This window comes from Mobula hypostoma, chromosome 16, assembly GCF_963921235.1.
Source record: "Mobula hypostoma chromosome 16, sMobHyp1.1, whole genome shotgun sequence".
Taxonomy (NCBI): Eukaryota; Metazoa; Chordata; class Chondrichthyes; order Myliobatiformes; family Myliobatidae; genus Mobula; species Mobula hypostoma.
In genome coordinates, this window is record NC_086112.1 from 69189963 (window position 1) to 69241654 (window position 51692).

Sequence of the window (51692 nt, forward strand, 5' to 3'; positions counted from 1 at the left end):
CAGTCACTAATACTGAAGAGTGTATTAGAGTTTAGCTCAGAGACCCAGACTGGGGAGGTAGAGGTCAAAGGTGTTGGGGAAGGGACAGAGTCAGTCCCTTTGCACCAGATACACTTACAAAGCAACCTGGTCTCTGGACTAGTCACGATCGGGTTGAGGTCCGAATTACCGATGAAAGGCGTGGAAGTCTTGCTCGGTAATGACATCGCCGGAGGAATCGTGTTCCCAGTCGTGAGATTGACAGGTCAGCCTGCCGGCATTGAGGCCCCGCCCATGGACTCACAGGTTCATCACGGGCCCGCGATAGTGAATTTAGCTGAAACGTTTCTGCCAACCTTGTATGAGACGGGGTGTAGTGAGACAAGGGGTAGTGAGGGAGCTGGGACGGACGTAGCAGTAGCCAGGAAAGAATTTGTGCAGACGCAGGAGCGAGACGAGGGTCTGATGGTTTTGGCAGAGACAGCTCTCTCTGACACAGCCTTGACAAGGGAACTAGTAGGCTATTGTGTGGAGGAGGAAGTGCTAAGGAAGAAGGGGAAATCAAGTACAGTACCCGCAGATGAGGAATGGGGGGTGGTGCAAAAGAGTTATGGGGATGAGGTTTTTAACATGGCCCACGAGGTACCCCCCCGGTGGACATTTTGCGGTGCTGGAGGAAACAGTTGGTGGAATCATGAAAGAGATTTACCGGCTGCCGGGGGAAGAATGTTATTGATCATGACCGACGGGAACTGAGACGGTCACCGGCTTTTGATATGCTAACAAACCTAGTCGGTGTTAGCGTGGAAATCAATGAAGCTAGGGGCCCCCTGATAAGAGGAAAAAAACATTTTGAAAAGATTAGGATGGGATCGATCAGATGGGAGAAGGCTATTGTTTTGGCCAGGTCTACTGATACTGATCCCTTAATCCCCGAACAAAGCGAGTCTTTAGAAGAAGTAATTAAACGACTCGCACCCGTGTGTTTGATTGTCCCGAGGAAATGCAAAGAACTGGGACGTTGGGTGATGTCTGTTAAATAGGGCAGCCTAGTAAAGAACACCCATATATAATGAGTAATTCAGTGACTAAAGGGCTGATGAACACAGAGGTGTGTATTGGCAATTTAATACGGCTGTCTGAAGCCAGTTTGATAGTGAACCTTGAAAAAAATGAATTCGGCCACACGAAGGTCACTTACCTGGGAATTGTGGTGACACAGGGGCAGCTGGCAGTGGTGCAAGCTACAGTGCAGGCTATCGCTGACCTCCCAACCCCGACAGACAAGAGGGCCCTCAGAAGGCTCTTGGAGATGGTGGGGTACTGCAGGAAGTTTTGCAATAACTCTGCGGTCAATACCCGTCCCCCTCCTACTAAGCCCTTGCGAGAGAAAACTGAGTCGGAATGGGACGACCCTTGTTATTGTGGTCCGGGACAAAACCAAATGAGAGGTTACATTGGTCGCAATTCATCAGTGTTTTTGGCCACTATGAAGTTTGCTGAGTTGGAGCCTGGTCTAAGGGATTATTAATAACACGTGTAAAAGGAACAGAAAATGCGATGACTGTCTGTCAAGGTGTTGACGAGTTCAAACTCACTGTGTTAGCCAAATAGCTGATAAAGATGTATATTTGTGCGTGTATCAAATAATGTATTCATGTTTGTAATTTTTACCTCCTGGTAAAAATCCTTAAAGGGGGGAAGTGTGACGAGAATACACATAAAATTAAGATGTTTGCTGGCCTGGGTTAGCATCAGTGACATCAGCAAGTGGTCTGCCACCTGCCCTCAGGGGAAGGAGAGATAAGGAACAATGGAGCAGCGTCTGGAGATGTGTAATGAAGGAACGGGGGAGAGAGAGCTGTCTGGAGCGGCTCCCCCCTTTGAACCTTGAACTGTTTGAAGTGATGGACAGGCGATACCCCAGCAGGGGGATAAAAAGGGACCGGTTTGCTAAGGCAGGACACACACGCCACCCGAGGTAACGAGACCCTGGAAGCGGTACGCCTCTTACGAGTAGGTGGGAAGTACCGGACAACGCACAGGGTGGAAAGGTACGATCAGCGGGAACCCGCTGTGTGTCCGCCCTCGCCTGGGTGCCGGGTTCACTGCAGAGGATCGACCGCATCTGGAGGAGGGGTCACAGTCGGTGACCTCAGGTGACATCACCAAGGACCTGCCCAAAAGTTGCTTGTGAGCCATATCGCCGGTCTGTGAGTGAAGCCGTGTCTGAATGATCAGTTGTTCCTATTCCCTCTCTCTCCCCCCACGTTGTCCATCGCCATGGCAACGATTACTGCGAACTGAACTACTAAATTGGACTGAACTTTGAGTCACTTTGAAATTTGGTCATTTACCCCTAGACAACGATAGAGCTTGATTGATGCTGTTGTCTTAATTCTGTGCACATGTGTGGTTATCATTGCTGAACTGTTGCATTTATTATCCTTTCGATTACTGTGTTGCTTGTTTCTTTAATAAAACTTTCTTAGTTCTAGTAATCCAGACTCCAACTGAGTGATCCATTTCTGCTGGTTTGGCAACCCAGTTACGGGGTACGTAACACCTTGTACAAAAAGGGTATTCATGGAAGAGTGGCAAGGCGGAAGCACAGGCTTAAACAAAAAGCATGTCCTTGCCCATAAAAACTTTGCAAAGCATCACGTGGAAGATACTGCAAGTATGTGGAAGAAGGTCTTGTGGTTGGGTGAAACTAAAGAACTTCTTGGCCTACTGCGCAGTATTAGCTTTGTGCCACAAGTTAGATACAGTGAATATCACACTCTACTTAAATGAAGTGGCACTGGTGCATGAAAGTCATCTTCTGCAGGATTGTGAATATGTAGGAACTATTGGAGTAGCTAAATATAGCTAAAGGGGAAAATGCATGAGCTTGTTCCCACAGTTCAAGAAGTCTAATGGATATCACAGCTCTGGAGGATTGAACTATAGCACAATTAATGGTTGGAGCTTCTACATTTAAATCCCTAAAGAACACCGCTCTGTCCCATTCATCAGTTTTGTTTAGCAGCGTTGTGATTGTTGTGCATTCATTTATTCTCAATTCTGTCAAAAGTACAACACTCCAACATTATCAGTACAGATATTGCTGATAACATAACCAGCTTCCTTTCAAAATTACAAAAAAAATGTAACTTGCACATTGAGTTTCAACAAACAGTTCTACAAGTCATTTTTATAAGTATGCCACAGTCACATTCCTCTAGTGGGCTGCAAGGTTTTGAACAAATGGCAATGGCTTTTTAAGTTTATAAGCTGGGGTGTTTCTTATTCGTTCTCCTTTAATCCCAACAATAAATGGTAGGACAGGTGGCTTCTCAACCATTAAGCCAATTCCAGCAGGAATATATGCTCGAAGGTGAATCTTATCCTTTGGATGTGCAGTCACTGCAACCCAGCCTTAAAAAAGAGCAAACATAAGATTAGACATTGAAGTTACAGTCATAGAGCAACACAATATAGATGTACAAGTCTGTACTGAACAGGTGCTCACACAATCTGTCCCAATTTCCTGTGTTCAGCCCATATCCAATTTCATCCCTCCAATCTACAGCAAATTTACCAAAATCCTTTATATGCAAAGAATTTTAAAAATACACTATTCCACCTATAAGCATTTGACACTCCAGTAAATAACTCCCAACATCCAGCCATATCAGTTCAACTGTTTATACTTGAAATACAGCAGGAGATGATAAAGTCACCAATTTGAGTTTCTCCACTTCTTCAATCTAACATTTTCCTCATCTGTGCATAGGCTTAGACAGCAATAGATTCCCTGGGAATACAAGGATAATTTACACAAGACTACTAATTTCTCATCGCAAACAAAAATAATACCATATTATAAATGTCATAGTACTTGGGTTCCGCCAATGTTTTGACAAAACCAGTTCATAGAAATGTGGTATCAAAATACTGAAGATGATGAATAAACAGAATGTGGGAGATATTCAGTAGACTAAGTGTCTTAGATTAATTACATTAACAGGCACAAGTTCTACAATGTTTCATGGCTGACACTGAACATAAGTTGCTATTCTGCACCCAAGTAAGAGTTTCCACCATGATACTATTTAATAAAATCTACATTTTATCTACCCTTGAATATCTGAGATTTATTATTAAACAATATCATGCTCTCAAAATATCAAGAGCCGTCATTTCAAATAAGCCATACTTTGAGAAGAACACCTGTGATTTATAACTGTACGTGTAGCAGGCAGCTCATACTTGTACTGCTGCTCTTGAGGATCCGAATGCAGAGACTGCATCATTGTTCATAGCTCATCTGGTGTACACAATGGTTAGTATAAGTTCTTTCCTTGATTATTGCAGCACACACAAACTAGATGTTAAAATTAAAACTACATGATCAAGAGGTAGGGTCTTCCCTTTGAACAGCAATGAAAGCAAAGCAATCCCAAAAATAACACCAGGAAAATATGAATTTAATTCCTCAATTCAGAAGATCGTGGGTGTGTGATTTAAAGTACCAGAATATATTTATGATGAAGCTATGCTATTCACAGTAACTAGCACCTTCTAATTGTATTGATTTAGAAGAATCTTTAATCTGGAATCTTGAAACTATCATTGGAGCAGCAATGTACTTGCTGTAGTGGACAGAATGACAACAGGAGTCTGGCTCACTGGCAGGGAAACTGCCTAGTAACTCAAGCGACGATACTGTCTTATTACAGTACTGGGTATTTCCTGTGATTATTTAATACATAGTAGATTAATTTATAGGCATCACAATTTATTTACAGTAATAACAACTTTAAGGTAATTGGTTTGTCTCCCGCAGATGCATATTCACCTAGTTCACAAAGAAAACACAGTTATATTGAAAGATCTTTGTCGATGGGAGTACAATTTTTGATTTTTTTCCCCTTTAGCTATATCAGTGAGTGTTCCACAATCTGATATTTATTGTATGGCTCTCAGAAACTATATCTGATCATGCAACAATGCAATAGTAACCTGTACTGATGTGTTATTTTAAACACGTCAAAATGCAATTAAAGGACAGCACCTGCTGAAGAAAATTTAATGTCAGCAATAGCCTCAAGGGTTCCAATTCCATCCAATTCAATATCCTGGGACACCAGAGGGGGGAAGTTTTTCATTCTCTCCTCACCACCAATAGGAACCTAGTGGAAATGTAGACAAAGCAGGTAAGTTTAGAAACAATTCAATATGCTGGTTATCAACCCTGTACCTTTCCCCAGCTCTGAAGTCATCTCTTTTGCCAACTGAATACCATAGTACCCCAAATTTTAATCATCCAGTTATATCTACTAAATTAAGTTAAATGGAGCTTTAGAGATTGGGCTGACAAACAAATAATTCTTCAGTCTCCACCACCACTTTCACCTTAGACCATTTCCACATTTAAATCATCATCTTAGGACGAAACATAATTTTGTATTCTCATTTTGTAGAGATCAAGTTTTCAAAATGGGTTATGGGATGAAGGGTGGGGTATAAGGGTCTGTGTGGGTCATGACACTTGTTTAATGTTTATAAGTTAGACTGGAAATTTACACATTCCATTTAAGGATGAACTGTACAAAGAATCAAAGCCAATGAGGAAAAGCAAAATATAGGGAGTTGGGGAAAGGGGGTGGTGGGTGGAATGAGGAGAGAAGGGAATTAAGAACAGTAGTGTAGCTTACCCTGAAAACTAAATGTAACCAAAACACAACAAATCCCACAGGGTGAACCCTCACAAGGTGACAGGCCCCGATGGGAGTATCTGGTAAGGCTCTGAAAACTTGTGCCAACCAACTGGCAGGGGTATTCAAAGGCATTTTGAATCTATTGTTGCTGCGGTTGGAAGTTCCCACTTGCTTCAAAAAAGGGTAACAATTATATCAGTGCACTAGAAGAGCAAGGAGAGCTGCCTTAACGACTATTGTGCAGTAGCTCTCACATCTACAGCGATGAAATGCTTTGGGAGGTTGACCATGGCCAGAATCAACCCCTGCCTCAGCAATGACCTGAACCCACTGCAGTTTCCTATTGCCACAACAGATCTACAGCGGACGTGATCTCAATGGCTCTCCATGCAAACTTGGATCACCAGGACAATATAAACACTATGTCAGGATGCTATTTATTGACAAAAGCTCAGTGCTCAACACCACCATTCCTGCAGTCCTGACTGAAAAGCTACAGAACTGGTTCCTTGACTTCCTGACTGGAAGCTCACACTCTGTGTGGATTGGTAATAGCACCTCCACCTCACTGATGATCAACACAGGTGCACCTCAGGGATGTGTGCTTTGCCCACTACTCTACTCCCTCCATACCAATGACTGTGTTGATGATTCAACAGTTGTCGGCAGAACCTCAGACTTTCAGAGGATCTATAGGAGCGAGATATTCCAGTTCGCTGAGTATGTCATAGTGACAACCTTGCACTCAGCATCAGTAAAACCAAAGAGCTGATTGTAGTCTTCAGGAAGGTAAGAGGAGGGAACACAACCCAATCCTCATAGAAGGATTAGAAGTGGTGAGAGTGAGCAATTTCAAATTCCTGACTGTCAATATCTCTGAGGACCTAATCCTATCCCAACATATTGAGCCAACTACAAAGGAGGCAAGATAGTGGCTAGATTTCATTAGGAGTTTGAGGAGGTTTGGTTTGTCACCAAAAACAGTCAAACTTCTACAGATGTACCATGGAGAACATTCTGATAGGCTGCATCGCTGTCCGGTATGGGGGGGGGGGTTTCGGGGGCTACTACACAGGATTAAAGTAAGCTGCAGAAATTTGTAAAATTAGTCACCTCCATCATGAGTACTAGCCTCTGTAGTATCCAAGACATCTTCAAGGAGTGGTGCCCTAGGAAGGCTGCATCTATTATTAAGGACCCCCTCCATCCAGGACACGCCCTCTTCTCATTGTTACCATCAGGAAGGAGGTACAGAAGCCTGAAAGCACACACTCAGCGATTCAGAAACTTCCTCCCCTCTGCCATCTGATTTCTAAATGGACATTGAACCCATGAACATGTCCTCACTACTTTTTAAAATTTCTATTTTTGCATTGCTTATTTTAACTATTTAATATACACGTATATACTTACTGTAATGCAGATTTTTCTGTATTTTTCATGTATTGCAATGTACTGCTGCCGCAAAGTTAACAAATTTCACAACATATGCCAATGATATTAAATCTGTTCTGATTCTGACCTTACAAAAAGACTTGTTTTTACTACTCTGAATTGTTTCTACTACTTTTGGCTGAATGGTCACTTTCTTTGTAGCTCACCAAATTTAGGGTCATAGAAAAGTACAGCACAGAAACAGGCCCTTCAGCCCATCTTTCCGTGCCAAACTATTTCATCTGCCTACTCCAATTTACCTGTACCCAGACCATAGCCCTCCATATCCCTACTATCAATGTACCTATCCAAAGTTCTCTTAAACATTGAATGCCATCTAGCGTGCGTGCACTGCTTGGGCTGGCAGCTCGTACCACACTCTCATGACCCTCTTGAGTGAAGTTTCCCCTCGTGTTCCCCTTAAACATTTCACCTTTCACCCTTAACCCATGACCACCCAACCTAAGTGAAAAAAGCATTCTTGTATTTACCCTATCTATACCTCACATAATTTGTATACATCAATCAAATCTTCCCTTAATCTTCTATGTTGCAAGAAATAAAATCCTAACCTAGTCAATCTTTCCTTTTCACTCAGGTCCTCTAGACCCAGCAACATCCTTGTAAATTTCTCTGTAGTGTTTCAAGATTATTTACATTTTTCCTTAGGTAGATGACCAATACTGCACATAATACTCCAAATTAGGCCTCATCAATGTCTTATACAATTTCAACATAGTATCCCATTTCCTGTACTCAATACTTTGACTTATGAAAGCCAATGTGCCAAAAGCTCTCTTTATGACCCTATCTACCTGTGACACCACTTTCAAAGAATTATGCACCTGTATTCCCAGATCCCTTTGTTCTACCACACTCCTCAGTGTCCTACTGTTCACCGTTGAAGACCAACCCTGACAACCTCACACTTGTCTTCATTAAATTCCATCTGCCATTTTCCAAGCTATTTTCCCAGCTGGTCCAGGTCCCACTGCAAGCTCTGATAGTCTTCCTCGCTGACACTACACTCCCAATCTTGATAACATCTGCAAATTTGCTAATCCAGTTTTATTTTAGTTGATGTTATTTAGTGATACAACATGGTGTAGGCCCACCTGGCCCTTTGAGCCACACTACGTAACCTCTGATAAAACCTTAACCTAACCACGGGTCAATTTACAGTGACCATCAACCCACCCAGTTCTTCATTGGAATATGGGAGGAAACGGGAGGCAAACCAGCACATTCCATGGGGAGGATGTACAGCATTACATAATAATAAAACATGGAATAAAATGTTGGAACATGCTAGAAGGAAACAACATATATTCCTGCCTGTATATCCTCATTCCTTCAGTAGTTTGGCCATGACTGTATAATATCGTTAACACAACTGGTATCAGTTGTATGCAAATTGTAGGCTATCTTGGCCACATTTGTGTACTACAAATCCAAAAGCAACATTGGTCTATAGTAAAAGTACCACACGATGCAGTTTTGACCTACTCCAAGTAGTACACTTCCAGCATGTCTTTTATAGATTGCATCTGCTTTTTCAAGGCTTGTAATATGGACTGGAATCTTGTTGGAAGCAACAACTGAAAACCAGGCTGACTCTTCACCCTGGAAGGAGGTAATGAAAATGCCTTAAAACAAAGTTTTCTTTAAAATCAAAATAACAAAAACAACAAAATGCAAATTAAAGTAAATAAGAACTGGAATATTAGAAACATTCAGCAGATCTGTCAGAGCCAAGTCAGAGTTCAATGAAGACGGCACGTTATAGACTTTGCAGTACTGACCTTGAGCAGAGGCATGAACAACTTCTTGACTTTGAATCACTTCCATTATCTCTCGGGTAGGTTATGCTGGCAACACACATACTTTGGTGAACAGATTGACCCTTGTCCAGGACACCACCATCACAGCATTTTGGTGTCAACTCACTTTTAAAAAAGAATTCTCTTTACCTGTTTCCCATGTAATTCATTCCACTCAGCCAAGGAATTTTATTACGCTTTCCCTTCTACTTCTAATTATTCAAACACCGTGACTGACCTTAGCTGCTGTGTACTGAGCCACAGTAAACACAATGTTTGTCTCCATGTCAGAGGTATGAGCATATACTCTAGATCTGCACTGATATCCTACAGCAGTATCTGTTACAGTATCATTTTAAGTAAAAGTTACACGAGGCATGAAGTCTCTCAGCAGTCATAGAGTCATAGAAAAGTTCAGCACAGAAACAGGCCCTTCGGCCCACTTAGTCTGTGTCGAACCACTTAAACTGCCCTACTCCCATCAGCCTGTACCAGGATCACAGCCAGCCATGTACCTATCTGAACTTCTCTTAAACGTTGAAATCCAGCTGGCATGCACCACTTTCACTGGCAGCTCGTTCCACTCTGTCACGAACCTCAGTGAAGAAGTTCACTGAATGTTTTATCATTCTCTGTAAACTCTAGGGACTGTTGTGCATGAAAATGCCAGGAGATCAGCAGTTTCTGAAATATTCAAACCACCCCGTCTGGCACCAACAATCATTCCACAGACAAAGTCATTTAGATCACATTTCTTCCTCATTCTGATGTTTGGTCTGATCACCAACTGAACCTCTTGACCAAGTCTGCATGGTTTTATGCATTGAGTTGCTGCCACATGAGTGGCTGATTAGATATTTGCATTAATGAGCGGGTGTGCAAGTGATATTTGAGTGTATTTCCATGAACTGTGTCTCTATTTTAATTATATTGAACAAATTTTCCTCCAAGGCCAAATCAGTATAAGAACCAAGGGTCTCAATAAAAGAACAACTTACTATTAACTTCAGACCTGCATGACATTTTACAAATTCTCCATATTGTAATCACTCACAGATGGTCAAATGTGCCTGGCGCATTGTGTACAAACTCCAAAGTACAGTTGCACACTCTTGTTTACATTTTAAGCATCATACAAAACTAAATAATAAAATTGATGAGAGAATAAAACAAACAATGCAAAGATGGAAGAGTTGAAAAAATGTTACAAGAAGGAGAGGCAAAAAGTGTCAGTATATTACTGATTCCAATATAGCTTAAAAGAAAAGATGACTTAATAGCAATTGATTACGTACTTCTTAAAGAACATGCTTGGGTTGAAACATTTCATTTCAATGTGACTTAAAAATCATTTAAAACATGAATGCATCGTTGGGGCTGATTAGATTACTTAATATTTGGTGTAACAGATAAACAAAACTACATGGAGTGAAGCTCCATTATATTTCTGCTTGTGAAGTGCCTTGGAAAACTCATTCTTTTAAAAGACATATACAAATTCTAGAGACAAAGAACTGCAGACGCTGAAACTTGATGTAAAAAACAAAATGCTGAAGAAAATCACATGGTCAGGCAGCACTTAAGCAGCGAAATTATCAGTCCAGGTTTCAGGTCAAGACCTTCACCTATACTTGTACAAACCTACAAACTCTAGCTGGTGTTATATTGAGAATTCCAAGTTTTTACCTTCAGAAAGTCAATACGACCGAGAGCACCCAGAAGGAGTACCATTCCTGGCTTCAGTACAAACGTTCGAGGGATGATACCCGAGGATGGCATCACAACCTTCAACTCTTGACTTGTAAGTAGATTTAAAATCTACAAAAGAAAATGTAGTTAAAAGAAAAAGTTGCAATATTTTCTCTTGATGCAATTATTTATTTCTGCATCTTTAAATAATTGTCTGCAGCTTGCAGGATCCTACTTGCTAAAAACCAAACCAATTTTTATTGGAAGTAATTCATTAACTTTGAAGTTCTTTGGAAAATGCTGTAGGCAAAATAAATGTAATTTTTTCCCTGATGTTACCATTCTGCCTCTGACAACCAAGTCCTGCTCCTGACCTTCACATGTGGCTTAGCTACTAAGCCTGGTGGAACCGTTCCTGCTGGTCAAAGGCAGGTTACTGGCGCCTTAAAACCAGTCACTTCGGGGAGATGGGGCTCGTCAGCTATGATTGGCAGCTCAGCAAGAAGGAAAACTCTGATCTCACACCTCCACTGCCTTGTGGCTCTACCCACTCAGGGAGAGGGCTTCAGTAATAAAATCTGAGGGAAAAATCCAGTGCTGGAGTCTCTAAGGCAGTCCTATGTTGAGTTCAATGCTGCCTGGCAACTTCTGCGATGCTGCAGGTACCAAACTGTATCGGTCTCTGCCGTTCCTTTGGGTTCATCACTTGGGTGCATGGAGAGGGGGAGATTGCTACATGGGCACCAGCTTGCTCTCCGTATTGTACTGCTCAGACTTGTACGTATCTAGACAGCTAGGACATAACACCCATGGCTGACCCTGGTTGATGGAGGCCTCACTACCATTCTGCAATTACTAAAACTCAAACAGCCTGCATTTAGTTGAGTACATAAATGTACATGAACAATTTCTCTCTTTCAGACACCTATTCTGTATTTCGTCCTTCAGGGAAAATTACTCTCCATGAACCTAACATCATTCATTGTGGAAAATTATGAACATAATCATCTCTTAAACAACTGCTTACAGCTTTCTGCATGCCATATATTAGGTTGTACACCTGAGATTGTGTGTCTCCATCTTTGGGTTTTGAGGTGACTCTCTCCACACCTATGTGATCAAGCATATACTTCTCAGATCAACTACATTAGATTTTTATGTCCTCCCACATCCTGCTTCCAATTCCTGTTGTACTTTAAGAAAACAATTACATTCAAACACCACAACACAGACCTTACTATCAGAATCACAGTACTCAAGGTGTAGAGGAGAAAACTTTGAGTTCTGCTCAAAATTTATTGAGGTCTTGGGCTGTATCTCATTCAATACATTACCCAGAAAGGTACACTAGTTAATGAAATTAATCATGGCAGCAAGGTATTCCTGAACTACAGCACAAGAAGCAAACATACTTGAACACTGCAAACATGCATTCGTGCACCTACACTTCTGAACATAAATTAAGAACAAGACAAAGCCATTATTTATTTTATTTTATTTTATTTAGAGATACAGCACAGAACAGGGCCTTCCGGCCTTATGAGCCGCTCTACCTAGAAACCCATCTATTTAACCCTGGCCTAATCACTGGGCAATTTAAAAAGACCAATTAACCTACTAACCAGTACGTCTTTGGACTGTGGAATGAAATCAGAGCAGCAGGAAGAAGCCTCTGCGTTCATGGGAAGGTTGTATAAATTCCTTACAGACAACACCTGAACTGAACTCCAAACTCTGATGCCCGGTCGTGCTAACCACTACGATACTTTTTTTGCCTTTCAAAGAGAGTACGGCTGATCTTGTGTATTACAAGCCTACTGTCTTCACCAATACCTAATTCCACTACTTCTCCTTTTGAAAAATAAACAATATCCTTAACAATTGAATTGAGACTTTCTGTATAGTGAATTCCAAAGATTTATAACCAAAGTAAAAAAGGATCTAGTACTTTCCCCAGCATATATGATGAATAAACATTTCTCAGGCTTCCAGCCAGGTACAGGTTATTGATTATAAACAATGTTTCAATGACAAACTTTGTCATCTTCATCAGAGATGATGCCTGGGCATGTCTGGTCTGGTAGTATTTATACCCCTATAGGCTGTCCCCCTTGATTGACTAGTCCTTATCCAATCAGCTTTCTGCTCTCCCACTTTTTTTTTACAATTGAACTCCAGTTCCTACTTAGAGCGAGACATTCGCCTTTGTTAAAATTCTTTTCCTCTAGTTTTATTTCAATGGCTTCCTTTACCAGGTGGTCCTAAAAACCATCCGCGCCGCACTGCAGTTTTGTGTCATTGAAGTCAATCCTATCGCCATTTTGCTGCCGCCAATTTCTCTAGGTAACCCAAATGGATTTACCTCCTGGGCTCCTAGATGCGCGTTTTCACCGTGCGTCCTGTCTGGCCGATATACATTGCTCCGCGGTCACAGGGAATCCTGTAAACGCCAGCTGACCTGAGTCCCGGGTTACCTTTGACCCACATAGCTGTGATTTGAGCTTCCTTACGGGTTTGTGGATGGTATTAATCCAGTATTTCTTCAGGGTCCTGGTGATCCTTCCAGAAACTGTGGAAATATATGGAAGACAGGCAGTAGCAACGGGTTCTTCCTTGTTCTTAGGTTTCCTGCTTTTTCCGTTGGCCCTTTTAAGGGCCCGACTGATTTCCAACACCTTGTAACCATTCTGTAGGAACATAGTGCATAATCATCTTATTTCCTTGGGGATACTCTCCGAGTCCAAAATAGTTGTTGCAGTTAATCAAAGTAGAAAGAACTGCTCTACATTGGGAGGCATGATGGCGGCTGCTATCGTTGAGGTATAAGTCTGTGTGAGTGGGTTTCTGATAACAACATGTCCGAGTCTACCGTCCGGTTTCGGTCATATTAGAAAGTCCAGGAATAGGAGGCAACCATTCTTCTCCATCTCCATCGTAAACTGAATGTTTGGATGTATACTGTTCAGATGGTTGTGGAACTGTTCGGAGTGCCTGGAGTCCACGAGGCTGCACTATGAAAATGTCATCGACATATCTGAAGAAGCATGGGGGGTGGGGGGCATAAAGGCAATGAACTCAGAGCCCTTTCCTCAAAGTCCTCCATGTAGAAATTAGCAATAGCTGGCGACAAGGGTGATCCTACGGCCATTTCATCCATTTGTTCATAGTAGTTCCCCTTATAGAGAAAGTACGCTGATGTAAGGGTGTGTTCAAAAAGGTCAATGGTACCCTTATCAAACCCTGACCACAGGAGGACCAAGCTGTCCTTAATGGGAATTCTTGTGAACAGGGACACCATAACAGAACTAAACATTATGTCCACAGGGTTCAGCTGGATGTTGGTTATTGTTTAAACACGCCAATGGTTTTTGGGACTGCCTGACAAAGGAAGTCATGAAATAAAACTAGAGGAAAAGAATTTTGATAAAGACGATGGTCTCCTTCCAAGTAAGAACTGGAATTCGATTGTAAACAAGGTGAGAGAACGGAAAGCTGATTGGATGAGGACTAACCAATCAGGAGGGATGGACTATGTGGTATAAATACCACCACACTAGACATGCCCAGGTATCATCTCTGATGAAGACGGTGGAGTTTGTTATCAAAACGTCGATGATAATTGATATCTGTACCTGACTGGAAGCCCAAGGAGAGTTTATTCGCCTGCATAAGTAACTTTTTCCTCCAGTGAACGAAACTATCTGTTGCTGCTTCTGATGAAGAATAGCTATCTTGTTCACATCTCAGTTTGTTCTGTAAAGATGATGGCTTGCATTTAGTTCTGAATGTCATTTTTGTTGTCTCTTTCACATGAAATACAGTTTTTCAATCAAAAGGATGATTAGTTAACTTATTTGCAAACCACTACCACAGCCAGCCAAGATGTTATTGCTCCTCAGAATGTAAGTTATTCTTTACCTTTCTCCGTAGTCCATCTCCAGAGACAGCATGGTTGATATTAGGACTAAGTATCCAAATTATTTTCTATATTAGTATAATTGACAAGACCTCCAGTCATTACATTTTTTAAATGAGTCTTGCAGAAAAGGTTCAGCACTTTTGCATATCAATGGCAGTAACAGGAATATAAAATGACAGAGCTTTTGCAAATCAGTCCTCAATTTGCCATTCTACTTACACAGTCCTGTTTTATGATGCCAGGCGTATCATAAAACCAACGAGCATCTTTTAGTTCATTGTATGTGAATTCGATCAGGTCTTGTGAGTTTGAGGCATTTTCTTGAATAACCTGTTCTGGTTCTGGACTCAGGGCAAGTTCGTCTGGATTCCATTCGATTATTCCTTTGTTATGCTGCTCACCCACTTGAGTATTACGAAATGTTCTACCAACTCTGCCTGATATCAAGGAAACAAGTTAATTACAAAAACAGTTAATGGGGAACAGTAAATCAAGCAGAATCTGTAACCATATTAACATTCTTCTAGAGGGAGGCTAACTAGGCTGAGCACAACTTTCTGAATAGTACACTGATGTCAGATTGTGACCTGTCTCTCATAGAGTTATAAAGTTATAGCATTATAAAGTCCAAGCATTATAAAGTCCAAGAATTATAAAGATGTGAATAGTTAAATGCAATAACGAAAGGCAACTCAGAAGACGACAAATTGAAAATTAGAAGATAGCACATGCAAATTGTGTAGAACAAATTGGAGGGGAAATCACAACACAAAATGTTAATTCCTCTCACAGAATGTAAACAAAAAGCATATAAGGAACATATAGGAAAGGCAAATGAAAAATTAAAGCAACTGAACACACACAATATGCGGGAGAAACTCAGCAGGTCAATCAGCATCTATGAAGGGCAAAAAACTGACGTCCTTTGGGCCAAGACACTTTATCAGGACTCAGCCTGAAAAAGTTTACTGTTTATTTCCCTCCATAGAAGATGCTGGACCTGCTGAGTTCCTCCAGCATTTTGTGTGTTGCTCATGATTTCGAGCATCGACAGAATCTCTTTATGTCTCTACAATAGGAAAAATGGGCTGAAGGATTTCATTTGAAAAATACATATCTCAGCGATAGAGCAAGGAAGATTTTGCAAATTTGCTTTGGTAAAAGTAGCAAAACAATTAACACTTATTATAAAATCCAATAATTCAAAATTTATACTAATGAAATTAAACATTTCAAATCAGTTATTACTGAGTAAAATGTTAAAGATATCGTTCTGCTCATACTAATATCTAGAATAGAAGAAATTTGTCTAAGTGATCTACTACTACTAAACAATGTATGCTGCCATTTGAATTGCATATTAATCTGAGGACCATTTCTTCTCACCCTAACCTGTTTACCTTTATCAACACCCATTTTCCACAGAGCAATAGAAATCTCAAGTTATGTGGATCAGTCCAACAAATTCTGTTAAGCAATAAAAGTTCTACATTTTAGAGGCAATCAGCCCTCCATTATGCTGGATAAACTATTCCTCAACTACACTTCACTGTAGGGTGGGCTTCAGTCATCACCAGCAGTCACTTGTTTTGGTGAGCCAGTGCAAGACCGTGAGTGGGGCATATTTGGGACTTTTCAGCAGATTTATTAGGCAAATTGAATTGGCAAGGGCAAACAGAATGGAGTTTCGTTTAAGCAAGGTGAGAAGAAGTGAAGGCTCTACTTAAGTTTCTGGTAAGTTTCTTTCCTTCTTGGTGTATAGCTGGTGCAATGTGAATTAGTCCAGCATCACTGTTGTGTTCTTCATGTGAGATATGGGAATTTTAGGATATGGGCTTCTTAGAACCTGTGTTAGGGAACTGAGCTGCAGCTGGATAATCTTCGGCTTGTACGGGTGAACGAGGAGGAGATAGACAGGAGCTACAGGAAGGTAGATGCTACGTTGCAGGAGGCAGGTAGCTGGGTGACTGTCAAGGAATAGGGAATAGACATAGTGCAGAATAGCCTTGTGGCCATTTCCCTCAATAATAATTATACCACTTTGAACACTGTTGAGGGGAGGGGTTGGGGCGACCTAACAGACAGAGCTGCAGTGATCCAATCTCTGGCATTGCGCCTGCCTCTGTGGCTCAGAAGGGAAGTGAGGAGAAGACGAGTACAATGGTGACAGCCAGGGAAAATATAAGAAGTTGGGTAGAAAGCTGAAAAGCAGGACCTCAAGGCTATTAACCTTTGGATTGTTGCCTGTGCCATGTGCCAGTGAAGGTAAGAATAGGATGATTTGGGATATGAATGTGCGGCTGAAGAACTGGTGCAAGGTGTAAGATTTTCAGATTTCTGGACCATGGAATCTCATCTGGGGAAGCTATGACCTGCACAAAAAGGATGGGTTACATCTTAAGTTGAAGGTGCTCAATATCCCTTCGACCAGGTTTGCTAGAGCTGTTGGGGAGGGGTTAAACTAATTTGGCAGGTGGATGGGAACTGGAGTGATGGGCTGAGGATGGGGCAGTTTGTATATAAGATGCAGCGTGTAGTGAGACTGTGAGGAAAGATAGACCATTGGTAGAGCAAAATTGCAGTCAGTGGAATGGGTTAAAGTTTGTCTTTAAACTAAATGGTCTGGGTGGAGGGGGGTGTTTTCAATAGTTTGGGAAAGTGAGGAAGAAGAGATTACAAAAGCCTCCAGAATAAATAAAAAGAAAAAATTTAGGAAGGGATAAGAATTCCAATAACATGGAGTCAAATTTGAAAAGGGTGACAAATGCAGGACTGAAGGTATTATATTTGAATGCACACAGAATACGGAATAAGGTGGTTGATCTTGTAACACAATTAGAAAAAGGCAGGTATGATATTGTAGGCATCACTGAGTCGTGGCAGAAAGAGATCACAAATGGGAACTTAACATCCAAAGATACACACTGTATCAAAAGGACAGGCAGGTAGGTAGGTGGGGGGGGGGGCGGGTGTGGGGAGGCTCTGTGGATTAAATAGTGAAATTAAATCCTTAGACAGAGCATAAATTGGATCTGAAGATGTAGAACACTTGTGGATAAAGAAACGCAATTGTAAAAAAAATGCTGATAAAAGTTATATATAGGCCTTTGAACAGTAGCCAGGGCATGGAGTGCAAATTACAACAGGAGATAGAAAACATATGTAAACAGGGGAATGTTACGATAATCATGGGGGATTTCAATATGCAGGTAATTAGGAAAATCAGGTTACTGCTGATCCCAGTAGAAGGAATTTTTAGAATGCCTATGAGTTGGCTTTTTGGAGCTGCTTGTGGGTGAGACCACTAGGAAAAAGGCAATTCTGGATTGGGTGTTATATAATGAACCAGATTTGATTAGGGAGCTTAAGGTAAGAGAAAGTGATCATAATATAATAGAATTCACCCTGAAATTTGAGAGGTAGAAGGTAAAATGAGATGTAGCACTATAGTGATAGTGGAGTAAAGGGAATTACAGAGGCATGAGAAAGGAGCTGGCCAAAGTTGATTGGAAGGGACACTAGCAGGGATGATGGCAGAATAATGACTGGAGTTTCTGGGAGCAATTTGGAAGGCCAAGATAGATTCATCCCAAAGAAGAAGTATGTTAAAGGGAGGATGAGGCAACTAAGGCTGAAAAGGGAAGTCAAAGACAACATAAAAGCAAGAGAAAGAGCATATAATATAGCAAAAATTAGAGGAAGCTAGAAGATTGTGAAGCTTTTAAAAATCAACAGAAAGCAACTAAAAAAGCAATAAAGAGAAAAATGATGAAATATGAAGGTAAACTAGCCAATAATATAAAAGAGGATATAGGAAGATTTTTCAGATGTATAAATAGCAGAAGAGACACGAGAGTGGCTGTTGGCCCACTGAAAAATGATGCTGGAGAGGTAGTAATGGGGCAAGGAAATGGACGAACTCAATAAGTATGTTATGTCAGTCTTCACTGTGGAATACACTAGCAGTATCCTGGAGATTCAAATGTGTCAGGGGGCTTAAGTGACTGTAGTTACTTTTACTAAAGAGAAAGTGCTTGGGAAGCTGAAAGATCTGAAGGTAGATAAGTCACCTGGACCAGATGGACTATTTCCCAGGGATCTTCAAGAGTTAGATAAAGAGATTGTCGAGGCATTGGTATTAATCTTTCAATTCTGGAATGGTTCCGGAGGATTGGAAAATTACAAATGTCAATCTACTCTTTAAGAAGGGAGGGAGGCAAAAGACAGAAGATTATAGGCTAGTTAGCTTGACTTTAGTGGTTGGCAAAATGTTGAAGTCCATTATTAAAGATGAAGGGTACAAATGATAAAATAGGCCAAGGTCAGCATAGTTTCCTTAAGGGGGAATCTTGCTTGATACATCTGTTGGAATTCTTTGTGGAAATACAGGCAGAATAGACAAAGGAGAGTCAGTGGATGTTGTGTACTTGGATTTTCAGTAGGCCTTTGACAAGGCACCACTGATGAGACAGCCCATGGGATTACAGGAAAGATACTAGAACGGATAGAAGATTGGATGACTGGCGGGAGATAAAGAGTAGGGATAAAAGAGGCTTTTTCTGGCTGGCTCCTGGTGACTAGTGCTGTTCTGCAGGGTCAGTGTTGGGACTGCTCCTTTTTATGTTATGTGTCGATGATTTGGAAATTGATAGCTTTATGGCCAGGTTTGTGGGCAATATGAAGATAGGTGGAGGGGCAGGTATTGTTGAGGAAGCAGGGAGCCTGCAGAAGAACTCAGACAGATTGGAAGAATGAAGTGGCAGATGGAATATAGTGTAAGGAAGTGTATGGTCGTGAACTTTGGTCAAAGGAATAAAGGCATGGGCTATTTTCTAAACAGGGAGAGATTTCAAAAATCAATTGTCAAGGGAACTTGGAATTTCTCATACAGGATTCCCTAAAAGTTAACTTGCAGGTTGAGTTAAGGAAAGCAAATGCAATGTTAGCATATATTTTGGGAGGACTACTATTTAAAAGCAAGGATGTAATGCTGGGCCTTATAGTGCATTGACCAGACTGGACTTGGAGTATGGTGAGCAGATTTGAGCGCTTAGATAAAGGATGTGCTGACACCGGAGAGAGTCCAGAAGAGATTCATGAGAGTGATCTTGGGAATGAAAGAGTTAACAAGGGGAGCATTTTATGGCTCTGGGCCTGCACTCCCTGGACTTTAGCATGATGAGGGGGTTCTCACTGAAACCGATCGAATATTGAAAGGCAGAGATAGACTAGAGATGGAGAGAATGTTTCCTACTATGAAGGAGTCTTGCACCAGAGAGCACAGCCTCAGATAGGACATCCTTTTAGAACAGGGATCAGGAGGACTTTCTTTAGCCAGAGGCTGGTGAATCTGTGGAATTTAATACCATAGACGGTTGTGGAGGTGAACTCATTGGGTATATTTAAAGTGCAGGTTAATAATATCGATTAGTAAGGGTATCAAAGGTTACAGCAAGAAGACTGGAAAATGCGGTTGAGAGGGATAATAAATCAGCCCTGACGATGAAGCAGACTCAATGGGTCAAATGGCCTAATGTCTTATGGTCCAAAGTTAAACTCATTTACACATATGTATTGGAACAATTTTGAACTGATACAACCTTAAAGGTAAACTTTGATTTATGACATGCTGTCAAATAGAATCATAATTTTGCCAGTGGTTTTCACTGAAAATTCCTTCGTCTGGATAGCACAATGGCAGAAATTTAACCGTGTTCCAAGTCAGAGCATGTGAAACAACTTTACTCCATAACTTTAATGTAGCTTTAAGATATTGTCAAAAGTGAAATGCAACAGCAACATGCATGGCTTTGGTTAAGTTTCAAAGATTCAAAGTACATTTATTATCAAAGTATCTATGCACTCTACAACCCTGAAATTTGTCTTCCCCACAGACAGACATGAATCAAGGATGTACCATGGAGCCAACCTGTTCAAAGAAAAACATTAAACATCAGCCCCCTCCTCCCCACACACACAAAAATAAAGTCGCACAAATGGTAACAAAAAAACGAGCAAAAACGGAATATAAAACACAAAATCAAAAAGCATACTTCAGTACAGTTCAGCTCAGTATGCATTATTTACACACTGCCCTGATTCAAAAATCTCTCAAAAGTAGTGACAAAAAAGTGTGACCAGAACTAGAACACATCATAAAAACTGAGTTAACAGTTCAAATGTACAATCTGTGGCGATCAAATCTTGCTCCAGCACCATCTGGTGAAAGCATGAAGGGAGAAAAAGATCACTTGAATGCAAGGACATTGCCATGTGGGTGGGGGGAGGGAGAGGGGTTTTCTTTTTGAAAACTACTGATAATTTTGAAATGCACACTTAAAAGTTTTACATGCATTAAAATTCACATCATGGAAATCACATATTCATGGGGATAGTACTGTTTTAAAGAGAATAAATTCCAATGATCTTAAAACCTATAGTCCTATTTTGCAATCAATTAGCAAATAATATAATCAAATGACTACCGGTTATGTAAGTCTATTGTAAAGTCATACTTCATAAGTCTTTACATGTATGTATAATAGCCCATAATCCTGTTACCTCAGATATCTGAATAAAAAAAAATGTTACCAATCAAGTAGCCATGTTTCTTCAGTTGCTGAAGATTTTTCAACTCCTCTTCATCAAGGTCATCTTCAGTCTGTGACTTAGCAGCTTTCAGTCTCTGTAACCGTTGAAACATTCTACGTGGTGTGGGGTTTATAATTGGAAATTTGAGAAGGTTCAATGTAGTTCCTGTTAAAAATAAAATAAAGCAAATCTCAAAGTTCAAGAAAGCAACTTATACTGACTTCTCTTAAATGTTTTATACTGTTTCAAGTTGCAGCTGCTAATTGCAGCAATAGTAGGTTGTGCCAGCTACTGCGCGTAAATCTCAACTTACATTTGCAGACCTTTACTAAGGCATTGAGCAATGTAGAGTAAATAATGAAGTGGACCAAGGAAAGCAGTAAAACAAATGAAATTAGGCAGGAAGGGCTGAAGAAATGCCACTGGAAAAAAAAATTCTTTGTAAAACTTTTCAAAGTAATAAGTGAACTAGTAAACCAGATAAGCTAAAGCAATATTTTACAACAACGGGGATAAGTCACTGTTGACAGCTTTTTGCAAAGAAAAAGGAAGGGGACAATGACATATAGTTCAGGAGGGAAGAATATGCCAAAAAATAGGAACACAGGCCCCAGTTAATGGGCAAAAACTGATCTACTAAAAGGGTTGGAAGGTAAAGATAAATTATCCTTTTTCATAATGAGATTAATCTTCCACTAGTTTTTTCAAAAATGTTCGATACAGTACTTTAACAAAGCAGAAAGTATGTTCCCCCTCCAAGTCACTCACCATCCCGACTTAGAATCATATCGCCGTTCCTTCACTGTCGGTGGGTCAAAATCATGGAATTCCCTCCCTAACAGCACTGTGGGTGTTCAAGAAGGCAGCTCTCCACCACCTTAAGGGCAACTAGGGATGGGCAATAAATGCTGGCTTAGCTGGTGATGCCCACACCCCGTAAATGAATAAATTAAAAAAAAAATTGAATATCCAACTGGTCATTGTTGCTAATATAGAAAAAAGACGTCATGAACAGATGCAGAAAACCATTAAGGATCCTAAAGGTAGAAGCTTAGAGGTCAAAGACCAAAAGAGCCCGCGGGCCTAGGTCTACAGGGTTGGAGGTCTGTGTGGTTTCAGAAGGCAAGACCTGAATGTCAAACCCACAACTGGCGAGTCCGGGGGTGAAATCCAAAGTTCGAGGCGTGATGTCTATAAGTCTGTGAATCCGAGGACATGGACTGGAGCACCTGAAGCAGCCTGTCCCGGGTTGGAGATCTGTCAGTGTGTACGTGTGGGTGGAGGGTTGGGAAAGGGGCTTGTTTTGCTGTTATTACCTTATTTTGTTTTGTTGTTCTGCAGAACATTGTGGGCATGCTATGTAGATGCTGCCCGTAGAAAATCGTTAATGCAAACAAGTGTTCCCTGCTGTAAAGTAAGCAGTTAGATAGCAATGTTTAAGGATCACATACAAGGAACAGTCAAAGAAGACACAAGAGACTGCAGATGATTGAATCTGCAGCTCAATGACCTTTGTCTGATCAGGAAAAGTGAGGAGGTGAGAGAGAGGAGCTATAGGCAAGTAGTCACACCGGGGCCTCGAGAGACGGATAAGTGGGTAACAGAATCAGAATCCTTTATTATCGCCAAGTATGTGGACACATACAGGGAATATGATGCCAGTTTCCCTGAGCTCTCGCTGTACAGAATCAAAAAGCAAACAAAAAGCAGACAGGAGAAAAAAGGGTGAGAGTCAGATACTAGAGAGTATCTGAATGGCTGTCCCCCTTAACAATAAGTACTCCTGTGTGAGTACTGATGGGGGAACGGCCTACCTGGAGGAAGCAACAGTAGCTGCGCCTCTGGCACAGAGTCTGGCCCTGTGGCTCAGAAGGGTAGGGAAAGGAAGACGATGGCAGCAGTGACAGGGGACTCTATAGTTAGGGGGTCAGACAGGCAATTCTGTGGACACAGGAAAGAAACACAGATGGTAGTTTGCTTCCCAGGTGCCAGGGTCTGGGACATTTCTGATCGCATCCACGATATCCTGAAGTGGGAAAGTAAACAGCCAGATATTGTGGTGGTACATATTGCTACCAACGACATAGGTAGGAAAAGGGAGGAGGTCCTGAAAACAAACTTTAGGCAGTTACAAAAGAAGCTGAGAAGCAGGACCTCAAAGGTAGTAATCTCGGAATTGCTCCCTGTGCCATGCGACAGTGAGTATAGGAATAGACTGAGCAGGAGGCAGGGATTCAGATTTCTGGATCACTGGGACGTCTTTTGGGGCAGACGTGACTTGTACAAAAAGGACGTGTTGCACTTAAATCTGAGGGGGGCTAATATCCTGGCAGGGAGGTTTGCTAAGGCTATTGGGGAGAGTTTAAACTAGGACTGCTGAGGGGTGGGAACCGAACTGAAGAGATGGAGGAAGGGATGGTTGACTCACAAATAGAGAAAACTTGTAGGCAGCGTGAGAAGGAGGATAGGGAGGTGATAGAGAAGGGATGCACTCAGACCAATGGTTTGAGATGTGTCTATTTAAATGCAAGAAGCATCACAAACAAAGCGGATGAGCTTAGAGCGTGGATTAGTACTTGGAGCTATGATGTTGTGGCCCCTTAGAGACTTGGATGGCTCAGGGGCAGGAATGGCTACTTAGAGTGCCAGGCTTTAGATGTTTCAGAAAGGACAGGAAGGGAGACAAAAGAGGTGGGGGCATGGCACTGTTGATCAGAGATAGTGTCACGGCTGCAGAAAAGGAGATGTCATGGAGGGATTGTCAACTGAGTCTCTGTAGGTGGAAGTTAGAAACAGGAAGGGGTCAATAACTCTACAGGGTGTTCTTTATACACCATCCAATAGCAACAGGAACACCGAGGAACATATAGGGAGACAGATTCTGGAATTGTGCAGTAAAAACAGAAATATGAAGCTATCAGGCAGGAATTTGGAAGCATAAATTGGAAACAGATGTTCTCAGGGAACTGTACTGCAGAACTGTGGCAAATGTTCAGGGGATATTTGTGTAGCGTTCTGCATAGGTATGTTCTAATGGGACAGGGAAAGGATGATAGGGTACAGGAACCGTGGTGTACAAAGGTAGAAGAAAAGAAAAGCTTACCAAAGGTCGAAAAACTAGGTAATGATAGAGATCTAGAAAATTATAAGGCTAGCAGGAAGGAGCTCAAGAATGAAATTAGGAGAGCCAGAAAGGGCCACAAGGAGGCCTTGGTAAACAGGATTAAGGAAAACCCCAAGGCATTCTACAAGTGTGTGAAGAGCAAGAGGGTAAGGCATGGGAGAATAGGACCAATCAGGTGTGACAGTGGGAAGGTATGTATGGAACCAGAGGAGATAGCAGAGGTACTTAATGAATAAGTCCACACAGTAGGCTTATTCAGAAAGTTAGAAGGCATGGGATCCAGGGAAGTTTGACCAGGTGGATTCAGAATTGGCTTGCCTGCAGAAGGCAGAGGGTGGTGGTTGGAGGGAGTACATTCAGACTGGAGGATTGTGACTAGTGGTGTCCCACAAGGATCTGTTCTGGGACCTCTACTTTTCGTGATTTTTATTAACAACCTGGATGTGGGGGTAGAAGGGTGGATTGGCAAGTTTGCAGACAACACAAAGGTTGGTGGTGTTGTAGATAGTGTAGAGGATTGTCAAAGATTGCAGAGAGACATTGATAGGATGCAGAAGTGGGCGGAGAAGTGGCAGATGGAGTTCAACCCGGAGAAGTGTGAGGTGGTACACTTTGGAAGGACAAACTCCAAGGCAGAGTACAAAGTAAATGGCAGGATACTTGGTAGTGTGGAGGAGCAGAGGGATCTCGGGGTACATGTCCACAGATCCCTGAAAGTTGCCTCACAGATGGATAGGGTAGTTAAGAAAACTTATGGGGTGTTAGCTTTCGTAAGTCGAGGGATAGAGTTTAAGAGTCGCGATGTAATGATGCAGCTCTATAAAACTCTGGTTAGGCCACACTTGGAGTACTGTGTCCAGTTCTGGTCACCTCACTATAGGAAGGATGTGGAAGCATTGGAAAGGGTACAGAGGAGATTTACCAGGATGCTGCCTGGTTTAGAAAGTATGCATTATGATCAGAGATTAAGGGAGCTAGGGCTTTACTCTTCAGAGAGAAGGAGGATGAGAGGAGACATGATAGAGGTGTACAAGATAATAAGAGGAATAGATAGAGTGGATAGCCAGCGCCTCTTCCCCAGGGCACCACTGCTCAATACAAAAGGACATGGTGTTAAGGTAAGGGGTGGGAAGTTCAAGGGGGATATTAGAGGAAGGTTTTTTACTCAGAGAGTGGTTGGTGCGTGGAATGCACTGCCTGAGTCAGTGGTGGAGGCAGATACACTAGTGAAGTTTAAGAGACTACTAGACAGGTCTATGGAGGAATTTAAGGTGGGGGCTTATATGGGAGGCAGGGTTTGAGCACAACATTGTGGGCTGAAGGGCCTGTACTGGGCTGTACTATTCTATGTTCTATGTAATACTTTGCTTCAATATTCACTATGGAAATGGACCTAGGTGATTGTAGAAATGACTTACAGCAGAATGAAAAGCTTGAGCATGTAGATATTTAGAAAGAGGATGTGCTGGAACTTTTGGAAAGCATCAAGTTGGATAAGTCACTGGGACAGGATGAGATGCTGAGGCTCTGGCAATGATCTTTGCATCATCAATGGGGACGGGAGAGGTTCCAAAGGATTGGAGGGTTGCAGATGTTGTTTCCTTATTCAAGAAAGAGAGTCGAGATAGCTCAGGAAACTATAGACCAGTGAGTCTTACTTCAGTGGTTGGTAAGTTGATGGAGACGATCCTGAGAGGCAGGATTTATGAACATTTGGAGAAGCATAATATGATTAGGAACTGTCGGTATGGCTTTGTCAATGGCAGGTCGTGCCTTACGAGCCTGACTGAATTTTTTGAGGATGTGATTAAACACATTGATGAAGGTACAGCAGTAGATGTAGTGTATATGGATTTCACTAAGGCATTTGATAAGGTACCCCATGCAAGGCTTATTGAGAAAGTAAGGAGGCATGGGATCCAAGGGGACCTTGCTTTGTGGCTCCAGAACTGGCTTGCACACAGAAGGCAAAGAGTGATTGTAGACGGGTCATATTCTGTATGAAGGTCTGTGACTAGCGGCGTGCCTCAGGGATCTGTTTTGGGACCCCTTCTTTTCATGATTTTTATAAATGACCTGGATGAGGAAGTGGAGGGATGGGTTAGTAAGTTTGCTGATGACACAAAGGTTGGGGGTGTTGTGGATAGTGTGGAGGGCTGTCAGAGGTTACAGCGGGACATTGATCGGATGCAAAACTGGGCTGAGAAGTGGCAGGTGGAATACAACCCACATAAGTGTGAGGTGGTTCATTTTGGTAGGTCAAATATGATGGTAGAATATAGTATTAATGGTAAGAATCTTGGCAGTATGGAGGATCAGAGGGATCTTGGGGTCTGAGTCCATAGGACACTCAAAGCTGCTGCACAGGTTGACTGTGTGGTTAAGAAGGCGTACGGTGCATTGGCGTTCACCAACCATGGAATTGAACTTAGCAGCTGAGAGGTAATGATACAGCCATATAGGACCCTGGTCAGACCCCACTTGGAGTACTGTGCTCAGTTCTGGTCGCCTCACTACAGGAAGGATGTGGAAACTATAGAAAGGATTCAGAGAAGATTTACAAGAATGTTGCCTGGATTGGGGAGCATATCTTATGAAAACAGGTTGAGTGAACTCAGCCTTTTCTCCTTGGAGCGATAGAGGATGAAAGGTGACCTGATAGAGGTGTATAAGATGATGAAAGGCATTGATTGTGTGGATAGTCAGAGGCTTTTTCTCAGGGCTGAAATGGCTAGCACGAGAGGGCAGTTTTAAGGTGCTTGGAAATAAGTACAGAGGAGATGTCAGGGGTAAGTTTTTTTACGCAGAGAGTGGAATGGGCTGCTGGTGATGGTGGTGGAGGCGGATACGATAGGGTCTTTTAAGAGACTCCTGGATAGGTATATGGAGCTTAGAAAAATAGAGGGCAATGGGTAACCCGAGGTAATTTCTAAAGTAAGCGCATGTTCGGCACAGCATTGTGGGCCAAAGGGCCTATTTAATATGCTGGTTTCACCAGGTACGGGAGGCGGCTGGACCAGGGAGGCAGTGGCAGAGCGATGATGGAGGAGGACAAAGGCAAAACAATTTTTTAAAAAATTAATGGCGGATGCAGCAATATGGGAGGAGGGGAGGGTGAAGGTTGGAGGGTAATAAGCAGGAACAAAAAGAGCCATCAGTGCTGGAATCTGAGGATACGTCTACACTACGCCGGATAATTTTGAAAACGCCGGTTTCGAGTAAAAACGATAGGCGTCCACACTAAACATTTTTCAAAATATCTCCGTCCACATTAGATGGATATTTGGGCGAATTTCCTCCTACTGGGCATGCGCAGAAGACACAGAAAACAAGCGAAGAGAAATGACATACTTGGTGCGCGTTTGTCCAGTTACAGACTAGGAAAGCTTAAAAGGAATTGCTCTTGGCTCTCACTCAGGAGGACTTAAAACTTAAAAAAAAATACTGGAGCCTATGGAGGCAACCGACAGGGAGCTCATGGACAGTGTGACTCGGCTGACGACGAACATTGAAAAACTGACTAACTCTGTTGCATTAATAAAGCACCTTGTTAAATGTATAAAACATGTCTGCATCAGTGTTATCTTGTATTTCCATACAATGTTACATTAGGTTGTTACACATCTATTGTCAAAGAAATACTTGCGTAAATAGGTAAACCACCTTCATACAAGCAAGGACAGAAAACAGGGCAAAGTGAGTATACTTATTTATTCAGTAAGCTATGGGTCAAAGTATTTGGTGAGTACATTTCTAAATCTTCTGGTTTCAGTCTCATTGTCGTCTGTTCTGAAATTGTTAGGTTCTGCGAAGCGCAGAATCAAATATCGCTGTGATGATTGCACGCTCTAGTATCAATTCTTTGGCGACAATAAAGTAGTAAGAAGAATAATAAGAAGAAAACAATGAAATGCCGCGCTGTCGCCATCTGTTCCGGCACGTCATGACAGCGGTTTTAAAAAGCTCCGGTTACCCCGTACACACTGCAATGGATATTAGGCGTTTTCAGATTTATTCACCCTGGAGACCGTTTCTGAAAATCTCAGTTTTTGGGGGCTGAAAACGCCGCTTCAGTGTGGACGGAAGGTCAAAACTAAGAGAAAAAGCTTTGTTTTCAAAATTATCTGGCGCAGTGTGGACGTAGCCTCATTATGTAAACAAACCTTTAGAAAGAGATGAAACCCAAATGGAACCAGAATCACACCCAGTGCTTACTGTGTTTGTCAATGTGGAGCGGAAAGCGAGTTTGTAAATCTGGCGGGGTCAAAGGATGTTGTGAATCACGAGGGTGGCGCACCATGGAAGGGGTGTGGAACAGGGGGCAGAGGAGTTCCAGGGGTGGCGCAGGTGTAGACAAACCCAGCCCTGAGACACCAAGCAAGGTCATTTGATTCTAAACAATTGTTTTATTGATCATTCTTGAATGCTTGTCTAGTGTTTTTCCCTCCCTCTCCTCTCCTCTGTTTTTCCCAACCATGATTCCCCTCTTCTGGCCTGCTTCCCAACCTCAGTCCACAATAGAGACCCATATCAGAACCAGGTTTATCATCAATCACACGTGTCACGAAATTTGTTTTTTTTTCACGGCAGCAGTAGAGTGCAATACATAAAACTACAACAGTACTGTGCAAAAGTCAGGCACCCTATCTAAGACTATGTGCCTAAGATTTGCACAGTACCATAGGTGAAGCAGTCTTAGAGTTCTAGCCAGCTGATGTCCCCCATCAGGTGGCTAAAACAATGAGACAGCTTAAATAAACCAACAAACCCATAGACTTTCTCAGTATTCTGGATGAAAGGGGTTGTTTTGCCATTGTTTTGTTGCTTGTTGTGTTTTGTTGTTCTTCTGAGCACTGTGGACATCCTATGTTGGGCGGGAATGTGTGGAGACACTTGCAACACATCCTCAAACATTGTTAATGCAAAAGACATGCTTCATTGTATGTTTCCATGTACCCAGGATAAATCTGAATCTCAGTGAATAATCTGAAATCTAGAAGTGCTGCTTGAGAATATATGAGACAATTACTACATTTTAAGAGGTATTTTTCCAGACAGGAGATAAGGCCCTAATGTGGGAAAATGGAATTAGTATGGATGAACAAAGTGGTCAGAATAGACATGGTGGGCTAAGGGGTCCATTTCTGTGATGTGGATAACCTACTTCCAATTCATATGTTCTAATTCCCTCTTTCCAACAGGATTAACGGGGAATCCCAGGCTGGTTTCTCTGAGGTGCTGGGTGACACGAGTCCATTCAACAAGTTAAAGGACACAGTTCAGGCATTGTGTCAATTATCTGTATAACAAAGTCATCACCAAAAGAGAGGGCATTTCATCTGACCTTTTCTAATGCCCCGATCAGCAAGCAGTGTGCAGTGCACACCTGACTGAGAGTTCAGTGAATTGGCCAATACTTCCTGAGCAGTTGCTCACCTGCTGAAATTTACTACATTTCTTTGCCTTCAGAATAATTTATTATTTCCAGCATTTGCATTTTTTTTCATTTTCTAATCTAGTCATATCCAAATTAACAGGGAGGAGGTATTAGGAGATTTTAAAGTGCATTAGGGTGGATAACTCCCCAAGGCCTGATGTGGTATATTCTTGGACTTTATGAGAAACTAGAGAAAAGATTGTGGAGGCGCTTGCAGTGTTTTTGCTTTCTCAGGCTGTAGGTAAGATTCTGAAGGACTGTAGCTAGTATCTAGTGTGGGTACCAGTGTTTGAAGAGGATAGCAAACGCAAGTTAAGAATCTAAGATTGTTGATGAATAAACTCTTTATGGGCTTCCAGCTAGGTATAGGTATCAATTATTACTGGCATTTCGATGACCAACTCTGCCATCTTCCATCAGGGATGATGCCTGGGCATGTCTAGTCCAGTGGTAGTTATACTCCATAGTCCGTCCCTCCTGAGTGGTTTGTCCTCATCCAATCATGTTTCTACTCTCCTAACTTGTTTACAATCAAATTCCAGTTCTTACTTAGAGTGAGACTTTCGTCTTTGTTAAAATTCTTTTCCTTCGTTTTATGTCAATGGCTTCCTTTACCAGGTGGTCCCAAAAGCCATTGGCGTGGCACAGTAGTTTTGTATTGTCAAAGTCAATCCTACGGCTATTGTGAAAGCAATGTTCTGCTACCGCTGATTTTTCTACCTGTACCCAGATGGAAGCCTGAGAAGAGTTCGTATGGAGAGCACTAGAACTTTTTTTAAGGTTGTTGGATCTGACATCAGTAGTAAGTTGCTTGAGGGCAGGATCTACCAACGTTTGGAGACACGGACTGATTTGCGACAGTCAGCACAGCTCTGAGCATGGGATGTTGTGTCTGACCAATCTCCTGGGTTTTTTTTGAGGACGTGTGCAATCAGGTAGGGTAGTGCATGTTTAGCTAGGCCTTTTCCAAGTTCCATCATTGCACACTAGCCTTGGTGCTTAGGTTCCATTGCATCTAGGGACAGATGGCTGATAGGATTCCTCATTGGCACAGTGACAGGGGGTGACGCTCAAAGGTTATTTCTCAGACTGGATGCCTGTATCTAGTAGTGTGCCACAGGGGTCAGTGCTAGGATCTTTGTTTTTTAAAAATAATTTATATAAATTATTTGTTAGTGAATGCGCAAGGTATAATTAGTAAATCCATGGATGATACTAAAGTAGGTAGGCACTGTAGAAGGCTATGCAAAATTACAGAGGTAAAGTATATGGTCTGAAAATTGGCAAAAGGCTTTCAATTCAGATAACTGTGAGAAATTGAATTTGGGAGATCAAACCAGGGTTGGACACGTACTGTGAATGATAGGGCTCGTGGAGTGCAAGTGCATAGTTTGATAACAGTTGTTCATCAGTCAGTGGTACTGAGTACAGGAGTTGGGAAGTTATGTTGATGAGGCTGCACCTGGGAGTGTTGTATACTAACACAAACAACAGGAATTCTGCAGATGCTGGAAATTCAAGCAACACACATCAAAGTTGCTGGTGAACGCAGCAGGCCAGGCAGCATCTCTAGGAAGAGGTACAGTCGATGTTTCAGGCCGAGACCCTTCATCAGGACTTTGATCCGAGTGTTGTATACTGTTTTGATCACTCTGTAATAGAAAAGATGCTCGTAAACTAGAATGAGTACAGAAAAGATTTACCAGGATATTACCTGGTCTTGGGGGCCTGGGTTACAAAGTGAGTTTGTGTAGATTTTACTTTCCGGAGTTTAAGAGACTGTAAATTGTTCCGATAGAGGTATATTAAGATGATGAGATAGGGTAAAAGCAGTCTTTATTCTGGGGGGGGGGGCGGGCTCATACAGAAAATGTGGTGCATATCTGAAATGAAATGCCAGATGGTTGAGGAAGGCACATTAGCAATGTTTAAAAGCCATCTAGACAAGTACATGGAGGACTATGACTAGATCACTGGTAACAATCAGCATGATCCTGGACTTATTTCCTGGCATAATTTACATATTACTATTTAATTATTTATGGTGCAACTGTAACGAAAACCAATTTCCCCCGGGATCAATAAAGTATGACTATGACTATGAACGAACTCAGTGAGTCAGGCATCATTTAGGTGCGTTGCATATGTTGAGCATGTGCAGTCTCTTGTGTCAACATGGATGAGCTGGGCAGAATGGCCTGTTCCCCTTTTCTATGACTAAGAAAATAAATTAAATTGCAAATGCCAGAAATCTGAAATAAAAATAAAAACTGCTGAAAAATTGAGCAGGTTAAGCAGCCTCTGTAGGAAGAGGAACAGTCAACCTTCAGGTTGAAGACCCTTCAAAGTTCCAGTATTTTATGTTAACTCTCCCGTTGTTTTGTTCCATATCACTCCCTATTATTGTACATTATCAAACCTTTTGATCCTTTAATCATTTTTGCTCCTCACTGATCTTTCCTTTAGAACTCATCTCCACATCCGCCCGTCCGGGCTTCAGTAGTTGTTATATTGCATGTGTTACACTGTCATTGGCCTGAAACGTTAACGATTCCTGATATTGCCTGGTCATTTTTAGCATGTCCTCCTTTCATTGAAAGCTGCTCAACTTACCAGGCCAGCGGGACACTGTTGCTCTTTGGATGACATCGGAGGCTTTGGACTTGCAGTAATCCGAATGGAGAAGGGTGTTGAAGAGGGTGGATTTGCCCACGTTGGTGCCGCCGACTAGGTAGACGTCGCCCTGGAATTTCCAGGTGCTCTGCAAACGGGAAATTAAACTCTCGATGCCATAGCCGGTCTTGGCGCTGATGAGGTGCACGTCTCCTTTGCTTTGAGGCTCGGTCCACAAACCAGCTTGGCTGCACCGCTGGAGCACCTGGCGCCGGAGTCTCTGCAAGTAGTGGGAGTTGTCGGCCGGAATCAGGTCGGTCTTATTGGCCAACACCAGCACACTGCTGTGATCGCTCAACAAAGGCAACAGGTCGGCGATCAGCCTGCAGCCACTGCTCAGGTCAAGTAGGTCCAGCATGTAGAGCACCAGGGCTTTGTGCCGGCCCACCCTCCGCATCATGCGCCGGTACTCGTCGAGCGGCACCTGCACCTCCAGGGCTTTCTGGTGGTGGACGAGGAGGAAGCAGCGCTGGCACACGGCGCGTCGCAGCGCGGCCGCATCGGCCGCCACCAGCTGCTTGTACTTCTCGCTCGGTAAATAGCCGGCCAGCGAGGGGTCGGTGCAGTGCAGCACGGCGCCGCAGCCTGAGCACGGGCAGTCGCTGGGGTGCTGCAGAGGGTCAGCGGTGCCGTATAACCGGTGTTCCCCACGCGGGGTCGGGGCCGCGGCCGCCTCCGCTCCTGCTTGGTTCCGTTGCCGCCGCTTCTTCTTGGACGAGAGTTCGGGCAGCGGGAAGCTCGGATCGGTCACCACTGGCTCGGCGCTCCGCGCAGGCTTCCGAGCCTCTGCGCCCCTGGCCGGCTTCAGCGCCTCTAAGGCGAGCAGTTGGCGGCGCAGCGCCCCGAGTGAGGGGGCGACCTCAGGGCTTTCCGCCGGTACCGCCTGAGCAACGAGCGCCCGCGCTTGGCTCAAAACCTCAACCTCCTCTTCCGTTTCGGCCGCGTACTCCGCAAACATCATCTCCTCCGGCTTCCCCAGCTCCACCGCCGTGTAACCGGACTTGATGTCCGCCACCCGCCGCGAGCCTGACAGCGCTCGGGCCTGCGCGGCCCAGCGCAAAGCCCAACGGCCCAGCGAGCGCGCCATTCCCGCACCGGCACTCGCGTAGCGATCGCCGCCTAGGGGACGTGTGCGTAATTCCCTGTCCGTGGGCAACGGGCAGGCGGCCGCGGCTACGGCAGGTCCATTCGCCTGTCGCTTCGAGCCGCTGCAGCGCGGTCAGTCAGGCTCGGGCGCTGCCTTGAGATGGTGGTGTTGGCATATGCATGCAGCCCTTCCCAGGGCGCAGATTTCTGAAGGACTGTATATTTTAACGGTGGTACACACTAGCAGTTACTATGTGCCAGTGCTGGAAGCAATGAATTTTTGAAATGGGTGGTGAGGTGGTCATTGATCACCCACTATGAAAGTCAAACATTCCTGACTTGCACCTTGTATTTACTAGCTGGGCCTTAGTGCCAAGAAGTGAGCCTTTTGCAGTAATGATATTTATTTGACTTGTCCTGGTGAGTTTCTAGTCCACGATGACTCCAAGAATACTGATGGCAATGGTAATAATTATCATTATTAATGTCATCAGCTGGAAGTCTGGAGACTGGTGCACAAGCCCATGACTAACTCCATTGCTTCCCTCCAGTTGAGGCATTGAGCAAGGTTGAAGTCGACAAGGACGAGAGTGGAGGATGGGTGGGTGTTTGGCACTGTCTGCCTGCGTTTGATCGTTTTTCCTCTCCCGCTTGCTAGCTGTTGTCTGTAAGAATAAAGAGCAGAATATGACCATTTCACCCATTGAGTTTACTCCGCCATTTCACCATGGCTGATTCATTTTCCCTCTCAGCTCCAATCTCTTGCTGTCATCCTGTAACCCTTCATGCCCCGACTAATCAAGAATCTATCAACCACTGCCTTACGTATACCCAGTGACTTGGCCTCCACAGCCACCTGTGGCAATGATTTCCAGAAATTCAGCCCTCTCTGGCTAAAGAAATTTCTCAATGGGTTTCAATGAGGTCATCCCTCATTTTTCTAAATTCCAGTGAGTGGCAACCCACAGCCATCAAATGCTCTTCATGTGACAAGCTTTTCAATTTTTGTGAAGCTCCTTTGAACCCTCTTGAATGTCAACACATCCTTTCCTAGATAAGGGACCCAAAACTGCTCACAATACTCCAAGTAAGGCTTCACCAGAGACTTAGAAAGCCTTAACATTACATCCTTGCTTTCATAATCTAGTCCTCTCGAAATGAATGCCAACATCACATTTACTTTTCTCACCACTTAACCTTTGCACAGGGACTCCCAAGTCCCTTTGCACCTTGCATTTTTGAATTTTCTCTCCATTTAGAAAATAGTCTACTCTCTGATTTCTTTTCTCTAAGTGCATGACCATACACTTCACATCACTGTATTCCATCTGCCTCTTCTTTGCCCATTCTCCTAATCTATATCCTTCTGTAGTTTCTTACTTCCTGAAAACTACCTGCCCCTACACCTATCTTTGTATGGTTTGCAAAATTTGCCACAAAGCCACCTATTCTGTTATCCAAGTCATTGACATACAGTATAACGGAAAAAGAAGTGGTCCCAACTCAGACCCCTGTGGAACACCACTAGTCACCAGCAGCCAACAAGAAAAAAGGCTCCCTTTATTTCCACTCTGCCTCCTGCCAATCAGCCACTGCTTTATCCATGCTAGTATTTTTCCTGTAATACTATGGGCTCTTAACTTGTTAAACATCCTCATGTGTGGCATCTTGTCAAAGGCCTTTTTAAAATCCAAGTATACAACATCCACCTATTCTCCTTTATCTGTCCTGCATGTTATATCTTCAAAGAATTCCAACAAATTTGCCAGGCAAGATTTTCCCTTGAGGAAACTATGCTGACTATGGCCTATCTTATCACGTGCCTTCAAGTACCCTGAAACCATATCCTTAACAATCGACTCCAATATTTTCCCAACCAATGAGATCAAACTAACTGGCTCATAATTTTCTTCTGCCTTTCTTGAAGAATGGAGAGACATTTGCAATTTTCTAATCCTTCACAACATACCAGAATCAAGTGATTACTAACATCTCTACAATCTCTTCAGCCACCTCTTTCAGAACCCTGGTGTGTATACCCTCTGGTCTGGGTGACTTACCTACCTTCAGACCTTTCAGTTTCCCAAGAACCTTCTCTCTAGTAATGGCAACTTCACACACCTCTGCCCCCTGACACTCTTGAACTTCCAGCTTACTGCTCGTATCCTCCACACTGAAGACATGCAAAATACTCATTCAGCTCATCTGCCATTTTCTTGTCCCTCAATACAACTTCTCCAGCGTCATTTTCCAGCAGCCTGTTATCTACTCTCACCTCTCTTTTACACTTTGTGTATTTGAAGAAACCTTTGGTATCCTTGAATATTATTGACCAACACTTTTGTATTCCATCTTTTCCCTTTTAATGATTTCTTTAGTTGCCTTCTGGTGGTTTTTAAAAGCTTCCCAATCCTCTAACTTCCTCTGTTGTACGCTCCTTCCTCTCTTTAGCTTTTATGTTGGCATTGACTTTTCTTGTTAGCTATGGTTGTGTAATCTTGCCTTTAGAATACTTCTTCCTCTTTGGGATGTATATATTCTGTGCCTTCTGAATTGCTTCCAGAAATTCCAGTCATTGCTGCTCCACCATCATCTCTGCCAGTGTTCTTTTCCAATCATTTCTGGCCAACTCCTCTCTCATGCTTCTGTAATTACCTTTACTCCACTGTAATACTGATACATTAGACTTAAGCTTCTCCTTCTCAAACTGCAGGGTGAATTCGATTATATTATGATCACTTTCCCCTCAGGGTTCTTTTACCTTAAGCTCTCTAATCAATTCCAGTTCACTGCACAACACCCAACCCAGAACAGCTGATCCCCCATGGTGAGTTCAATTACAAGTTGCGATAAAAAGCCATCTCGCAGGCATTCTAGAAATTTCTTCTCTTGGGATCCAATATAAACCTGATTTTCCCTGTCTACCCGCATATTGAAATCTCCCATGACTGTTGTAACATTGCCTTTTTGGCATCCATTTTCTACCACCTTCAGTTAGTGGAATGTGCAGGGGTCTTGGGATCCATTTTGCAAGGAGAGGCTGTGCATTTGTTTTGAGGAACTTTGAGGTTCACGTTGCAAGTGTTTCTGGATTCTGGTTACCTTTTTTTTGCTGTTTTTGAGCAGTTTGATCAGGGCAATTGCTGTGGACTGGGCACTCCGGTGAAGAATGGCTCTGCAGCCTGCAGTGGGCCAATGACACAGAGTTGAACCGAAATAAACTGAATACTATTGGTTTGATGTTCGATATTCTATGGGTCACTGTTTGCATAATTTTTTTTTGTGCACTGGGTGATGTTTTCTTGAGTGGCTTGAATGGTGTTTCTTTGTTTTGTGGCTGCCTGTGGGGGGACAAATTGTACAGTTCTGTTAGACCATAACATATAGGAGCAGAAGTAGGCCATTCGGCCCATTGAGTCTGTTCCGCCATTCAATCATGGGCTTATCCATTTCTTCCAGTCATCCCCACTCCCCTGCCTTCTTCCCATGCCCTTTGATGCACTGGCTAATCAAGAACTTATCTATCTCCGCCTGAAGTGCACCCAATGACTTGGACTCCACAGCCACTTGTGGCAAAAAATTCCGCATATTTACCACCCTCTGACTAAAGTAATTTCTCCGCATCTCTGTTCTGAATGAACGTCCTTCAATCCTGAAGTTGTGCCCTCTTGTCCTAGACTCCCCTGCCATGGGAAATAACTTTGCCACATATAATATGTTCAGGCCTTTTAACATTCAGAATGTTTCTATGAGATCCCCCCTCATTCTCCTGAGCTCTAGGGAATACAGCCCAAGAGCTGCCAGACATTCCTCATACAGTAAGCCTTTCATTCCTGGAATCATTCTTGTGAATCTTCTCTGAACCGTCTCCAATATCAGTATATCCTTTCCAAAATAAGGAGCCCAAAACTGCACACTCCAATTTGGAGAAACATTGTCTCATTTCTATATACATATGATTACATGTGTTACATACATGTAAATGACAATAACCTTGACTATTTATCAGTGATCTTTGTGTCATAACAAAGTTGTGATCCTCAGACCAGCTGTGCTACCCCCATCTGATATGATTTGATGCAAATGTCACATTTCACAGTAAGTTTTGACGTGCATTTCACAAATAAAGCTGATCCTCATTAACTTCCACCTCCTTTGTGGTTTTCTGTAACACAAAACCGTATTTGCCATTCAATCTCATGTTATAAATTGAGATGCATTCCTATAGAAAGTTTTTCTCTCAACAATAATGACAAATGTAGAAGCAGTTGGTTCACTGTGGACGGTGAGGGGGCAGGGGGGAGGTCAGACTGTTTAACCCACTTAAACTTGCTGGGTTTGTTTCAAACATCTTGAGGAAAACTCTCCCTGGCTGGGGTAGGGGACTTAGCGGGTGAGCTATGAACTGTTTAACAGTGAAATGTATCTACCACACTAAAGCTTTGCTGTTTCTCTTGCATTTTGTGTTTATTTAATTTTCCCCCACATAAGTTCTGTAGAGTGAATGTTACTGGATTTTTGGACAGTGATTTCATATATTCTATAAAGGTGAATTTCTGTAGCCTGAAGGGTTGTAATGTGGGGGTTGCCTGTCCTTGCTATATGTGTATACTAGCCTGTTATGAATCATAGTTCCTCGCCATTTAGATAATGTGCTTTTTCTGTTAACAAAAAAGGTGTTTCACACTTTCCCAAATTATTTGCCAAATAGCTGTTAATTTATTTACATTTTCTACCTCACTTTATGCCCTCCTCCTTTTCCACTTCGCAACTTACTTTCCTTCCCATCTTTGTGTCAACAGCAAATTTAGCAAGCCTACTTTTGGTGTCCTCATCCAACACATTGAAAGAAATCATTAAAAAATGGAGGTCCTAGCATTCAACTCTGTTGCACACTCACTCATTACATCATGCCAGCTGGAAATAGACTTTTCTTGCCTAGTTTATTTCCTACTAGCCAGCCAATTTTCAATCCATGTCAGTATGTCAGTTTTTACACAATCAGCCCTTGCTATTCTGGTATCGCACCAACTTTCATACCTGCAGCTGTAGTGGGCATTAGGCGTGCCCCCCGTCCCAGCTGGCACGACTTTCCCCTTCACTCCCTGAACCTGCATGGCTCTGGCACCATGGTGTGGTCAGTTTGCAGATACTTCTTTCATTCACTCAGACTGCAAGAACTTTGGATATGTTAGGGCTGAGGCTCTAGCAACTTTACTTTTCTAATCCTTATTCATAGTTACATTCTGCATTTCCATTTGACGAACCGTTAAGCACCTATGGTGCTTAATTTATGGGATGTTATTGCCTCCTGGAACAAATAGGCAGGTAACTTTCACTATTCGTGAAGAAAATCATTACTTCTGAGCTGAAATTCCTTAAGCTGCAGATGTGGTGGTAAAGACTGAAATGGTTTCAATCAATTTCCCCGCTACTGCTTCAGTATTTCATCTACTCCAATGCATCTATCTTAAAATATTAACTTAACCGTTCTATTTATTTAGATATGACATTGTTGCACTTACCAAAGCCTATGCTCTCTGCATGGTGTGGTCCAACAATATTGTGCTTTTTTTAAAAAAAAGCTTTCCATTTCTCAGTATCAAGTCATGCTCTGTTCTTGCTGCTACCTGCAGAAAGAAGGTACAGGAGCCTCAGGACCCACACCACCAGGTTCAGGAACAGTTACTGCCATTCAACCGTAGAGCCCTTAAACCAAATGGTATAACTTCAGTCACCCCAATTGTTCCACAACCTATGGACTTACTTTCAAGGACTCTTTATCTCGTATTCTCAATATTATTTATTTATTATTTTTTTCTTCTTTTTGTGTTTGCTGAGTTTGTTGGCTCTTGCAGTTTGGTTGTTTGTCCATCTCGTGTGCAGTTTTTCCTTTATTGTTTCTTTGTATTTACTGTGAATGCCTACAAGAAAATGAATCTCAAAATCATATATGGTGATATATTTGTACTTTGATAATACATTTACTTTAAACATTGTATAATATGAATTTAATTAGCTAGTTTTAGCTGGCTGAATGAACCATACATGCTCACCACTTTATATAATCTCGTAGTTTTAAATTACAGTAAGAACATTTAACTGTAGAACAAAATAAAGTTTCCAAATGAAGCTAACATCAACCTTTACACATCAAACTCCATAATACTGAAATTAGAAGACCTCTGGCTGCAACTTCATGTTCTGTGTTATGGTATGTAAACCATCTTAGCTCTATTCCTGTTTCAATCGTATATGTGGAAGTATTAATTCTTCTGTTGTTTAACCTGGTTTGGTAATGATTACCAATATACAATCAGTAGAGAATGAAATCTTTTAATCTGTAGTGAAAAAGCAAATGTTTATTTTGATATAAATAATAACTTACAATTTGATAGGGCCAATCAGCATATATAAGGGTACAAAAATTATCTCTACTTGATAATACTTAATGGGAGTAATAATATTAATTATCTGTAATATTCCTTCCCAGTATTTGGTTCCATTGACCCAATTTCCCACTACTTTTTAATTTCATTTTTATCCCATCTATCTTTTAAATTTATTTTCTACAAATGATAAAATATTGCCACGTACTTGTGCTAGACCCTCTCATTGTCACTTTTATTTTAGTTAGCAATCAGACTGCGTGCCCATTATAATGTGAAGCAATTCTTTAAGTCAGTAGCTATGTTGACCGGAGGTAAATTGAACTGCTATTCTAATTTTGATGAAGGAAACATCACCTAAGGCACTGAACATGCTTTGCTTCAACATGATATGCTTTGGCATTTTGTTTTGCTGTTAACTTCTAATTCATTCTTAATGGTAGATTAATTTTCGTCAGTTGTGTGTCATTATTGATAGAGCAAGCAGTACAGGCTTTGTTTCATTAATTGAACCCAAAGTCATTGATTAGAAAGTAAGAGTGCTCTGTTTACAATTCAGACAGTTCAAATACTATATGGCAAATATTTCCCAGTATGTATTAGTTAAAATATGCCCTTTATTTTCATATTCCAATAAAGAAATCTCTGATGATAAACAAGATTAATGAAAATCTTCCTTCTCAAGTATTTTTAACAGTAACCACAGAAGACAAGAAGAGGAAAAGAGAAAAGTTGTCAGTTGTTGAAAAGGAAATGAGCAATGGGGAATGAGTAATTGGACAGGAGTAGTATGTGCACATTGGAAAGGGTCTGTTGTAAAAGTGTAAAGGAAAAAAGATTTGGAATTACAGTACTGTGCAAAAATCTTAGGCACATGTAAAAAATCTGTAAGGCGAAGATGCTTTCAAAAATAATGAAATAAAAAGTTCCTAACTCTCAAAAAATGACTATAAGGAGCAGTAAGCAGCAAAAAACTAAATCAAATCAATATTTGGTGTGACCACCCTTTCTTTGCCTTTAACCCAAATAGATGTGAGGTGTTGCACCTTCATAGGGCAAATGCAAACGACCAATACACTGTTCTGGGCAAAATCCATAATGGTTTTGCTAAGCTGACAGATCTTGGGAACCAAGTTCACAGCTTTCTGAAAGTGGCTACTCAGGTCGATAAGATGGTTAAGAAGGCTTATAGAATGCTTGCTTGTATTAGTCAAGGCATTGACTTCAAAAGTCAGGAGGTTAAATCACAATTTTATAAAACTCTGGTGAGGCCATGTCTGGTGTATTGTATACAGTTCTGGTCACCCCACTATAGGAAGGATGTTGAGGCTTTGGAGAGGGTGCAGAAGAGGTTTACCACGATGCTGCCTGGTTTAGAAGGGATGTGCTATCACAAGAGGATGGATAAACTTGGGTTGTTTTCTCTGGAGCTTTGGAAGCTGAGAGGAGATCTGATAAAGGCTTATAAGCTTATAAAAGGCATTGATAAAGTTGACAGGGAGTATCTGTTTCCCAGGATTTAAATGTGTAATGTTAGAGGGCAAGCATTGTAAGTGAGAGGGGGTAGGTTCAAGGGGGATATGGGGGGGCAAGTTTTTTACTCAGAGAGTCGTGGATGCCTGGAATGCACTGCCTGGTTTGGTGGTAGAGGCAAATACATCACAGGCTTTTAAGAGATATTTGGATCGGCACAAAGATGCAAGGAGGATGGATGGATATGGACATGGTGTAGGTAGGAGGGATTAGGGTTTGAGAGCTTTTGATTTGCTTTTTAGCTGGTTTGGCACAACATTGTGGGCCGAATGGCCTGTTTCTATGCTGTACTCTTCTATGTTCTATGTTCAAAACCGCATCAATTCTCTTAGGTACATTGTCATGCAGTTTTATAAGAAAATCACCTGGTAAGTAACTTGGACAACTTGCCACAGCTGTTCTGCAAATTTTGGCTGTCTTGCTTGCTTCTTTCTCTCCAGGAGTAGAGGGAGACAGAGTAGGAAGGCTTTGGCTCAATGGGGCTTTGGCGATAACCGGTTGAGGCCAGCTAGGTTGCCTGTGTAGATTACAGACAGGAAGAATGTGCTTGAGGCCGGTGTTCTGTGCTCGGTATCAGATGTGGGAAGTCCGGGAGACTCCCAGCCTCCCAGACGACCACATCTGTGCCAGGTGCGTCGAGCTGCAGCTCCTTAGGGACCGCGTTAGGGAACTGGAGATGCAGCTCGATAACCATCATCTGATCAGGGAAAGTGAGGAGGGGATAGATAGGAGCTATAGGCAGGTAGTCACACTGGGGCCTGCAGAGACAGATAAGTGGGTAACAGTCAGGAGAGGGAAGGGCAGGAGTCAGAGGCTAGAGAGCACCCCTGTGGCTGTATCCCTTGACAATAAGTACTCCTGCTTGAGTACTCTTGGTGGCGGGGGGGAACAGCCTACCTTGGGGAAGTAACAGTGGCTGCGCCTCTGGCACAGAATCTGAAGGGTAGGGAAAGGAAGAGGATGGCAGCAGTGATAGGGGACTGTATAGTTAGGGGGTCAGACAGGCAATTCTTTGGACACAGGAAAGAAACACAGATAGTAGTTTGCCTCCCAGTTGCCAGGGTCTGGGATGTTTCTGATCGCTTCCACGATATCCTGTAGTGGGAAGGAGAACAGCTAGAGGTCGTGGTACATATTGGTACCAATGACACAGGCAGGAAAAGGGAGGAGGCCCCAAAAGCAGACTACAGGGAATTAGGAAGGAAGTTGAGAAACAGGACCACAAAGGTAGTCATCTTGGGATTACTGTCTGCGCCACTTGACAGTGAGTATTGGAATAGAGTGAGGTGGAGGATAAATGCGTGGCTGAGGGATTGGTGCAGGGGGCAGGGATTCAGATCTATAGACAATAGACAAAAGGTGCAGGAGTAGGCCATTCGGCCCTTTGAGCCAGCACCGCCATTCACTGTGATCATGGCTGATCATCCACAATCAGTATCCAGTTCCTGCCTTATCCCCATAACCTTTGATTCCACTATCTTTAAGAGCTCTATCCATCTCTTTCTTGAAAGCATCCAGAGACTTGGCCTCCACAGCCTTCTGGGGCAGGTCATTCCATATATCCACCACTCTCTGGGTGAAAAAATTTTTCCTCAACTCTGTTCTAAATAGCCTACCCCTTATTCTTAAACTGTGGCCTCTGGTTCTGGACTCACCCATCTGCGGGAACATGCTTCCTGCCTCCAGCGTGTCCAATCCCTTAGTAATCTAATATGTTTCAATAAGATCCCCTCTCAGCCTTCTAAATTCCAGAGTATACAAGCCCAGTTGCTCCAATCTTTCGACATATGACAGTCCCGCCATCCTGGGAATTAACCTTGTGAACCTACGCTGCACTCCCTCAATAGCAAGAATGTCCTTTCTCAAATCTGGAGACCAAACCTGCACACAGTACTCCAGGTCTGGTCTCACCAGGGCCCTGTACAGTTGCAGAAGGACCTCTTTGCTCTTGTACTCAATTCCCCTTGTTATGAAGGCCGGCATGCCATTAGCTTTCTTCACAGCCTGCTGTACTTGCATGCTTGCTTTCTGTGACTGATGTACAAGAACATTTCTGGATTTCTGGATCATTGGGACTTCTTTTGGGGCAGGAGTGACCTGTACAAAAAGGACAGGTTCCACTTGAATCCCAGGGGGACCAATGTCCTGGCAGGGAGGTTTGCTAAGGCTGTTGGGGAGAGTTTAAACTAGGATTGCTGGGGGTTGGGAACCAAACTGATGAGACGGAGGAAGAGGTGGTTGGCTCACAAATAGAGAAAGCTTGGAGACAGTGCAAGAGGGAGGATAGGCAGGTGATAGAAAAGGGATGCGCTGAGACTGATGGTTTGAGATGTATCTATTTTAATGCAAGGAGTATTATGAACAAAGTGGATGAGCTTAGAGCATCGATCAGTACTTGGAGCTATGATGTTGTGGCCATTACAGAGACTTGGATGGTTTGGGGCAGGAATGGTTACTTCAAGTGCCAGGCTTTAGATGTTTCAGAAAGGACAGGAAGGGAGGCAAAAGAGGTGAGGGCATGGCACTGTTGATCAGAAATATTGTCACAGCTGCAGAAAAGGAGGAAGACATGGAGGGATTGTCTGCAGAGTCTCTGTGGGTGGGAGTTAGGAAGAGAAAGGGGTCAATAACTCTACTGGGTGTTTTTTATACACCACCCAATAGTAACAGGGACGTCGAGGAGCAGATGGGGAGACAGATTCTGGAAAGAAATAATAATAACAGGGTTGTTGTGGTGGGAGATTTTAATTTCCCAAATATTGATTGGCATGTCCCTTGAGCAAGGGGTTTAGATGGGGTGGAGTTTGTTAGGTGTGTTCATGAAGGTTTCTTGACACAATATGTAGATAAGCCTGCAAGAGGAGAGGCTATACTTGATCTGGTATTGGGAAATGAATCTGGTCAGATGTCAGATCTCTCAGTGGGAGAGCATTTTGGAGATAGTGATCACAATTCTATCTCCTTTACCTTAGCATTGGAGAGGGATAGGAACAGACAATTTAGGAAAGCATTTAATTGGAGTAAGGGGAAATATGAGACTATCAGGAAGGAACTTGGAAACATCAATTGGGAACAGATGTTCTCAGGGAAATGTATGGGAGAAATGTAGTAAATGTTCAGGGGATATTTTCATGGAATTCTGCATAGGTAAATTCCAATTAGACAGGCAAAGAATGGTAGGGTACAGGTACTGTGGAGTACAAAGGCTGTTGTAAATCTAGTCAAGGAGAAAAGAAGAACTTACGAAAGATCCAAAAAACTAGGTAATGATCGACATCTAGAAGATTATAAGGCTAGCAGGAAGGAGTTGGAGAAAGAAATTAGGGGAGCCAGAAGGGGCCATTAGTAGGCATTGGTGGACAGGATGAAGGAAAACTCCAAGGCATTCTACAAGTATGTGAAGAGCAAGAGGATAAGATGTGAGAGAATAGGACCAATCAAGTGTGACAGTGGAAAAGTGTGTATGGAACTGGAGGAGATAGCAGAAGTACTTAATGAGTACTTTGCTTTAGTATTCACTGCGGAAAAGGATCTTGGCGATTGTAGGGATGACTTACAGCGGACTGAAAAGCTTGAGCATGTAGATATTTAGAAAGAGGATGTTCTGGAGATTTTGGAAATCATCAAGTTGGATAAGTCACTGGGACTGGACGAGTTGTACCCCAGGCTACTGTGGGGGACAAGGGAGGAGATAGCTGAGCCTCTGGTGATGATTTTTGCATCAGCAATGGGGATGGAAAGGTTCCAGAGGATTGGAGGTTAGTGAATGTTGTTCCATTATTCAAGAAAGGGAGTAGAGATAGCCCAGGAAATTATAGACCAGTGCGTCTTACTTCAGTGCTTGGTAAGTTGATGGAGAAGATCCCGAGAGGCAGGATTTATGAACATTTGGAGAGGCATATTATGATTAGGAATAGTCAGCATGGCTTTGTGAAAGGCAGGTCATGCCTTACGAGCCTGATTGAATTTTTTTGAGGATATGACTAAACACATTGATGAAGGTCGAGCAGTAGACGTAGTGTATATGGATTTCAGCAAGGCATTTGACAAGGGACCCCATGCAAGGCTTATTGAGAAAGTAAGGAGGCATGGGATCCAAGTGGACATTGCTTTGTGGATCCAGAACTGGCTTGCCCACAGAAGGTAAATAGTGGTTGTAGACGGGTTATATTCTGTATGGAGGTCAGTCACCAGTGGGGTGCTTCAAGGATCTCTTCTGGGACCGCTACTCTTCATGATGAAAATGTGGAGGGATGGGTTAGTAAGTCTGCTGATAACACAAAGGTTGGGTGTGTTGTGGATAGTGTGGAAGGTTGTCAGAGGTTACAACGGGACATTGATAGGATACAAAGCTGCGCTGAGAAGTGGCAGATGGAGTTCAACCCAGATAAGTGTGAGGTGGTGCATTTTGGTAGGTCAATTATGATGACAGAATATAGTATTCATGGTAAGAACCTTGGCAGTGTGGAGGATCAGAGGGATCTTGGGGTCTGAGTCCATAGGATACGCAAAGCTGCTGCGCAGGTTGACTCTGTGGTTAAGAAAGTTTATGGTGCATTGGCCATCGTCAATCGTGGGATTGGGTTTAGGAGCCGAGAGGTAATGTTGCAGCTATATAGGACCTTGGTTAGACCCCACTTGGAGTTCTGTGCTCAGTGCCTCACTATAGGAAGGATGTGGAAAGCATAGAAAGGTTGAAGAGGAGATTTACAAGGATGTTGCCTAGATTGGGGAGTATGCCTTATGAGAATAGGTTAAGTGAACTCAGCGTTTTTTCCTTGGAGCAACGGAGGATGAGAGGTGACCTGATAGAGGTGTATAAGATGATGAGAGGCATTGATCGTGTAGATAGTCTGAGGCATTTTCCCAGGTCTGAAATGGCAAGCACGAGAGCGCACAGTTTTAAGGTGCTTGGGAGTAGGTACAGAGGAGATGTCGGGTAAGTTTTTTACTCAGAGTGGCGAGTGTGTGGAGTGGACTGCCAGCAACGGTGGTGGAGGTGTGGATATGATAGGGTCTTTGAAGAGACTCCTGGACGGGTACATGGAGCTCAGAAAAATAGAGGGCTATGTGTAACCCTAGGTAATTTCTAAGATAAGGACTTGTTTGACACAGCTTTGTGGGCCAAGGGGCATGTATTGTGCTGTAGGTTTACTATGTTTCCAGGAAATCCCAGACAGCTTCATTAATGTTGAGATCAGGGCTCTGTAGAGGCCATACCATCTGTTGCAGAACTCCTTGTTCTTCATTTCACTGAAGATAGTTCTTTCTGACCTTGGTCATATCTTTGGGGTCATTGCTCTGCTGCAGAATGAAGTTGGGACTGATCAGATGCCTCCCTGATGGTATTGTGTGACGGATGAAAATCTGCTTGTACTTCTCAGCACTGAGGATTCCATCAATATTGACCAGATCACCAGCTCCATTTGCAGAAATGCAGCCACAAACCTGCAGGGAGCCTCTGCTGTACTTCACTTGGCTGCCGACATATCCATGAGGTGTGCTCCAGCTTTTCTACGGATAAACTGCCGCCTGTCTGAGCTAACAATTCCAAATTTTGACTTGTCAGTCCAAAGCACTTGTTGACATTGTTGTGTTTTTATGCTTTATTTCCATTTTCAAGGAATGTTTTTTTTGCCAGCAACTCTTCCATGAATTCTTTGGACTGTCGAGGGCTGTACTTGGATTTCAGTGTTTTTTTTTGTGAATTCTGAGCTGATAGCAGTGCTGGATGACTTCTGATTTAGAAGGGACGCCAGTTTGATGTAGCTCTCCTTTGCAGCACTCAGTTTCGATGGCCAACAACTGTGTTTCTGGCCCTCAACTTTGCCCATTTCTTTGTGCTTCTTCAGAAGAGCTTGGAAGTCCATCTTGAAACTTATGCTTGGTAGAGACCTTGCTAATTTAGGATGACCACCCTGTGTCTTGTTGCTATGCTCATCCTTGCAATGGTGTAAGAATTGATGGTTTGAGGTTAAAATGTCACATTTGCCACACTCTCACCTTTTAGTTTGGTTGTCCTTCATCCAGTTTGATTCATAGAAACATAGAAAATAGGTGCAGGAGTAGGCCATTTGGCCCTTCGAGCCTGCACCGCCATTTATTATGATCATGGCTGATCATCCAACTCAGAACCCTGCCCCAGCCTTCCCTCCATACCCCCTGACCCCCGTAGCCACAAGGGCCATATCTAACTCCCTCTTAAATATAGCCAATGAACTGGCCTCAACAGTTTCCTGTGGCAGAGAATTCCACAGATTCACCACTCTCTGTGTGAAGAAGTTTTTCCTAATCTCGGTCCTAAAAGGCTTCCCCTCTATCCTCAAACTGTGGCCCCTCGTTCTGGACTTCCCCAACATCGGGAACAATCTTCCTGCATCTAGCCTGTCCAATCCCTTTAGGATCTTACACGTTTCAATCAGATCCCCCCTCAATCTTCTAAATTCCAACGAGTACAAGCCCAGTTCATCCAGTCTTTCTTCATATGAAAGTCCTGCCATCCCAGGAATCAATCTGGTGAACCTTCTTTGTACTCCCTCTATGGCAAAGATATCTTTCCTCAGATTAGGGGACCAAAACTGCACACAATACTCCAGGTGTGGTCTCACCAAGGCCTTGTACAACTGCACTAGTACCTCCCTGCTCCTGTACTGTCTGTATCTTGTTTTACGGCGGTTGGCATCCAGCTTAATGGTGCATTACCGCCACCCTCTGCTCCAGAATGTGCACTAGACATGCATTCTAAATCCCTTCACCCAATCTCTCTCACACACACACACACACACACACTTCACCCTCCCATCCTAGTATCCTATTCCTGTTTATTCGTCATATTCTATAAAAAACCCCTGTACCCCTTAAAAACGCTAAAAATACCCGGACTTGTGCTCTCTCACCCATGCCCAGCAACCCTTTTAATGTGAATTCCTGCATCCCCAACTCCCTTAGTTTAATTCTCATCATCTCTCTCTGTATCCCATACTTCCTGCAACTCAGAACTACATGTTTTACTGACTCCTCTTCCTCACACAATCCTGTCTGGTGTTTCCCTATCATTTTCAATGTTTTGTTTAATGCACAGTGTCCCAGCCTTAACCTAGTCCACACAGTCTCCTCTCTTCTGTTTCCATTACTTACCCTAGTAACTGCAACACTCTTTTGTATTTGATATAAATGCCTCCCTTTCCCCTCCCTGTCCCATCTTTCTTGCCACATTCGGTTGACTTTTTCCCAGATTACACACTTAACCTCTGCTTTACTGATACTAATGTGCATTTCCACATTTTCTTTCTTTAACGCCCTCTTTGCCAACTCATCCACCCTCTCATTCCCCTTCACCCCTACATGTGCTGGAACCCATAGAAATTTTACCTGACCTCCCTGATTTGCAATTCTTGTAACTAACTGAAGGACTTCATAAAGTACATCTTGCCGACTGTTTGTGTGAAAAGACCTTAAACTTGCTAGAACTGAGGATGAATCTGAACATATCAATGCTTTGGATGGTCTGGCTTTCTGCACCCATTGCAACGCAACCAACACTGCCAGCATCTCCACTGTAAACACCCCTAACTTATTAGATGTTCTTCTGCTGATTCCAATTTCTTTTGCTGGTATTACCACCCCAAACCCTGTCACCCCTGTTTCAGGTTCCTTCGCACCATCTGTATAAATGTGAGTATAATCACTATACTTTTCCATCACATGACAGTTAAATGCATTTACCAAATCTGTTTTATATCTTTCTTTCCTTTTTACCTCTAACAAATGCCAGTCTATGTCAGGCCATACAAGTTTCCATGGAGCTACAACCGGATAAACTACTGAAGGACTTATCCTCAGATCAAACACTCCACATTCTTTCGCAATATCATTCCCTACCCGACTAAAGGTATCCCTCTGAAACCTCCCATTTTCCCAGCACTCCTGCAACACTCCTTTAGTAGGGTGAGAATCATTGTGCCCCTGCAAGTTAGCCCAGTAGTTTGCCATCAGTTGCATCCTTCTTAGTTCCAAAGGCATTATTCCCATTTCTACCTGTAGGGCTGACACTGGTGACGTTTTAAAAGCCCCACTGCACACTCTCAAGGCCTGAGCCTGAATCACATCCAGTTTCCTTATAAGAGATCTAGCTGCTGATCCATATACTATATTTCCATAATCCAATACAGATCTTACTAAAGCCACATACATTCTCTTCAAAGCTGAACAACTTGCTCCCCATTCCCTACCAGTCAAACATCTCATCACATTTATTACTTTTTTACATTTCTCCTCAACTTTCCTGATATGGTCTGCCCATGTTAATCGTGAATCAAATATAACTCCCAGAAATTTAAATGATGCAACCCTTTCTAATTCAACCCCATATATCCTTAACTTCTTCCCTACCTCAACCCTTTTCCTGGTAAAAAATACAGTTTTGAGTTTTATCTACTGAAAATCTACATCCCCAATCATAACCCCACTCCACCACTTCATCAATTGCTTCTTGTAGTTTGCTGATTATATAGTCCATGTTCCTGCCTCTTTTCCACAAGGCCCCATCATCCGCAAACAGTGACCTACCTATATCCACTGGTACCTTTGTGAAGACATCATTGATCATAATCATGAAAAGTAATGGGCTAATCACACTACCTTGAGGTGTGCCATTTTCCACTATGTACTGTTTTGATAATTCTGATCCAATCCGAACTTGAATTTTTCTACCAAACAAAAAATCTTTAATCCAATTAAAAACTCTCCCACCAACCCCCATCTTGTGCAGTTTAATTAATAATCCTTCCTTCCACATCATATCATAGGCTTTTTCAATGTCAAAGAACACTGCCACTACTGACTCTCTATTTGCCTGGGCCTTCCTTATTTCAGTCTCTAACATAATCACTGAGTCCATGGAATTCCTTCCCTTTCTAAAACCACTCTGATAACTTGCCAGCATTCCCCTTTTCTCAAGCTCATATGATAACCTTTCTGTTATCATCCTTTCCATTATCTTACATATACTTGATGTTAATGCAATTGGTCTGTAGCTAGTGGGTTTTGACAGATCCTTGCCAGGCTTCCTTATTGGAATTACTACTGCTTCTTTCCATGCACTTGGTAATCTTCCCTCCTCCCACACTCTGTTATAAAAATGCAGCAACTTCAAGAGCGCTCCTTCTCCTAGATTTTTTAGCATCACAGAGCATATCAGATCTTTCCCTGGGGAGGTTGGTCTCGATCTCTTTATTGCTCTCACCATTTCTGCTAATGTAAATGGATCATCAATTATATCATCTGTTCCTTCCCTCCTGCTTAACACACCTGGGTGTTGGCTCATTATTCTTTCCCTTCTTCTTCTCCCTTCTTCAGACAAATTTTCTGAACTGTGTGTCAGTACAAATGACTTGGCCATGACCTCAGCCTTATCCCTACTGGAGACTGCAGTTTCCTCCTCAGATATCATCACTGGATATTCCCATTCCCTTCTATCTCCTCCCATCCTCTTAATCATTCCCCATATCTCTCCCACAGGTGTTGTTCTTCCTACCTTGTCGCAAAAACTCCTCCAACTTGCCCTTTTAGCTTGACGTATAGTTCTTCTCACCACTGCCTGTGCTTTCTTATATTGAACCAAATGCTGCATATTATGGGTTCTTTTAACTAGCCTGAATGCTCTATTTCTGTTTTTTACAGCCTGACAACATTCCTCTGTCCACCATGGTACCAGTTTTCTATTCATCCTATTTTCACTCCTAGGTATAGATCCTTCTGCTGCCATGATAATTGCTGAAGTCACCTGACTGTTTAATTCATCTACATTTCCAGAAATATCAATCTTTGTCAACCCTTCTTCACTCAACTTCTGGAACTTACCCCAATCAGCTTTTTCAAACACCCACTTTGGGGTTCCGCCACCTGGTCTTACTTCAACTCTTTCACCCACTGAACACAAAACTGGGTAGTGATCACTGCCTACTGTTGAAGCAGTCCAAACTCCCCAGTTACTAATGCCAGCCAAGGTATTAGACACTAACGTAATATCTAACACTGACTCAGTTCCTGTTGTTATATCTATCCTTGTGCCGCTACCATCATTCATACACACCAAATCCCTTTCTTCCATCAAATCTTCAATTACCTTTCCATTTGGATCTGTAATCTGATCCCCCCATATTGTGCTATGAGCATTGAAATCTGCACACCACACTACTTTGTCTGTTTTGTCCTTGTATCTTTAATAGGCTGTCCAAATCCAACCTTTTACATGGATTGTAATAGTTAATTATAACCACTCCCTCCCCTCTCTCCCACACTTCCACCACTAT

At 42.6% G+C, this 51692-nt stretch overlaps 1 protein-coding gene across 2 annotated transcripts; it reads right to left on the reverse strand.

Annotated features, from left to right (window-relative positions):
* Nucleotides 1-3013: 3013 nt before the first annotated feature.
* noa1 (nitric oxide associated 1) lies at nt 3014-33534 on the reverse strand. 2 transcript variants are annotated; one of them, XM_063069093.1, is made up of 8 exons: nt 32312-33534; nt 21138-21302; nt 14766-14983; nt 10625-10756; nt 8602-8741; nt 6798-6942; nt 5039-5156; nt 3014-3399 (listed from the first exon to the last, which is right to left on the reverse strand). In XM_063069093.1, exons 1-8 carry the CDS (start codon nt 33456-33458, stop codon nt 3203-3205), a joined length of 2262 nt encoding a protein of 753 aa, XP_062925163.1. In that variant the 5' UTR covers nt 33459-33534; the 3' UTR covers nt 3014-3202. The 2 variants fall into 2 exon arrangements, with proteins under 2 accessions (XP_062925163.1, XP_062925164.1); XM_063069094.1 differs by lacking the exon at nt 6798-6942 and having other exon boundaries at nt 8625-8741; nt 32312-33524.
* Between the last annotated feature and the right edge of the window lie 18158 nt (nt 33535-51692).

What these genes read in the sequence shown, in the direction of transcription:
- noa1 (XM_063069093.1), bottom strand. Translation starts at nt 33,458, where the DNA reads ATGGCGCGCTCGCTGGGCCGTTGGGCTTTGCGCTGGGCCGCGCAGGCC. An exon ending in GAAACATGGCTACTTGATTG is followed by an intron (nt 14,984 to 21,137) that starts GTAACATTTTTT and finishes CCTTGATATCAG; the next exon opens with GCAGAGTTGGTAGAACATTT. An exon ending in CATTAAATTTTCTTCAGCAG is followed by an intron (nt 3,400 to 5,038) that starts GTGCTGTCCTTT and finishes CTCTTTTTTAAG; the next exon opens with GCTGGGTTGCAGTGACTGCA.